Genomic DNA, 72,089 nt, shown 5'->3' on the forward strand with positions numbered 1-72,089 from the left:
GGCTTTATTTATTAACATTATTTTTATTAAAATAAAGTGAAAAAGGGTATTTTCACACCCTTTTCACATTATTTTAGTATCACCTAAATTTACTAAAGGGCAATTGCAGTCGAATCCTATAAAATTCTACTCCAAGCCTTATTATCACTGATTTTTAGTAAGCAGATCGCATTTCCCGTAATTGTAATGGGAAATGTGATCTGGCCAAAGTTACTAAATATAAATTGTGAAAAAATACCGGGGGAAGCAATGTGATAATAACGCCACCTGGAGGTGGCGTTATGCAGGGTCTTCCCCGGTTACCAGACTCCTTCTCTGCTGTAACAGGAAGAGCAGAGCCTGGAGCCGAACCCAGTGAACAGCTGTGTAGTCTAAACAGTCTAAAAACTTACCTGAGTCCAGGGACCGGTGATTGGGGCTCACCTTATGTCCACCCTCCGGTCAGCTGGTCACCCAGCCTGCACTGGGGACCGGTCGTCACCTGACCGAGTTCCAGTACAGGATGGGATGTCAGCTGACAGGAGCCACGGAGGACATCACATAAGCACCAATGACTGCAGGTAAGTGTAATCAAGGGAGGGGGGTCGTGGGGGGGGTTGCGGTGGGGCGGGGCTTAGCCACAGGGGGGGCTTAGCGACGGTAGGTCAGTGCATGCGTCGGCACTTGTCAAAGTATTTTTTATGAAAATACCATGATAAGTGTGCGGAGGGGATTTGCAGGGACAGAGCTTTATCGCAGGCTTTGTCCCTGCAAGGGATTTTTAGAAAATCCCTGTGATATTGCCTTAGTTTGCAATGCGAATTCAGTCAGTAATATCACACTACAATCTGCATTCAAAATGTGGATTGTAGTAAATAGAGCCCATAGTCATATATAGCAAACTGAGCATGGGTCACACAAATCATATGAATTCATATGCACTAAGTGTATTCAATAGAGGAATAGTTACAGTAATGTAAGTGATTGAGTGTACAGTATACTATATAATTGAGGTGTACATACAGTGCTGTGTACAGATGAGGGAGCATGATGGAGGTATAGTGACAATGATGTGTATAGATGAGGGTGTATGATGGAGGTGTAGTGACAATGATTTGAATAGATGAGGGTGTATGATGGAGGTGTAGTGACAGTGATGTGTATAGATGAGGGTGTATGATGGAGGTATAGTGACAGTGATGTGTATAGATGAGGGTGTATGATGGAGGTGTAGTGACAGTGATGTATATAGATGAGGGTGTATGATGGAGGTGTAGTGACAGTGATGTGTATAGATGAGGGTGTATGATGGAGATGTAGTGACAGTGATGTGTATAGATGAGGGTGTATGATGGAGGTGTAGTGACAGTGATGTATATAGATGAGGGTGTATGATGGAGGTGTAGTGACAGTGATGTGTATAGATGAGGGTGTATGATGGAGATGTAGTGACAGTGATGTTTATAGATGAGGGTGTATGATGGAGGTATAGTGACAGTGATGTGTATAGATGAGGGTGTATGATGGAGGTGTAGTGACAGTGATGTATATAGATGAGGGTGTATGATGGAGGTGTAGTGACCGTGATGTGTATAGATGAGGGTGTATGATGGAGATGTAGTGACAGTGATGTGTATAGATGAGGGTGTATGATGGAGGTGTAGTGACAGTGATGTGTATAGATGAGGGTGTATGATGGAGATGTAGTGATAGTGATGTGTATAGATGAGGGTGTATGATGGAGGTGTAGTGACAGTGATGTGTGTAGATGAGGGTGTATGATGGAGGTATAGTGACACTGATGTGTATAGATGAGGGTGAATGATGGAGGTGTAGTGATAGTGATGTGTATAGATGAGGGTGTATGATGGAGGTGTAGTGACAGTGATGGGTATAGATGAGGGTGTATGATGGAGGTGTAGTGACAGTAATGTGTATAGCTGAGGGTGTATGATGGAGATGTAGTGACAGTGATGTGTATAGATGAGGGTGTATGATGAAGGTGTAGTGACAGTGATGTGTATAGCTGAGGGTGTATGATGAAGGTGTAGTGACAGTGATGTGTATAGATGAGGGTGTATGATGGAGTTGTAGTGACAGTGATGTGTATAGATGAGGGTGTATGATGGAGATGTAGTGACAGTGATGTGTATAGGTGAGGGTGTATGATGGAGTTGTAGTGACAGTGATGTGTATAGATGAGGGTGTATGATGGAGGTGTAGTGACAGTGATGTGTATAGATGAGGGTGTATGATGGAGGTGTAGTGACAGTGATGTGTATAGATGAGGGTGTGTGATGGAGGTGTAGTGACAGTGATGTGTATAAATGAGGGTGTATGATGAAGGTGTAGTGACAGTAATGTATATAGATGAGGGTGTATGATGGAAGTGTAGTGACAGAGATGTGTATAGATGAGGGTGTATGATGGAGGTGCAGTGACAGTGATGTATTTAGATGAGGGTGTATGATGGAGGTGTAGTGACAATGATGTGTATAGTTGAGGGTGTATGATGGAGATGTAGTGACAGTGATGTGTATAGAATAGATGAGGGTGTGTGATGGAGGTGTAGTGACAGTGATGTGTATAGATGAGGGTGTATGATGGAGGTGTAGTGACAGTGATGTGTATAGATGAGGGTGTATGATGGAGATGTAGTGACAGTGATTTGTATAGATGAGGGTGTATGATGGAGATGTAGTGACAGTGATGTGTATAGATGAGGGTGTATGATGGAGGTATAGTGACAGTGATGTGTATAGATGAGGGTGTATGATGGAGGTGTAGTGACAGTGATGTGTATAGATGAGGGTGTATGATGGAGGTGTAGTGACAGTGATGTGTACAGATGAGGGTGTATGATGGAGTTGTAGTGACAGTGATGTGTATAAATGAGGGTGTATGATGGAGGTGTAGTGACAGTAATGTGTATAGATGGTGTATGATGGAGGTGTAGTGACAGTGATGTATATAGATGAGGGTGTATGATGGAGGTGTAGTGACAGTGATGTGTATAGATGAGGGTGTATGATGGAGATGTAGTGACAGTGATGTGTATAGATGAGGGTGTATGATGGAGGTGTAGTGACAGTGATGTATATAGATGAGGGTGTATGATGGAGGTGTAGTGACAGTGATGTGTATAGATGAGGGTGTATGATGGAGATGTAGTGACAGTGATGTTTATAGATGAGGGTGTATGATGGAGGTATAGTGACAGTGATGTGTATAGATGAGGGTGTATGATGGAGGTGTAGTGACAGTGATGTATATAGATGAGGGTGTATGATGGAGGTGTAGTGACCGTGATGTGTATAGATGAGGGTGTATGATGGAGATGTAGTGACAGTGATGTGTATAGATGAGGGTGTATGATGGAGGTGTAGTGACAGTGATGTGTATAGATGAGGGTGTATGATGGAGATGTAGTGATAGTGATGTGTATAGATGAGGGTGTATGATGGAGGTGTAGTGACAGTGATGTGTGTAGATGAGGGTGTATGATGGAGGTATAGTGACACTGATGTGTATAGATGAGGGTGAATGATGGAGGTGTAGTGATAGTGATGTGTATAGATGAGGGTGTATGATGGAGGTGTAGTGACAGTGATGGGTATAGATGAGGGTGTATGATGGAGGTGTAGTGACAGTAATGTGTATAGCTGAGGGTGTATGATGGAGATGTAGTGACAGTGATGTGTATAGATGAGGGTGTATGATGAAGGTGTAGTGACAGTGATGTGTATAGCTGAGGGTGTATGATGAAGGTGTAGTGACAGTGATGTGTATAGATGAGGGTGTATGATGGAGTTGTAGTGACAGTGATGTGTATAGATGAGGGTGTATGATGGAGATGTAGTGACAGTGATGTGTATAGGTGAGGGTGTATGATGGAGTTGTAGTGACAGTGATGTGTATAGATGAGGGTGTATGATGGAGGTGTAGTGACAGTGATGTGTATAGATGAGGGTGTATGATGGAGGTGTAGTGACAGTGATGTGTATAGATGAGGGTGTGTGATGGAGGTGTAGTGACAGTGATGTGTATAAATGAGGGTGTATGATGAAGGTGTAGTGACAGTAATGTATATAGATGAGGGTGTATGATGGAAGTGTAGTGACAGAGATGTGTATAGATGAGGGTGTATGATGGAGGTGCAGTGACAGTGATGTATTTAGATGAGGGTGTATGATGGAGGTGTAGTGACAATGATGTGTATAGTTGAGGGTGTATGATGGAGATGTAGTGACAGTGATGTGTATAGAATAGATGAGGGTGTGTGATGGAGGTGTAGTGACAGTGATGTGTATAGATGAGGGTGTATGATGGAGGTGTAGTGACAGTGATGTGTATAGATGAGGGTGTATGATGGAGATGTAGTGACAGTGATTTGTATAGATGAGGGTGTATGATGGAGATGTAGTGACAGTGATGTGTATAGATGAGGGTGTATGATGGAGGTATAGTGACAGTGATGTGTATAGATGAGGGTGTATGATGGAGGTGTAGTGACAGTGATGTGTACAGATGAGGGTGTATGATGGAGGTGTAGTGACAGTAATGTGTATAGATGGTGTATGATGGAGGTGTAGTGACAGTGATGTATATAGATGAGGGTATATGATGGAGGTGTAGTGACAGTGATGTATATAGATAAGGGTGTATGATGGAGGTGTAGTGACAGTGATGTATATAGATGAAGGTGTATGATGGAGGTGTAGTGATAGTGATGTGTATAGATGAGGGTGTATGATGGAGGTGTAGTGACAGTAATGTGTATAGATGAGGGTGTATGATGGAGGTGTAGTGACAGTGAAGTGTATAGATGAGGGTGTATGATGGAGGTATAGTGACAGTGATGTGTATAGATGAGGGTGTATGATGGAGGTGTAGTGACAGTGATGTGTACAGATGAGGGTGTATGATGGAGTTGTAGTGACAGTGATGTGTATAAATGAGGGTGTATGATGGAGGTGTAGTGACAGTAATGTGTATAGATGGTGTATGATGGAGGTGTAGTGACAGTGATGTATATAGATGAGGGTATATGATGGAGGTGTAGTGACAGTGATGTATATAGATAAGGGTGTATGATGGAGGTGTAGTGACAGTGATGTATAAAGATGAAGGTGTATGATGGAGGTGTAGTGATAGTGATGTGTATAGATGAGGGTGTATGATGGAGGTGTAGTGACAGTAATGTGTATAGATGAGGGTGTATGATGGAGGTGTAGTGACAGTAATGTGTATAGATGAGGGTGTATGATGGAGGTATAGTGACAGTGATGTGTATATATGAGGGTATATGATGGAGGTGTAGTGACAGTGATGTGTATAGATGAGGGTGTATGATGGAGGTGTAGTGACAGTGATGTGTATAGATGAGGGTGTATGATGGAGGTGTAGTGAATGTAAAATGTATAGATGAGGGTGTATGTTACAGATATGACAATATTGATGTGTTGTACTTACGCTGTATAAGTAGGCTCTGTGATATACATTAGATATGTGTCTGCTTATATATGGATATATGAGATATATGTGAAGCATAATTGCATCACTTATGTTTAAAGTTAGAATAGTAGAATTCCCAGTGGAGTTTTTTAAGATTTGTTTCAAAATTATCCTTATCCAAGTGAATAATATAATCATAATTGTGCAGATGTGATCACCTAAGGTAATGCTGTAGGATAAATTAGTACAATCTGCCCTGCCCTGTAGATAAGTACTCACTGTGTTACCAGGGAATTATATGTTTATATTAGGGGTGTGCACCGGTCACTTTTTGTGTTTTGTGTTTTGCTTTTTGGATCTGGATCTTTCTTCGTGTTTTTGTATCTGGATTGGTTTTGCCAGAACCACCCTTCCGGATTTGGGGTTTTGGATCTGTATTATTTTGGAAAAAAGCATAAATACAGCTAAAATCACACAATTTGTTGTTTTTTTTGTTCCTACGCTATTTTTAACCTCAATAATATTAATTTCCACTAATTTCCAGTTTATTCTGAACACCTCACAATATTGTTTTTAGGCCAAAAGGTTGCACCGAGGTAGCTGGATGACTGTGCTAAGCGACACAAGTGGGCGGCACAAACACATGGCCCATCTAGGAGTGGCACTGCAGTGGCAGACAGGATAGCAGTTTGAAAAACTAGGCCCCAAAGAGTACATAATGCAAAGAAAAAAAGAGGTGGAATTGTCCTTGGGCCCTCTTACCCACCCTTATGTTGTATAAACAGGACATGCACACTTTAACAAATCAATCATTTCAGCGACAGGGTCTTCCACATGACTGTGGCTGAAATGATTGGTTTGTTTGGGCCCCCACAAAACAAGCTGGCAATTAATCTCTCCCTGCACAAACTGGCTATACACATTCAAGATGTCGTCCTCATCCTCATCTACTGATTCCTGACCCTCTTCAGTGTTGTGTACATCCTCATCCTCACTGAGTATTAGTTCATCCCCGCTGGAATCCACCACCACAGGTGTAAATTCTGGAGGCTGGTCTTCTCGGAAGAATTGATAATTAATTTTGATGAACATCATCTTCTCCACATTTTGTGAAAGCAACCTCCTACGCCTTTCGTTGACAAGGTTCCCGGCTGCACTAAAAACTCTTTCATAGTACACACTGGAGGGGGGGCAACTTAGGTAAAATAGGGCCAGTTTGTACAGGGGCCTCCAAATTTCCTCTTTTTCCTTGCCTGTACAGGTACGGACTGTCTGACATGCCTACTTGGATACTGTCACCAATGTAAACCTCCACCATTCTTTCAATGGTGACAGCATCATATGCAGTGACAGTAGACATGTCAGAAAGTGTTGCCAGGTCCTTCAGTCCAGACCAGATGTCTAAACTTAGTCCTACCTGCCCTGAATTACCGCCAGTGGGTTGTTTAGGATATCTAAGTTGTTTCTTGGCAGCCTCAGTTGCGGGAGAAAATGAAGAAGGAGCTGTTGCCGTGTCACATTCCGCTTCAGCTGACAGTGTTTTTACCAGCAGGTCTTTGCACCTTTGCAGGCTTTAAACCTAGGATCGAGCATGGTGGCCAAAATGTAGTGGTCTGATTTCAACAGATTGACCACCCTCGAATCCTGGCAAAGCGAATGAAGGGCTTCATTCACAAGTATCACATACTGAGCGGAATCGCACCGTCATAGATCCTCCTTCACTTTCTTTAGCTGCTTCTGCAAAGGCCTGATGAGTGGAATGACCTGCCTCATGCTGGCAGTGTCCGAACTGAGGGCCTGATTCAGAGCCGGATGCTATTTGCAGACCCTCGTTCTTAAAAAGGGGACGGATATTTAAATTGGGCGCTCGCTCTTTGCGGTGTGTTGATGCCTCTATGTCTGAGCGAGCGTCCGAAAAATGCTCTCACTATTTTGTAAAGACGCCCCTTTGCCGTTCGCATCACACGTCATCTCCGCTATTTATTAGATTAATAGGGAACATCGAAAGGCATCAGAACTGCTCGCAGTGCTTGTGGTAGGATTTACTTACCGTTATCACTGCGAGCAGTTCAGGCTAAAAGACAACCAAGTGACATGGTCGATGACACTCCTTTACTAATTATGCACTCCCATTAAACGCCGTTTTGACCATTAGGCACGCCTGTGTTCGGATCTCCACTCCCCCATTTTCAAGCACCTTCCCCTGTTACCACCCACAAACAGTACATTCTGTCACTCAAATTAGCAGCCCCTCGCTGTTTTACGAGCGCACGATTTCCGACCGCAATGACTGGTTGGCGCATGTTCATTATGACCCATACACATGTGCAGTTGTGCGAACATCGTTCAGAGCGAACGAGCGGCCCCTTTCGAGCGGCTCTGAATCAGGCCCTGATTTCACATGTGGCAAGCTCGAAGGGCTGGAGAACCTTGCACAAAACAGAAATCATTCTCCGCTGCGCTTGAGTCAGGTGCATACCCCCTCCTTTGCCTATGTCATAGGTGGATGTATAGGCTTGAATGGCCTTTTGCTGCTCCTCCATCCTCTGAAGCATATAGAGGGTTGAGTTTCACCGTGTTACAACCTCTTGCTTCAACTGATGGCAGGGCAGGTTCAAGAGTGTTTGCTGGGACTCCAGTCTTGGGCATGCAGTCGCTGAATGGCGAAAGTGGGCAAAAATTTTTTGTACCACCCAAAGCATCTCCTGCACACCCACTATGTTTTTCAAAAAATTCCGCACCACCAAATTTATTTTGTGATTAAAACATGGGATGTGCTGGAATTTGCCCAGATGTAATGCCCGCACAATATTGGTGGCATTGTTGGATATCACAAACCCCCAGTTGAGTCTAAGTGGGGTAAGCAATTGGGCGATTACTTCCCTCAGTTTCTCTAAGAGGTTTTCACTGGTGTGCCACTTACTCAAACCTGTGATACACAGCGTATCTTGCCTTGGAACGAGCTGGCATTTCTGAGATGCTGCTACTGGTGATTCTGCTGTTGTTGCTGCGTAAGGAGATACATCTACCCAGTGGGCTGTCATAGTCTTATAGTCCTTATTCTGCCCTGTTCCACTTGTCCACATGTCTGTGGTTAAGTGGACATTGGGTATAACCGCATTTTAGGACACTGAGGATACTTTTTCTGACGTCTCTGTACATGCTCTGTATCGCCTGCTTAGTGAAGTGGAATCTAGATGGGATTTGGTACTGGGGACACACTACCTCCATCATTTGTCTAAATCCCACTGCACTATTGGGGGATACTGGATGCACGTCTAACATCAACATAGCTGTCAAGGCCTCAGTTATCCGTTTTGCAACAGGATGACTGCTGTCGTACTTCATCCTCCTTGCTAAGGACTGTTGGATGGTCAATTGCTTAGTAAAAGAAGTAGTGGTGTTCCAACTTCCGCTCTGGGATGAACAACTCCCAGCAGCAACAGCAGCAGCAGCAGCAGTAGGCGTATCTATGCAGGATCCTCCAGAGGAATCCCAGATAGGAGAGGAGTCAGTCATGCCAGTGACATGGCCAGCAGGATTACTTCCAATTCTGATTGAAGAGGAATTTGACAAGGAGGGAGTTGACGGTGTGGTTTGCAGGCACTTGGATACAACAGGACAAAGGGATTTAGGTGTCCCTGGACTGCTTAGAGTCTTAGCCACAGTTTCTGAACTTGACAGTAACTTTTTATGAACGCGCTTTAGGTGACATATAAGAGAGGAAGTTCCTAGGTGGTTAACTTCCTTACCCCCACTTATTACACCTTTACATATGCTGCATATGGCAAGACAGTTTTGTCTGAGTTTGGATAGAAATATTTCCAGACCACAGAGGTGGATTTTTTGGTATTCTGCCCAGGCATGACCGTGATGGGCTTTTTCATCCCATGGACAACAACTGTCTCCCCCAGTGCCTGATTTAAATAAACCACATCACCATCAAAATCCTCCTCGTCAACTTCCTCCTCAGCGCCAGCTGCTCCAATATCCTCATCCTGTTGTACTTCAACAGTGACATCTTCAATTTGAATATCAGCAACTGGACTGTGGGTGCTTCTACCAGCGCATGCAGAGGGTTTGCAAATGGTGGAAGGAGCCACCTCTTCCCATCCAGTGTTGGGAAGGTCAGGCACACTTGGACTCTCCTTGGGGATTTGTGATATCTTCTTAGAACGCACAGTCTTTGCTGTGCCTTTTTCAGCTTAAATCTTTTCATTTTTCTAGCAGGAGGAGGAGGGTTTCCATCATCATGTGAAGCTGAACCACTTGTCATTAACATAGGCCAGGGCCTTAGCCGTTCCTTGCCACTCCATGTCGTAAATCTCATACTGGCAAGTTTACATTTCTCCTCAGACAATTTTAATTTATTTTTTGGGACATATTACTAAACTTTGGCTTTTTGGACTTTACATGACCTCTACTATGACATTGGGCATCGGCCTTGGCAGACGACGTTGATGGCATTTCATCATCTATGTCATGACTAGTGGCAGCAGCTATAGCACTAGAAGGAAGTGGTTCTTGATCTTTCCCTATTTTATCCTCCAAATTTTATGGAGTGAATAACCCATGTAAAAATTATTTTGATGAACGGCCTTTTTGTTTTTTAGAACGGCCTCCTGGCCGCTCGCATAGCTGTGGGTGACCACCCACAGCTATAGTGAGCAGCCAGGAAGATGGTTGCGATGTTCAAGACCATCGCGACCATCGGGCTTGCAACGAGACCCTTGCGGTAGGGTCTCGTTGCCGCAAGCCCCAGAGAGATTTTGGCTCTAACAGAGCCGAAATCTCTCACACTGACATCACTCGTGATGTCAGTGGGGCCGCCCCCAAACGGAGGCATTTAAATGGGAACGCCTCCGTCTGGGCAGCCACCCCCCGGCCCGCCCACCAAAGCGGGCGTGCAGTCACTCAACATCAACAGCACGCCCCCTTTAGTACGAGACCCGGAGCGATGGATTGCCCGTCGCTATCCGGGTCTCACGCATGCGCACGACAGAGCCGGCTCCATCGTGTGCTTGCGCTCTGGGCCATCATCGACCCGGTTGCGAGCGCTCAGCGCTCTTGACTGGGTCTGAATCAGGCCCAGTGTGCGCTGTAGCCGTGCGCCTGTGTCATAAGTCTGTTAAAGGGTGTTGTAACCCTCAAAGTGTGCTCCACAAAAAATAATGAATTCTTCATTTTTTTCTCTGTTTATGTGCGAAATGTTTGCGCAGTAGCTGCACGTGCATCAACAAAGGAGCAGCATCAAGCGTGCGCCTGTCATAAGTAAAGGGCCAGCTCGCTTGTCTGTTAAAGGGTGGTGTAACCCCCAAAGTACACTCCAAAAATTTTTTTCAAATTCTTCTTTTCTGTGTTTGTGTGCGCCTTAGCCACTAGTATATATCAATTATAACATAAATGGAGGACAAAAATTTGTCCGATAAAAATAAAATAGGGAAAGATCAAGAACCACTTCCTCCTAGTGCTGAAGCTGCTGCCACTAGTCATGACATAGTAGAGGGCATATAAAATCCCAAATGACAAAGTTCAGGAAAATGACATTAAATTTTTTTTTACATCATCTGAAGGTAAACATAAACTTGCCAATATGCCATTTACAACACGGAGTGGCAAGGAACGGCTAAGGTCTTTCCCTATGTTCATGACTAGTGGTTCAGCTTCACATGACACTGGAAGCCCTCCTCCCGCTACAACAATCAAACGAGTTAAGCTGGCAAAAGCACAGTGAAGAACTGTGCATTCTAAGAAGATATCACAAATCCCCAAGGAGAGTCCAAGTGTGGTGGCAGTTGCGATGCCTGACCTTCCCAGCACTGGACGGGAAGAGGTGGCTCTTTCCACCATTTGCACGCCCTCTGCAAGTGATGAAAGGCGCCCCCACAGTCCACTTGCTGATATGCAAATTGAAGATGTCACTTTTGAAGTACAACAGAATGAGGATACTGGTGTAGCTGGCGCTGAGGAGGAAGTTGGCGAGGAGGATTCTGATGGTGATGTGGTTTGTTTAAATCAGGCTCTGGGGGAGACAGTTGTTGTCCAAGGGATGAAAAATCCCATCACAGTCATGCCTGGGCAGAAGACCAAACATTACACCTCTTTGGTCTGGCAATATTTCTATCCAAATTTGGACAACAACTGTCTTGCCATATGTACCATATGTAAAGGTGAAATAAGTAGGGGTAGGGATGTTAACCACCTAGGAACATCCTCCCTTATATGTCACCTGCTGCGCGTTCATAAAAAGTCACTGTCAAGTACAGAAACTTTGGCTAAGACCGTAAGTAGTCCAGGGACACCTAAATCCCTTTGTCCTGTTGTATCCAAGCGCCTACAAACCACGCCGTCAACTCCCTCCTTGTCAATTTTCTCATTAGTCAGGATTGAAAGTAGTATAGCAGGCCATGTCACTGGCATGACTGACTCTCCTATCCGGGATTCCTCCGGAGGATCCTGCATTGCTACGCCTACTGCTGCCGCTGTTGCTGTTGCCGCTGGGAGTCGTTCATCATCCCAGAGAGGAATTAGGAACATCACTACTTTTACTAAACAATTGACCATCCAACAGTCCTTAGCGAGGAGGATGAAGTATGACAGCAGTCATCCTGAAGCAAAACGGATAACTGAGGCCTTGACTGCTATGTTGGTGTTAGACGTGCGTCCGGTATCCACCTTTGGTGCAGTGGGATTTAGACAAATGATGGAGGTAGTGTGTCCCTGGTTCCAAATCCCGTCTAGATTCCACTTCACTAGGCAGGCGATACCGAGACTGTACAGAAACGTCAGAAAAAGTATCCTCAGTGTCCTAAAAAATGCTGTTGTACCCAATGTCCACTTAACCACGGACATGTGGACAAGTGGAACAGGGCAGACGAAGGACTATATGACTGTGACAGCCCACTGGGTAGATGTATCACATTACGCAGCAACAACAACAGCGTCACCAGTAGCAGCATCTCAGAAACGCAGCTGGGGATTTGTGATATCTGACAACGCCACCAATATTGTGCATGCATTACATCTGGGCAAATTCCAGCATGTACCATATTTTGCTCACACGATAAATTTGGTGGTGCAGAATTTTCTGATAAATGACAGGGGCGTGCAGGAGATGCTTTGGGTGGACCGAAAAATTTCTGCCCACTTTCGCCATTCAGCGACTGCGTGCCAAAGACTGGAGCACCAGCAAACACTCTTGAACCTGCCCCGCCATCACCTAAAGCAAGAGGTTGTGATGCGGTGGAACTCAACCCTCTATATGCTTCAGAGGATGGAGGAGCAGCAAAAGGCCATTCAAGCCTATACATCCACCTATGATATAGGCAAAGGAGGGGAAATGCACCTGACTCAAGTGCAGTGGAGAATGATTTCCATGTTGTGCAAGGTTCTCCAGCCCTTCTAACTTGCCACACATGAAATCAGTTCAGACACTGCCAGCTTGAGTCAGGTCATTCCCCTCATCAGGCTTTTGCAGAAGCAGCTGGAGAAAGTGAAGGAGGAGCTAAGATGGAGCGATTCCGCTCAGCATGTGGGACTTGTGGATGAAGCCCTTCATTCGCTTTGCCAGGATTCCAGGGTGGTCAATCTGTTGAAATCAGACCACTACATTTTTGCCACCGTGCTCTATCATAGGTTTAAAACCTATGTGGTGTCTCTCCTTCCAGCTGACACAAGCCTGCAGAGGTTCAAAGACCTGCTGGTGAAAACACTGTCAGCAAAAGCGGAATGTGACACATCAACAGCTCCTTCTTCATTTTCTCTGGAGCTGCACGGAAACAACTTAGGTATCCTAAGCAACCCACTTGCAGTGGTGCAGGGCAGGCAGGACCAAGTTTGGACATCTGGTCTGGAATGAAGGACCTGGCAACAATTTCTGACATGTCTACTGTCACTGCATATGATGCTGTCACCATTGACAGAATGGGGGAGGATTACATCAGTGACAGCATCCAAGTAGGCATGTCAGACAGTCTGTACCTGTACTGGCAGGAAAAAGAAGCAATTTGGAGGCCCCTGCACAAACTGGCTCTATTTTACCTGAGTTGCTCCCCCTCCAGTGTGTACTCCGAAAGAGTGTTTAGTGCAGCCGGGAACCTTGTCAGCGAAAGGAGTAGGAGGTTGCTTCCACAAAATGTGGAGAAGATGATGTTCATCAAAATGAATTATCAACTTTTCCAGTTAGACCAGCCTCCAGAATGTACAGAGGGACCTGTGGTGGTGGATTCCAGTGGGTACGAATTAATACTCTGTGAAGATGAGGATGTACACAACACTGAAGAGGGTGAGGAATCGGTAGATGAGGAGGATGAGGACTACATCTTGCCTCCGTAGAGCCAGTTTGTGCAGGGACAGATTAAATGCCAGCTTGTTTTGTGGGGGCCCAAACGAACCAATCATTTCAGCCACAGTTGTGTGGCAGACCCTGGCGCTGAATGATTGGTTTGTTAAAGTGTGCATGTCCTGTTTATACAACATAAGGGTGGGTGGGAGGGCGCAAGGACAATTCCATCTTACACCTCTTTTTTTTCTTTGCATTATGTACTGTTTGGGGCCTAGTTTTTCAAACTGCCATCCTGTCTGCCACTGCAGTGTCACTCCTAGATGGGCCACGAGTTTGTGTCGCCCACTCGTGTCGCCTAGCATAGTCATCCAGCTACCTCAGTACAACCTTTTGGACTAAAAACAATATTGTGAGGTTTGAGGTTTTCAGAATAGACAGGAAATGAGTGGAAATTAATGTTATTGAGGTTAATAATAGCATAGGAGCAGAAAAACCAACAAATTCTGTGATTTTAGCTCTTTTAATGCTTTTTATGAAAAAAAATACAGATCTAAAACACAAAACCCAGAACCCAATACACGGAAGGGTGGTTTTGGCAAAACCAATCCAGATCCAAAACACGAAGAAAGATCCAGATCCAAAACCAAAACACAAAACACGAAAACTGGCCGGTGCACACCACTAATTATTATATAAAAATTTTCACAACAGTAGGTCAGTAAGCCAACAGCTCCCGAGTCTGCACGCTCCACAGCCAGAATGAAAAATGGCGGCGATCACGGGACCTTTATAGAATCCAAAGCCCGCAACAATCCAACAGCGGGATGATGATATTTTGCCTCGTTATGGGAACCGAGTCTGGTGGGAAAACCCGAGTCTGACTCGGTTCCTGGCTCGGATTGGGGGGGCCCAAGGGAGTTCGGATTACGGAAAATTCTGAACCCGCTCATGCCTAGTTTATATATTTTGTAAAGAATAGAGAACAGTTTGTCCAGTGTCACATTTTATGATGTTTACCTCATTCACAACCAAAGGGGTGATGTATCAAAACTTGGTACTTCTCTCCACTTTACAGTATCTCCCTCCAAGGTTTGATAGATATAACCATATGGGTTAAATGTAATTGGTTGCGAGTTTTTAATTCGGGACAAACACAGATCTTTTTTGCAAATTTGGAAGTTACGGGTCTGTCCTGAAACTGGCATATAGCAAAAGAAAATGTGTTCCTATCTCGGGGCACTCACAGAGTCATACATTATATTGTTAATATCCAATCTTGATCAGGGACACAAGAAAAAAGGCAGTTTGCCCATTGAATGTAAAATATAACTTTTATTATAGATTAATTATAAATAGAAATAACTGATTTTCAAGCAAACAAAATATGACAACTTTTAAAAAATGAATAAATATGAAAAATCATGGACATGTATTGTCTTCAATATGTGATTGTTATTATATAGACCTTATCCTTATTCCATCCGGTATACTGATATATAGTAGTCTCACAGGTAAGTTCCTTTATGTTGTTTCAATTAGAAATAAACCATATGGTGATTGGGTTCTGGATTATGCCTAATAATCCTGTCACATGTCCTGCATTAATTCTCCAATGTAAAAAAAAACTGGTGATTCTGTAAATGATCCAGCATTCAATTGTCAAAGCTGGATAATTGGCTGAGACAAGATCAGTTTAAAATTGAAGCGTGCACGACGCCATCTTGCGAATGGCAGCTAGACTCCATTTTAGAAACAGGAATCTACAATATGCCATTTTGCATACAGCGACATTTTAAGTTACAACTCACAAGCTGGCAATGTTTTTGATAATCTACCAAGGGCAACTGGAAGATCAGACTCCTGAGAAAAAGTAAATAGAATAGACAATGAGTGTTTTACATACAAATTGGGAATCCCTGTATGCAGACAAGTATAGTTGTGGCAATTGTAATATAACCCAGGCATTGATCTACACAATTGAATGTGTCTGAATCCTAAACAGGTTTTAGTCCCACACCCAGACAGAATGGCCCCACATTGGGGGTAACACATTTGCATTCACACAAGAGTCTGGGAGAACAAAGGACTTTTTCTTTTGAGCCTGGGAAAGGTGGGGGCTGCTGAGAGAGTGGGGGCGTGTGGAACTATAAGGCTCAGCATTCCACACTGCTAAGTGTTCACTTAGTAAGTGAGATTTAAGTGCACCATTTCTCATACACACATTAATACGCACAATTGCGCTGGTAACTAATCGCATATTAGCGAATGCATAAGACCTTGTATGAAAACACTGTTTTATTAGCTTCATGCGTACGCATCTGCCCCAAGTTAACTAGCGTCTTTACATCACACACCGCATACTTACACATTACATATTCACAAAAAAGGTTTAATAAGCTTTAAGGTATAAGATTTAAGTTTGCTTAGTTAGTATAAATGCTGTGAAATAAAGATTATTTGGTAACTAAGGTTTTATACATGCTAAGTAAGCCATGTTTGGTTTTGTACTGATGTGTACTCTTTCAACAGAATTCCGGTATTATCGGTGTGGAGATCGCATCATGCATTCTCAACTTATGGACCGCAGAGACTTCAAGCAACAAAATGTATGTTATATGAACAATTGTTAGGATGTTGCATGGGGCGGGAGGGCAGAGACCCCCAGTTGTTGGAGGCTGGGTTGAGTCTATTTGAATCAGCCTGTTAAACGCTCTGTAACAGATGCTTCCCCCTTGAGGACCAATGGCATCAGCAACAAACTTCTCTATTGTGTTGTCTATTTCTGGGGGGTATATATGTGTGCTCCAACACTGGGTTCTTAGTCTTCTTGCTGAATGCTGATGGACGAGGGGTTTCTTGCTGATGCCTAACATCTGGACCAGAGAGCGCTGCATATGTATACTGTACTTGGGTCTGTATAATTCCTTTGCGCCAAATTGTGTATGGATCAATAGCGTGTAACTGACTGTACTTCTACTTGAATAATACTTTGTGCTTTGGAACCACAGATTCCATGTCTAAGTCTTTATTTACTGTATGACTGCGTACGCAAAATAGCGTCATCCTTAGAGGTTTATAGGTAGGATATTAGAAGGTATAGACAGGGGTATATAGAGGTGCAAATATAGATTCCTTACAATTCATAAAAAACCTGCAGTTATTAATCAAGTCTCAATATGTAATCTTAAAATAACAATCACATATTGAAGACAATACATGTCAAGGATTTTTCATATTTTTTCAACTGGAAGTAGCCTCCTAAGTTGATAAATCACAAGGTTACCAGCTGTTTTAAACACTCTTTCTGAGGAAACACTGGAGGGTGGTCAGTTCAAGTAAAGCAAAGCTAATTTATTAATGTACAATGAACTACAAATTGACTTTTTTCCTCCAAGAATTCAAAGGGACCTTGTGACATGCTAATTTGTACATTGTCATTAAAATAATCCTTCATAATTCTATTGATGCTTAGTGTATCAAATTGAGTAATGGTAGAGGAGCCAATGTTGGCAATTTTACATTTTTCAGCAGAAAACTTTCCCTTAATTATTAGAAGTAATGTTTTCTTTAACATTGTGAAATTTTGTTTAGCTTTCAGGCGCCTTTTCTAAAACCTTCTTTCTCTTTGACCACCTTTAGCAGATGTTGAAGCACTATCATGACTGGCAGCAGCCAGAGAACTAGTATTTTGTTGCTGCTCTTGCTCTTCTATCGACTGATCCATAATTGGTTTTATTTTGACACCAGCCCAAAAAATAGTTTTTTATACTTAAGAATTGTTTTGGGGTGTACATGATGGGGACACCACTGTACATTGAATAGTAATAAATGCTGCATCAACCATCAGAACACATATTAAATAAATACACAATATAATCTTTACATTTTTAAATTCAATTAGAAAAGACTGCAGGAAAAAAATATTTTGCTTTGCATTTGTTTCACACTGTATAAATAGAACTTGCCAAAACAAAAATGTCTTAATGGGGTGCAGTGGCCTTAAATACAGTATACTATTTTTTGCACAAACAAACAATATACAGTAGTATATTGCAGTGATAGATTTCCTAGAGCAAAGAAAAGTGCAGATTCACTTTAATGGCACTAAAAGCATAATGGCTTTTTTAACATAGTACCTGAATGCACAACACAGTGCCTCACAATGCTCCTAGTAGTGGTACCCTAATGACTTTTTTTTAACACATTGCCACACAACACAGTGCCTTACAGTGCTCCTAGTAATGGAACCCTAATGGCATTCTTTTTTAACATAGTGCCTAAACACACAACACAATACCTCACAGCACTCATAGTAATTGGCATCCTAATGATGTTATTTTACACAGTGCCTGAATACATAACAGTGTTTTATTTTAATTATTTTTAACACAGTACCTGAATACACAATGCAGTGCTGTACAGCTGTCCTGGTAGTTACTCCCTGTTATGTTATTTTTTCAATACAGTGCTTTATTTTAATTTTTATAACACCATGTCTGAAATGCAAACAGTGCCTCACAGTGCTTCAATGGCAGTGGCACCCTATGGTGGTTTTTTTAATAACACAATGCTCCCAGTGGAATTTTTAGTGCCTGAAAGTGAACACACAACACAGTGTTTTTTAACATAGTGCCTGGCCCTGAACACACAATACAGTGCCTCACAGTGCTGCAGCCCACAGTCTGCACCCTCTCCTTCAGTTCGCCTGTGTTAAATGACATCCTGTCACGAGGGAGGCACTTTTATATGCAATCCAAAACACATTAGATTGGTGCTGGCTGGGAAGTTGATGTTTTGCCTCATTCTGGGATCTGAACTTAGTGGGAAGACTGAGGCCAGTGCTCAGTTTGACTCATAACCCCTAATTTTAGCTGTGTTTGTTTTTCAGGAAACCAAACCCCTCATTTCTTCCCATTATATGTGTGTATGTATAATATTTGGTGCAAGCATTCCAAGGAACCACACCTGGAAGTTAGTACTGTATATAAACTTATGGAGTGGGACAGCTCATCAACCTCATCTTATCACTGACAATTTGACTTCATTTAACTGTGCTCCTGAAGTTAATTGTAATAAATGAATATTTTTTCAAGCAACTGTTGGTGTTTCTCATCTGTTCATATGTTAATTGCTTGAAATCTAAAAGAACATATTCCCACTGGGAACAGACATAAAACTGAGGAAACAGTATCACGATTGATGCAAAAGGGATAGACATGAATGCACATCTGTATATCATTTTTTGAGGAGAACTGTGGGGTTAAAGTCTTTTCTTCAAACCTACTCTACGTATCTATGTGTATGTAACTGTCCTACACACAGTGTCCCAAAAATAAATGTTTTCATGTTGTAATAATAAAATCTACTATGCAACAAACTGGACTATTCCCTCTGAAATGAGCCATAATCAGCTGAAAGTGCAGATGAGATATTTTACAGTAACAAAAACAGCAACATGAATGTATTACTATGAGGCTTAACTGAAAATATTAAATTAGAAATATGATTTTTGCAGATGCTTTTATTTATTTATATATTGATCACATTGGCTGATCCCTGTCTCTTCTCATGAGATGTTCCCTGGAATTCATGTCAGGTCTGAACACTATGATGAAACATTTAGGAAGAAACATACAGATCACCAGAGCCCAACTGGATGCCAGGATGGCAAATATTTCCATGGCCACAGTGTATTTTCCCTGAGCACTGAGGGAGGCAGGGATAAAGGAGACCCAGACACTGAGGAAGGCCAACATGCTGAAAGTGATAAACTGGGCCTCATTGAAGCTGTCAGGGAGTCTCCGAGCCAAGAAGGCTACAATGAAGCTAATGGTGGCCAGAAGAAACAGGTAACCTAACATGGTCCAGAATGCAATGGGTGATCCCTCATTACACTCAACAATAATGAGTCCAGGTTTGGTCTGTGTGTTGTATTGTGGGAAAGGAGGGGTGAGTGACAGCCAAGTGACACATAAAAGGAACTGTAAAAGAAAACAAGTACAAATGATCATGTAGGACACTTGAGGTGTGGTCCATCTCCTCAGGCTGCTGCCCGGTCTGGTGGCCATGAATGCAAACACCACCATGATAGTTTTTGCCAAAATACATGAGATACAAAGGGCAAAAACCAGACCAAAAGCAGCTTGGCGTAGGAGACAATTCTTAGGTTGGGGATACCCAATGAAAACTAGAGAGCAGAGGAAACACATAGACATCGACACCAGCAGAAGGCAACTTAGAGAGTAATTGTTAGCTTTCACTATGGGTGTGTCCTTAGAGTAGATGAAAAGCATTAAAATAGAAACAGGAATGACTGAGGACAGTATGCTTGAAGTTGACAATACTGCTCCTAGTGGATCCTCATAGTGCAGGTACTCTACAGTCTTCTGTAGACATTTGTTTTTGTTGAGATTTGACCACTGGTCCCACGGACACTTCAGACAATCAACAGAATCTGAGAGACATAATAGTTAAATTATGACATGTAACTTTTTACATTTTTGTATTTGAAGACATTTAATTGTATTATTATAGCAAGAAACAAAGGACTTGAGGACATCTACATTCAGTCATTCTGAATATGTGTATTTACTGTATCTCTTAATGTTTTACTCACTAAAAATAGGACAAACAGATGTAGATAACATTAATGTGTCCAAACTATTTATATTTGGTTGTTTTCCAATATCACGTTGGACAAATGATTTTGAATTATTATAGCAATGGTAATGACTTTGCCCAACATCTTATGGGATTTATGTTGCTGCACCTCATCTTTCAGGTATATTATTCTCCTGTTTATTCACATTGTTTTCAAAAACAAAATCTCGTATTGCCCCAATATCTAAACTTTTTTATTTCACTTTATTTTAAAAGACAGGACAAATCACATGAACATATTATTATTATTATTATTATTATTATTATTATTATTATTATTATTATCCTTTATTTATATGGAACCACAAGGGTTCCGCAGCGCCTTACAAAGTACATAAACAAATGCGTACACAAAAGACAAGTACATAGACAAATGATAACACAAGAAAAACAGTTAACAGTACAAACAATGCAGGACAAATACACGATTTATACATTGCTGCATAAATAAGCAGCATAGTGTCAGCAACCAAGGGTTAGGTGCTGTTGTAAATTAAATTAGGAGTAAGTGAGGGAGAAGCACATGAGGGAAGAGGGCCCCGCTCGTGAGAGCTTACATTGTAAAGGGGAGGGGGCAGACAAACAGGGTGACACAGATGGGCTGGATTGTGAGGAAGGAGCATGGAGTCAATTCTGTATGTAATTGACATAGAAAAGATAAAAGAGTAACATCTGGCAGATGATGGTAGCAAAAATGTAGCATAAAGTGTTAAGCTAGCCATACACTAGACCAACTAGCATCCAACCATCCAACTAGTTGAGTGGTTGGAATGAATATCTAATAAGGTGTAGGAGCAAATGACATTCAACCATTTGCTTCCAAACCCCAGAAAACAGACAAAACCTGTTGTTTAAACAAATTGTTTAAACTGACGTGGTCAGCTGGGATGCAAACGCAGCCGGCTGTACTTCAGCTGACAAGGTGAACATGAACATTTTATTATTGGAGAAGTGATCTTAGACAATGAGGGAAACAATATTGGACTTTATCATAGAGTTACTTTGGTATAAAAAGAAAAAAATACAAACATATTTCAAACAAATACTGTATAAAATTGCCAAGATAAATTTCTGGCACTGGTACAGCCAATAACCCCCTTCCCCCTTACTTTTGCTTATTACTGAGTTTGTGTGCCATCGTGCCTCAGAATGGGGCATGGCCACATTGTGTTAGGAAAAAGACTGTGCCTCTGAGGGTTGTTTGATGTGTAAAAGCAACAGACCACCACTACAAAATAGTCATGAATTTCCATGTCCTCCCCTGCCACGTCATGCCTACCTCACCCACATTATGCCACCCTTAGCCACATCATGCCTACCTCATCCACATTATGCCACCCCTAGCCACATCATGCCTACCTCATCCACATTATGCCACCCCCAGCCACATAATGCCTACCTCACCCACATTATGCCACCCCTAGCCACATCATGCCTACCTAATCCACATTATGCCACCCCCAGCCGCCACATCATGCCTACCTCAAACACATTATGCCACCCCTAGCCACATCATGCCTACCTCATCCACATTATGCCACCCCCTAGCCACATCATGCCTACCTCATCCACATTATGCCACCCCTAGCCACATCATGCCTACCCCATCCACATTATGCCACCCCTAGCCACATCATGCCTACCTCATCCACATTATGCCACCCCTAGCCACATCATGCCTACCTCATACACATTATGCCACCCCCAGCCACATCATGCCTACCTCATCCACATTATGCCACCCCCAGCCACATCATGCCTACCTCATCCACATTATGCCACCCCGAGCCACATCATGCCTACCTCATCCACATTATGCCACCCCTAGCCACATCATGTCTACCTCATCCAAATTATGCCACCCCCAGCCACATCATGCCTACCTCATCTACATTATGCCACCCCCAGCCACATCATGCCTACCTCATCCACATTATGCCACCCCCAGCCACATCATGCCTACCTCATCCACATTATGCCACCCCAAGCCACATCATGCCTACCTCATCCACATTATGCCACCCCCAGCCACATCATGCCTACCTCATCCACATTATGCCACCCCTAGCCACATCATGCCTACCTCATCCACATTATGCCACCGCTAGCCACATCATGCCTACCTTATCCACATTATGCCACCCCCAGCAAATCATATCTCTCTTGACCTTATGCCACCTCAGCCAAATCATACCACTCCCAGACACATCATGTTAAGTATTCTTCTCCCGATAGTGACTATTTACCAAAGTTGCTCCTTGCCTACCTAAATTTGTCAAAGCAGCAGTGAGAGCTGCCAGGCGTCACCAGGCTGGACACAGCCCCATGGACAGACACAGTATCACAAGACAGACACAGTATCACAAGATAATAATTGCATGTCCTTGCTATATCAATAGCTCTATGGCCAATGCTCTCTATCACTAATTTGTCATAGAATGTGGAATACAAGTAGCACATAGCTTAGTCCAGAGGCTCCCAAACTCTGCCATTACAGTCCATGTTTTAAAGATATCCCTGCTTAAGTCCAGATAGTTAACCCAAATTGACTGAGGAACCATTTAAGTCACCAGTGCTCACACATGGATATCCTTAAAACATGGGCTGCAAGGGCAGAGTTTGGAAACCTCTGGATTAGTCATCAAAACTTGTCCAGAATACAGTGACAGCTGGTGGTATGCACACCTACTGTACACAGGTAAATCATGGATCATTTTTTTTTTAAATGAAAGATTCAGAAAAAAAAATAATAGAAAAAAAAACAATTGAGGTGGGTTTCAGCAGGTTCTTGGTCATACAGTAGGCCCGTATTCAATTTGAGGCGAAAAGTCTGGATCCGCAATACTTTTTTCGCCGATGATGTCATTTTCGCCTGTTTTGCTTTTACCCCGTATTCAATGAATTTATTTTATTTACTACCAGTTATTTATAAAGCGCACACATATTCCGCAGTGCTTTACAGCGAATATCTTACCATTCACATCTTATCCCTGCCTATGGGCCTGATTCAGACCCGGTCACAAACGCTGAGCACTCGCACTCGCAAATGGGTCGATGGTGGCCCAGAGTACATGCACATGATGGAGCCGGCTCCATCGTGCGCATGCGCGAGACCCGGATAGCGACGGGCAAACCGTCACTCCAGGTCTCGTACCAAAGGGGGCGTGCTGTCGATTTTGAGTGACAGCACGCCCCCTTTGGTGGGCGGGCCGGGGGGTGGCTGCCCAAACAGAGGCATTCCCATGTGAACGCCTACCGTTTGGGGCCGGCCCCACTGACATCACAAGTGATGTCAGTTGAGAGATTCCGGCTCTTTTAGAGCCGAAATCTCTCTGGGGCTTGCGGCAACGAGACCCTACCACAAGCCCGATGGTCGCGATGGTCTTGACCATCATGGCCATCTTCCTGGCCGCTCGCTATAGCTGTGGCCCTGATTCAGAGCAAGCGCTCTGTCAGAGCGTCCAGCTCTGAATCAGGGCCTATATTCCCTACCACATGCTAACACATATACACACTATGGTAAATTTTTTGTGGGGAGCCAATTAACCTACCAGTATATTTTTGGAGTGTGGGAGGAAACCGTAGTACCCGGAGGAAACCCACGCAAGCACAGGGAGAATATACAAACTCCACACAGTTAGGGCCGTAGTGGGAATCGAACCCATGACCTGTGCTGTGAGGCAGTAATGCTAACCATTACACCGTCTGTGATGCCCCAATTTGAAAGACTTTCCGCCTAGGCAGAAAGTCAATGCAATGTACTAAGCGAAAAAGTTTCGCCTATGAATAGCAGGCGGAAAAAAGTGAAGAATTGGGGTTTGGGGGTGCAACGTTGCAGGAACCCCTGTACAGCCTTCAGACAGTCCCCCAAAGGTAAACTGTGTCAAAAAAATTAGAAAAAACACTTAAGGACACCCCAAAAAAAGACTTTGAAAAAGGGGGCAATAGAAAAAAAGTTGGGGTACAAAGTTAAAAACTAGCGAACTTGACTCTGGGGGGATCCCCAAGTATGCCCCAAGTGGTTTTTTGATTGCAGGTGTTTGCGGCAGGTGGATTATTAAAAATTTTTTCAAATTCACTTTAGCAACTTTTAAGTATGCTGACCACCATTTTCAAGTTCCCCAAATTTGCTGGTATAAGTTATTTTCAGAAAAAAATACTCCTGAATGCTATTCTGCACCATGTATTGAAAAACGCAATTTAGCAGCTATTGAGGCCGTTTAAAAACAACAAATACCTTCAGCAAGCCAAATCGGGGGGTACCATAGTGAACCCCCATGTCAGAGCATCTTTTGGGTGGTGTCAGGCTGATTTCCCCAATACTGACAGTACTTTCCGCCTGTTCAAGTTTCGCCGGGTCCCGTTTTTGCGTACTTTCAAATTGAATACGGGGTAAAGCGGGCACGCGCGCAATACTTTTCCGCCTGCAAAACAGGTGAAGCAGGCAAAAAGTTCGGGCCGCGAAAAAGTATCGCGGCTCAGCTCAAATTAAATACGGATCATAGTGTCTTATAACTGCCCATGTTCCTGTTGATTGCACAAAGTTGATTCATTTATAGAGAGCAGCATAAGATTTATTTCTCTCCAGAACAAGAGTGTAACTTCCTGTAATGTCTCTTAGTATCTCAGGAAGTATCAGCAGGTCCATCACTCACCTGTCTGGTTAGATATTTCTCCTTGTAGACAGGGGACACATTCAAAGCAACACACAGGTTGTCCTCTTATAGTCGCCTTCCTGGTACCTGGGGGACAGCTGTCACTGCAGACTGAGCGAGGGACCTGGTGATAGGACACAAGGTTTTGATTTTTGTTTTTGAAAACCAAAGGTTCACAAATTAATAAATCTTCTTAGTGTGCCATGCAATTCAACAAACCTAGATTAACACTAGTGTTCATGATGCCAGTACACAAACTAATTTGCTGAAGTATTGGCTCCTGTGCCCACTTCCTCTGTAACTATATTGTCAGCAGCTGAATGTTTTGGCTGTTGCAGTGCATTTATTGTAGTTGCCACTTCTCTAGGTAATTGTCTCAACTCATCATAAGACAAGCTGTGTACCAGCACTGTGGATATTGAGTTGCAGGAATTGCTTCTCCTGTAGTTTGCCCAGCATTAATGAACGTCGTTACTAAGCTATAGAGTGTGTTTATCCACCCTTAATGGACCCAAATAAAATATTTTTCACCTTACTGTGTAAACAGCACCTTCAGCCTAAGGAATTTTTTGTGTCCGTCTACAATTATCCAAACAGAGCAGTAGAATAGTTCTGCCAAAATCATGCATCTTGTTGAGCAATGTGTGAGAGCAGTCAAGTATTACAGTACAGTATATACGTAGAGTAGGAGGACCTTCCCTCAAGTTATGACTTTCCTGCAGATGACTAGCAACAAAGACACACTGAATGGAGAAAAAACAAATATCCAATATTTTTTTGCACTGTTGTCAAACATACTTGTGGCCACAAATGCGGGAAATTGAGACAATTTGCATCAAATTTTCATTGTGGCTGAAACATGCAAGGCCTGGATATCCACAGGACAACACAACTCCTAGAAATGTACTGTACTCTCTCAAACCTCCCTTCTCTGCCACTCTAAATGGACAAACCCAAAAAAGAAATGTTCTGGATCCAATGATCACTTTAGACTGACAATTGTGATTCAAATACAAGTAAATCAATTAAATCAAATCAAATACAAGTGAATCAATGCTAGAGAAGATGGATCTGAGGGTATTTCAAATCCTTTGTAAGCCACATATGTACTGAGGGCATGATCCACCACGGTTCGCAAGGCTGCGTTCGCACGCACCTGACCACTGCAAATTTATGCAACTGAATACAATCGCAATGCAATCGCAGCACTATACAAAGCCGCCCACCACAGTTTCCAGTCGCCCACTTCCCTTTACTTACATCCGCAATGTCTTCGCAAGTGTGCAAAAGCATTGGTAACATCGGACCCATATGCACAATTGTGGTTGACCATGACTTCACTCGCAAACTGCTAAACTTCATGCCGGTATCTACAGCACAGTGTGCGTATGCCACCGCAGGGGCTTAATTATGCACGCCCCTGTAACGGCGTCCAAACACAGAGGCACGCCTGCATCCTCCCAACTACCCCCCCCCCCCCGTTACAACCCACAAACAGCACTTCCTGTCAGTCAATATTGGAAGGTTCTGCGTACACTCTGCCATCCCTTACGCGATCGCAATAGCTAGTTTGCACTCCCGCAGTGTGACTCATACGCATGCACAGAACGCAAACATCGACCAGGTGTGTGCGAATGTGGCCTCGCAATCCAAGCTGAATCAGGCCCTGAACTTACTCTTCTAGTCATTGCAAAGGCCATTCCCTTGATTTTCTTTAGTTTTTGATTTCTTTAATGACTTTTTACACCTCTCGGAGCATCACTTTCACAGGATTCCCCACCACTGTGACCCATCTTTGCTGTACTCTACCTACCAGATTTACTCTTACGTGCAGAAATATAGGCCCTGATTCAGAGCCGGACACTCTGACCAGAGCGCTCGCTCTGAATCAGGGCCCACCTCCATTAATATGGAGCGTCCTCCTGGACGCTCGTATAGCTGTGGGTCACCACCCACAGCATATACGAGCGTGCAGGATGATGGTCGCGATGGTCTTGACCATCGCCACCATCGAAACTGCGAGCAAAAGCCTGCAGTTCAGTTTTTCAACCGCAATGCCAGGAGTGATTTTGGCTCTATCAGTGGGGCCGGCTTCAGACGGTAGGCGTTCCCTTGGGAACGCCTCCGTCTGGCAGGCACGCCCCCGACACGCCCACCAAAGGGGGCGTGCTGTCAGTCAACATCGACAGCACGCCCCCTTTGATGAGACACTCCGAGCGAAGGAAAGTCCTTCGCTCGTCGGGTCTCGCGCATGCGCACGACGGAGCTCCCTCCGTCGTGCGCATGCGCAGTGCGGATCATCGACCCACTTGCGAGCGGACAGCCGCTCGCGAGTGGGTCTGAATGAGGGCCATAATCTTTTTCAGCTTCCTACAATAATTATCTTCCCAACTTCTTCATTATCCTCTCCTGATCTGGTTGTTATCATGACTTAACCAACCCCCAGCAAAATTCCTTGATTACAGTACATGGTTCCAGCTACTCTATAGTCTATTTGTCATCCATGGTCCATGCTATGGCAAATTAGATAAATGTAATGCCATGAAAAACTTTCTTGCAAAGTACAATGATGTCAGGGGAAGTCATGTACCTGTAATAACTCCATCAAGTATACTTCTATCAACAGCTTTGTAACATTTCTGTAGAAACTGAAAAAAATGATATCTTTCTTGTCTCGGCTCAGGGTTCTAACCCCATGCTTTCTAATGATAACTTTCTCTGTTGAACTATAAGGCAGAGTAGAGCACTTTCACAAAGACAATAAATGGGTTCAGGATATTTTTTTAGACATCCTTAATGTCGACATGAGGTTGTCGACATGTTGCCTGATTCAGATCCTCGAGCAAATACCATCGCAGCTGCGAATTCTCATGGGACCCAATAGCGAAATTCTAATAACTTACTTGACATCCAGTGCTTAGAGACGCCCACTGAAAGCATCTCACATCCGCCGCTCACGCACAAAACTGGAAACATTGAACGCAGGTCAGGCGGCCATCAGCCTTCTGGTTAATGCTAAGCTGCCGCAGACACAGCGGGGTCTCCAGACACACAGAGGGTTCTCCTGCTGCCAGCAAGGATGCAGTAACTAATTTATTGATGCCAAGAAATTAGTGTTTAAATAGTGCAACACGCCTACATTTCTCTAGCCACACCCCATTACCTCAATCACGTGCACAGTGTGACTTACACAAATGCACTATGACCAGCAGATGTTAGATATCGGCACTGCGTGCAGAACTGAATCACACCCTTGGTCGTAACGTTGACATGCAGCATATGGGCATCAACATTCAACGCGTCTATGTTGATGAAATGCCAACATGATTAGAATGTCGACAAAGCACTTCTATAGGTCTACTGATGACTCACCTTGTCTGGTGGGTCCAAGGGCTCAGCTGAAGTGACTTTCAGTTAAATTTAAATGGCATGAAAGGCCATTGGCCTGCGCATGCTCATTAGGACTCCTGGGTCGGAAAACCGGAATTCAAGTCAACGCTGGGACAGCTGTATTCTGGAAGAGCCATACCAGCAGCAAAGTGCACCTTAAGTGTGGGTAGGATATATCTCAATCTAATTGTGATAATTGATATAGCCCACCCTTATCGGTATGTCAAGAACAATGGTTGGTAAAAAAAAAAGCTGTTTGGTGAATCACCACCAACTCCAACTCCAGAAGCTTTTAAGCCATGTACTCTGAGAACTTATTTGCTGAACTGTTCCTGGTGCTGGAGGATGCCGACTGTATATTAGATTTTGGTTTATACTATTCCACTCTATAGGCTGAGGTTTGTATCCAGTATCTCACATTTAGATAAAAAAAACTGCATGAAATATCTCCTTATTATTATACTATACAAGGTCCCACCTCTTTTTCCCCCATAGACCACAATAACCGACTTGTGTTAATGTTGAGAAAATGACCAGAAGATGCGGTGGTTTCATAACTGCCGACCGTGACCGGTCTGATAGTCCCTTCCTGGGTCAGCTGTAAGTTCACAATGTCATAGACGGCAGGAATTGCTCCACTATCATCAAAATAAATGTCACTTCCGCTGCTCAGGGTAACCCTCACATTCCTTATATAGTGCAGGAGCTGTAACGTAGATTATACATTATTATTATTATTATTATTATTATTATTATTATTATTATTATTATTATTGTTACTATTACTATTATTATTGTTATTATTAGGCAATTGACTATGGCAATAAATTTAGGATACTCCACTTTTGCTCAATGATAGCAGATCTGACACACTTTGTCTTACTAAAGGACTCTTTTTAAAGACTATTTCTTTGTCACAATGAATGGATTAAAACCATTAGAATTGGAATCATTAAGCAAAACACATGTAATCTCCTCCATAAAAGGAACTTAATTTGTAAGGGATGGGTACTGGATGTTGGCGCTTGGGATCCCATCGGTCAGAATCCTGATGCTGGCATCCCAACAGGGTTAAGATACCGACACCTGTCGGGAGGTATCCAAACCTTTCCCCATCTCCTAAACCTCCCTTCCTAGTGCCTAACCCTGACCCCTAACCCTAATGGTAACCCTCCCGCTAACCCTGCTACTTACCTTTGGGATGCTACCAGTAAGGATGTCGACGCCGGGATTCTGACCGGTGTTGGGATTCTGGCACCAGCATTCTGACCACCAGAATCACCGCGGACGAGATATTGATCGCATCCCTTCTGTAAGGCTACCCTTATTTTGGAAAAGGAGCAGTTGAGTAAGCAGGGGAGTGAGTGAAACCTTCACTAGATGTTACCTTATAATAAAATGACCACTTACAGTACAGCAGATAAGGTAGTGACTATCCAATATCTATAGATGCAGGTGTATATATAACAACATCTGGATTTAACAGATTTGTTAGAGGTTTTGTGTTCTAGTGACCTACTGTAGTGTATATACAATACAGGTACCATTTTAGTGACCGTTATACAATACAGGTACCATTTTAGTGACCGTTATACAATACAGGTACCATTTTAGTGACCGTTATACAATACAGGCACCATTTTAGTGACCGTTATACAATACAGACACCATTTTAGTGACCGTTATACAATACAGTGACCATTTTACTGACTGATAAACAACAAAGGGAGAATTTTAGTGATTGATATACAACAAAGTGAACATTAAAGTGACCTATATACAATAAAGACCTTTCTAGTGCCTTATGTAAAATACAGACATAATTCTTGTAGCTTTTGGTGACTTGTTTCAAATGATATGGATTTTAGTTATAAAATTCTTATCAGACACCATGGTATTCATTTATATAGTATGGCTCTGGTCCCAAACCATAAAATAACATATGAGTTCTAATAAATCTATTTAGTTAATTTCAACAAGGGGCATATCTATAATGGGTGCAGGGTGTGCGGTGCACACGGGCCCCTGTTTCCAGCATTCTGTGCATATGCTGTGAGGAAATCGCTGGGAAAAAGGTGGCTGCGCCATTGCCCTGGTGATCTGCGCATGTGCAGTAGACTCTGGGCACACTCTAGTGCAAAGAGTCTACAGATTCAGTGATGGACAGCCAGCCATGTCAGTCAGCTGCCAGCTGACAGGGTGAGAGGATGGGGCCCATGATGGGAAATGCACACAGGCCCCCTGACTTCAACACATATGTAAAAATAATAATATTACTCAGTGGCGTCATTAAGAGGGTGCGGGGGTGCAGACCACACCTGGGTATCACCCCCAGAATGGTTGACACCAAAATGCCGGCTCCTCTGCAGTGACAGGAGGTGGGTGCTACATTGTGACCTTCTCTTGCATCACCCAGCTCTTGTATAGAAGAGGAGCCAACAGAGCAGACTGCTCTGTCCCCGCGGGTGGCCCAGCATCTATGGTGATACTGGGCTGCCCTTGGAGTAATGTTGTCAGGATCCCACGTGAGACCATGCCCCCTTTATTTAGGTAACACTCCCTTTTCAGCTGGGTGCTCCTCCGGTACACGGGGACTATCCAGAGTGCGCACCAGATGACACCAGACCCGGTGACGCCTCTGATATTTACTGGCTTGGCATTCACCACTTGCCTGGCATGGTCGAATCATTGTACCCAGTCAATGAGCGGCTGCTAATGTTGAGCCCACGTGGGTCCCAGACAATGAGTGGCTGCTAATATTAAGCTGCTGCTGATTGGCTCGCGGTACTAATGACAGCTCAAATGAACTGTCATTAGTGTACTGTATGACCATGCTGTAACGTGTTGATACTGTGTGTCCGGAGCTCTATTTGGATTACTGCGGAGAACATCGTGGGACAATAGGTGAGTATTGGATTTTTTTTTACAGCTACGGTACTTCCATTGGATACTTTATGTTGATGAAGGGGACATGAATATCTGGGTACAGGTGAGTATGTAAGAGTGTGTATGGATGTAATAAAACTTTATTTTTATGGTGTGTGTGTGGTTTTTACACATTTCTTTACAGGTAAACTACATGTACCAGTGGGCCCTTAATGCCCCACATGCTGGTACTATCAGCCTAGGAACCTTTATTGGAGGGGTTCCCAATTCCCCAGGGATCCCTGGCATGGGCTGACTAGCGATCAGAGCTGATGCTGCAGCTGGCAGGCCTGGTGAAAGGACCCAGCTCCGGACCCTTTCAAGTGGGGGACTGATGCCACAGCCAGGGGTGGCTGTGGCATCAGTCCCCCACTAGAAAGGGTCCAGAGCTGGCTTTAAATATAAGGGTAACCCCACGCCAATTTTTTTCTCCCTGTATTTAAAACCAGTTCTGGCCCTGCTGCCTCGTGCTCATTCTTAAATTACAGTGGAACCCTACACATTTTTTTCCTTGTAATTTTAAGAACCATGACTGGCTGGTAAGTCCGGGGTTGGTTAGTCTGCTGGGGGGGACCTCACATCATTTTTTTTAGAAAATTAACCCTTTATAACCATTTGCTGAAATAAACATACACAAATCACAATGATTTGTGTATGTTTCTGAACATCTCGCAGCTCTGGGGGTTGAGAAATTGAAAAGTGATTTGAGCAGAAAGTTTGCTCCTATCTCACCCGAGTTTGTCATCCCGATTCTTGGCAAATTTGAGAGATGTATGTTTTAGGTGAAAAGACCTTCCGATTTGTCCTGATGGTGATTTGATTCGAGATTGCTATCTCACTTTAGTTTTACAAGTGAGATGAGAGAAATCTCTCTCTTACTCACCCGATTTTTGCCTTTAGTAAATTTGAAAGCAGGAAAAAAATGAATAAATCACCCGAAATGGTCATCTCGACCTATCTCAAATCTTAAAAAATGTACCCCTAAGATTTTTGTGCACTGACATGAATGTTTTAGAGGTGACACATTTAGCCACAGAGCAAGGAGGTTTTGCAGGCAATGATACAGAAGATGTCTTACTGTGTTTGGCCCTAGCAGGACCACTACTGATAAATGGTCTGTAGCTGAGCCTCTAATTGCCACTGTGTGTAGGGAATCGGTGCCTAGCCCTAACCCTCCCTTCCCCTAGCCTAACCCTAACCTCCCAGGGGGTTGCCTAACCCTAAGTCCCCCCGGGAACCCTAAACCTAACCCTCCCCCTGCGGCTATCCGCGTTCGGCATCACTTCGATCGGGATGCCAGGCGTCGGTAAAATGACAGGTGTCTAGATTTAGACTCCTGTCATTTAACCCTCACTGGGATAAAGCAGTCGGGAAGCCAGCTGTCAGGATTACATCCGCTAGCTTCCCGACTGCATACCGTGTGTAGTATATGGCATTTTGCAATTTTATGTTTTTTGTCAGTAACTTTTCCAATCATGTTTAGAGGAGATGTTGACTTTTCAATTGTGAAATACTTTTTAGATTTAATGTGCCCTTTATTACACCTTCTCTCCCCTTTGACCTCCATTAAAAGAAGATGTCGAAGTACTATGGCTGCCAGCACTAGTCTGTGATTGCTCTTCTTTTGACTATTCCATGATTGATTTAATTTAAAAATAAGAAAATAAATAAATATAGCCACTGTAGTTGGACGTCACTGCCACCACACCAAGTAAATGTACATTGAGACAGGTAAATGAGTGACAGTTACCTTATCCATACAGTTTTATGAAAAGTGGAGATTTTGGGGTGCAGCTAATGGGGACATGAAAACACCCTGTAAGTATAGTAAAATAAGTTGCCTCTCCTAGACACAAACTCTTAAGATTATTTTTAAAGTGAATTGTATAAGACTGCAGTCAGAGCCGTAACTAGACTTTTTGGTGCCCTGTGCCAGAGAAAGTATTGGCCCCCCATCTCCATTTTTTAAATAGCTACATAAGATATGCACCTGAAAAAGGGCCATTGCTTATGGGGAAGGGCCAGGGAAGAGATAGGGGTACTCCTGGGGCAGCCAGGAGATACTGGGGATAAAAAAAGAGGAAGCTACAAGTAAGATTGATAATAAACAGGAAAATTGACAGGCCCAAACAGCACCCCCTGCCCTGCAGTGCCCTGTGCCATGGCACTGGTCGCACTACCCTAGTTATGGCCCTGACTGCAGTGTTCATTTACACCAGAATAGTTTTTTTCCATTTTAATTATATTGGAGTGCATGTAACAGGACAATGAAACACTCAGAAAGTACAGTAATATATGTTGCCTCTCTAAGACACACACTCTGGAAATACTATTTAAATTGAATTATAAATAAGAGATTATTTTTTTGACAATTAGAAAAAAATGAATTTTTTCTACACTGATTATTTAGGGCTGCAGCTAATTGGGTCACGTAAACTCCCAATAAGTACAGTAATATATGCTGGATATTAACATAATGAATGAGAATGGGAGGATCAAGTTTGAGGGGTATTGTCAACACCACTGTGACAGAGGTCTGCCTTGGTTGCAGAGATTTGTGCTTTGCTGTAATACTGAAGCCATTGGACCAGATCAGCCACATCACTGGGTCACTACATCAAAGTTAAACATTTTATCTTAGTGAACTCAAGCAAAAGAGAAATATAAAGTACTGTACTGGGTAGAATTATCTTTTAACACAATATTGCAGAGTATCTGTGTAATAGTACGTTTGTAACTTTACCTGCCATGGCTTAAAATTTACATTGTCTTTACAGCTCGTAGAAGATAATGCTCCTTCTCTTGATTTGCAGTTTATCAGGTCTTCCAAAGCTTTGGCCACAACATAGACAGCAGCATAGTAGCCATGAGTAAATGATAAACTGTTGATGTACATGAAGCTGTTCTTGATGCTGTCTACACTCTCTGCTCCTGTGCACTCTTTCACTGTGGGATCCAAAGAGATGGTCATGTTTTTCTGATACAAAAACTTACAATTGAAGAGTTTCTCCCAATATAAGTTCACCCAGGACTCTATCAAAGAGAGGTGGATGTCATTAAGATAGTTGCTGTATCCTGGAATCACTCTGTTGTTGATGCGTAAACCAATGGACCCTGATAAAACCTGATCAAAGCTTCCAGATGAGAATAAACTAGATGTTGACCAACCAGCATTGGAGACAAAAATCTTCCCTTTGATTTTCTGTTTCAACATCTCATTCATGATAGGAACCATATCAACATCAGCAGAAAAGATAATGACAACCTTGACTGATGACTCTTTGATGACTTTGGTTATGTGAGGGGCATTGCGGTCTGGTTGAGATAAATGGATATATTCAGTGAATGCCACACATGCCCCAGCCTTTAATATCTCTTCCCTGATTGGTTGAATTCCCTGTAGGCCATAATCATTGTCTGCAGCCAACAGACCGACCCAAGTCCAACCAAAGTGCAGAATGAGTTTAGCCAGTCCCTTAGACTGTTCCTTATCACTGGGAACAGTCCTGACAAATGAGGGAAACTTAATTCGATTACTTAGGAGAGAGATACTTGATGATGCACTAATCTGGAAAAGAGAAAAGAAATTGCATATTCGCATATAAATTTACTAAAGTGAGAGATTCTACTTAACATGTAATTAGCATCTTCTATAAGATAATAGCTATAATCTGATTGGATGCTATGGGCAACATCTCCAGTTCTAAAAATTCTCACTGTAGTAAATATACCCCCCATGATTTCAAGTTATTCATTTACTTGCTCCATTTGAAAATGCGTATCTTAGTTCAGTAAACAAAATATGCGTTTTTAGGTGTATCACAAATTGAAACCTTTAGTCAATGTTTACAAATAACAGTTTCTTTGTAATAAGAGACAAATAAGTCATTTATATTGTACATTGTAAATATAAACTTGGATAGAATCAATCATAGATACAATATGTCTTGTAAATAACAAGTAATGAACTGTATTGTGCTCTCAAGACATTTTATGGCTGATGGGCATGAACTAAATGATTCTTCTGCACACAGGTGATGTTCTCAGACAAAACAAAAGGTTATTTCTGACATTTTACAGTTATAGCATTGACATTCTCTAGTCTTTATACCAAACTACAACCAGCATGATTTAACCCTTACCTAATTTGATGCCTGGCTGGCAGGTGGAATTAGATACTTACAATGATCTAACTAAAGATAACTTCTCTTTTTGGAGTTTAACCCAAAATTTATATTCCCCAAAAAATATCTTCAACTCAGACACTTTCACAATAAGATTAAGCAATGCCTCTCTTGTCTACTGTGTAGGCACTCTGTCTTTATATACACTATGAAAGTCCTGGTTCCAGATCTAATAACCCCTTCCTCATCTGTATTTGATTCCCGTGTGATACCCTGAGGGTCTGAGCTTGGTTAGATGTTGGAGAATGAGCACTGTGGTCTGGGAGAAGTCAGCCTCTATTTGTATATAAACTACTATATTGATCATTATATGGTCTTAATTGGCTACAAACAATACATCCAAAGACTTCACATAGCTCATGGAGGGACTGGCCATTAGAGGGCACATTTCTCCACATTTAGTGGTGCTGCCCAAAACCCTCTTTTTTCTGCCTAGATAGGATCAACTTAATATCTTAATTTCTCCAAATATCCAATAACTCCCAAATTATTTAAGAACCAGATCAGCATTACATCACCAAAACAAAGTAATTCACCACAGTTTCTCTCCTGCTACCTATTAAATAATGGTCAAAGAAAAACCCTTCCTTCCAAATTGTCATTAACATAGTATGGAGTGGATGACTAGTACTGTACAGAACTAGTGGAAATGTGAATTCTTCAAGAGCATTTGTCAAAGCATGGGGACCACAGACATCATTATGTAACTGATTCTCCTCGTCCATGTAACCATAGAGCTGCCCCATGGAGTTCTTGATACACAACCTCATTTTTCACATCTCCTTTCTCTTTATTTTATACTAATAAATAAAATAACCTTGTGTTATCCTGGGTCGCTTCAACCACTCTGCCTCCTCCCATCCCTGCCTCTTCCCATACCATTATACTTACCTCTCATTCCCAAGCCACTTCTGTTTTGTCACTGTGGCTTGCATGCATGTCACACCTAATGTGCATGTCACCTGAAGCAGGAGTTGGTGATTGCCCCTTGCACATAAGGTGTGGTGTGCATGCACACCATAGCTGTGATTAGGTTACCATGCATAAGTGATGACCTACAGTAATTTTGATCAGGCTCCAATTTTATAATAGCAGATGGTCTTCCATGATGTTCTTTTCTCCCTTCACTCATTCCTCCACCCCCCCCCCCCAAATGGGTCAATAGAGAAGGCAACTCATACTAGTTTCTAAATGACTTTTACTGGGCCTAAAGTAAGCTTTCCTCGTGCTTTGTTGCATGGTACATTGACCATTAATAAATATTTGATTAAATAAAAACAGGAAAGTTACATAGACCATATAATTAAATGTTTGCTACTAGAGGATAGATAAACAAAATATTCTTACCTGAGGGTATCTGAAGACCCCCAACATATTTGCCACTATAATTGAGTTGGTGGAAAAGGAAGATCCTATGACAGCACTGAAGGTTGATTGCCCATGGCACCTGTAGTTGGGGATTACTGTGCTGGATTCAGATAACAAGTGCAAAGCTCCTTGTAATTCATAGTGAGGCACATTACACGTCTTATACACCTGTAATCCTAACGTCATGTTGCCAAGAACATTTGGATTCATGTTAATCGCCTCTACAGCAAACTGCATGGCCAGAGTTTGATGATAGTAATCCAACCTGAATCTTCAAGACAGAAATAAAGACACTGTAAGTGAAAAAAGTACATTACACAGAAAAAAGTTATAAAATACAAAAAAAATGGCTTAGTAGAAATGGTGTAAATTAGAGATGTGCGCTGACCCCCGAGTTTTGGTTTTGGATGTGGATCTCCCCTGGTTTTGGATCTTAATTGGTTTTGCCAAAACCTCACTTCCGTGTTTTGTTTTCATGTTTTGGTTTTGCATCTGGATTTTTTCTTAAAAAATAAAAAAAACAGCTAAAATCACATAAAATGGGCTTTTTTTTGTTCCTACAGTATTAATAACCTCAATAAACATGTGTTTCCACTCGTTTCCAGACAATTTTGACAACCTCACAGCTCACAATATTGATTTTTTCGTCTAGTTATAGGGTCAAAAGGTTGCATCCAGCGTGCCGGCTCAAAACTGATTGATATAATTATTAATAGAGTTAATGACAGTGCAAACATGATGGTTGGGATACCCTTGAGGATTGATGCATTGATAGTTGATAGTTGGTGCAGCCCCTTGCTGTAAAATAGATAATAAATTAATTAAAAACAATTCGTTGGTGCAGCCCTGGGCTGAATAATTAATAATAATTTAATTAAAAAAATAAAAAACTATTAATTGGGTGTAGCAACTGGCTGAATAATTAATAAAAATAAATTCATTGGTGCAGCCCTTGTCTGTTAATTTGATAATAAATTAATTAAAAACAATTCATTGGGTGCAGCCTTGACTGTATAGTTATTAAAAATAAATTCATTGGTACAACCCCTGGCTGTAAAATTGTTAATAAATTATTTAAAAAACAATTCATTGGGTGCATCCCCTGGCTGTAAAATTGATAATAAATTAATTAAAAAACAATTCATTGGGTGCAGCCCTTGACTGTATAGTTATTAAAAATAAATTCATTGGTACAACCCCTGGCTGTAAAATTGATAATAAATTAATTAAAAATGAATCATTGGTTCATAAACCAACCATAACATTAATTTTAAAATGTCGGGCAGCAATGCCCAAACCAGCACATAATGGAATGGAAAAAGGTGCAGGATGGAATAGTCCTTGGGCCCTCCCACCCACCCTTATGTTGTATACGAAACAGGACAGTTTAACAAACCAATAATTTCAGCAACAAGAACTGCCAATTGTGGCTGAAATTATTGGTTTGTTTGGACCCCCATAAAACAAGCTGCCAATGTGTATTGGACATGGAAATGAAAATGATCCCATATACATATTGGCTTTACATTACAAGTTGTCCATATCCTCGTCCTCATCAGTGTGTACATCCTCTCCTTCACACAATATTAATTTGCCCACGCTGGAATCCACCATAGGCGCCTCTGTAATTTTTTTATGTAATTGTTGGTAGAGATCTTCCTCGTGGAATTTGTAATTAATTTTAATGAACATAGGGGGTCATTCAGACCCACTCGCAAGCAGCAGTATGCTCGCAAGTGGGTCGATGTTCCCCACTGCGCATGACGGAGGGAGCTCCGTCATGCGCATGTGCGAGACCCGGGGAGCAACAGGTTTTCCATCACTCCGGGTCTCGCACCAAAGGGGCCGTGCTGTCAATGTTGATTGACAGCATGCCCCCTTTGGTGGGCGTGCCGGGGGCATGGTGGCCAGTCGGAGGCGTTCCCATGGGAACGCCTACCATCTGAAGCCAGCCCCACTGACATCACTAGTGATGTCAGTGGGAGTGATTTTGGCTCTGATAGAGCCAAAATCACTCTAGGGCTTGTGGCAGGGAGACCCTACCACAGGGTCTCCATCGCAAGTCCAATGGTCACGATGGTCAAGACCATCGCGACCATCTTTTTGGCCGCTCGCATATGCTGTGGGTGGTCACCCACAGCTATGCAAGCGGCCAGGAGGCCGCTCCATTTTCAAGGAGGAGGGCCCTGATTCAGAGCGAGCGCTCTGGTCAGAGCGTCCGGCTCTGAATCAGGCCCATAATCTTTTCCACATTTTGAGGAAGTAACCTCCTACGCCGATCACTGACAAGGTTGCCATCTGCACTGAAAACTCTTTCGGAGTACACACTGGAGGGTGGGCAACTTAAGTAATGCAAAGCCAGTTTGTGTATGGGACTCCAAATTGCCTCTTTTTCCTTTCAGTACTGAAAGGGACTGTCTGACATGCCTATTAAGATGTTATCTCTGAAATTGTCCTCCACCATTCTGTGAATGGAGACCCTATCACACATAGTCACGATAGAAGACATGTCACTAGTAGGCAGTTCTCTCAGGCTCGACCAGATGTCATTTATTGTGAACGATCTGCATGACCAGCAGGCATTCTGTAATGAAAATTTAGTTTTTTCCTGGCAGCTGCAGAAACTGAAGGAGGAGATGATAGTGTTTCACGTGCAGCTGCAGCTGACAATTTTTTGACCAACAGCTCTTTGCACAGTTTTAGATTTGGGTCTGTTGGAAAAAAACTCACAAGGTAGGACTTAAACCTAGGATCCAGAATGGTCGCCAAAATATATTTTTCAGATTTCAATAGATTGATGACTCTTGGATCCTGGTGAAGTGAATCAAGGGCTTTATCCAGCAGTCCGACATACTTTGCACAATCGCTCCATTTCACCTCCTCCTTCAGTTTCTCCAGGTGTTTTTGCAAAAGTCTGATGAGGGGAATGAGCTGACTCAAGCTGGCAGTGTCTGAACTAACTTCACATGTGGCAAGTTCAAAGGGTTTGAAAACCTTGCACAGCACGGAAATTATTCTCCAATGCACTTGAGTAAGGTGCATTCCCCCTGTATATTGTATATCCCTGGATGTCCTTTTGCTGTTCCTCCATCCGCTGAAGCATATAGAGGGAAGAATTCCACCGAGTTACTACCTCTTGCTTCAGCTGATGGAAGGGAAAATTTAATTGTACCTGCTGGTCATGCAATCTTTGACAAGTGGTCGCCGAATGTCTAAAATGTACAGATATTTTGCTGGCCACTGAGAGTATCTCCTGCATGACCGTTTCAGTTTTTTAAAAATGTTGCGCAACCAAATTAATTGTGTGTGCAAAACATGGGACGTGTTGGAATTCGCCCACATGTAATGCTCTCACAATATTGGTGGCATTATCTGAAATCACAAATCCTGAGGAGAGTCCAAGTGGGGTATGCCATTTAGCAATGATTTCCCTGAGTTTTTCTAAGAGGCTCCTTGTGGTATGCCTCTTAGTGAAACCAGTTATACAAAGAATAGCCTGCCTCTGTATCAGCTGTCTTTTGGTAGATGTTGCTGCTGCTGTTGCTGTTGTAGGCAATACACCTTCCCAGTGGGGTACAGTCATGTAATCCTTAGTTTGCCCTGTCCCACTTGTCCACATATCAGTGGTCAAGTGGACAGTGGGTACAACGGCATTTCTGAGGACATTAATAAGGTTTTTTATAATGTTCTTGTAAAGACTTGGAATTACTGTTCTAGCGAAGTGGAATCTAGAAGGGATTTGGTAGCGAGGACACAGGACCTTAAATAACTGTTGAAAACAAACTGCAGTAATGGTGGATACTGGACGCACATCTAATACCAGCATAGCTGTTATGGCGTCAGTAATCTGCTGTGCAAATGGGTGATTGCTGTCATACTTGTTTGCCCTTGCAAACTATTGTTTAACAGTTAATAGTTTTTTGGAGGATATGCTACAAGTAGTCTTCCTCCTTGTCCCCTTCTGGGATGAAGATCCACTCAGAGCAACAGGCGTAGTCATCAAGGATCCTTCTAAAGAATCACAGATAGGAGAGGAGTCAATCATGCTTTGAATACCAACATTGGATGCAGCAGGACTACTCCCGATGACGAATGAGGATGTTGATGATGCAGGTGTTGGTGTTGGAGATCAAAGGCATTTGGATCTCACAGAGAGGGAGCAGGTAGATGACACTGGACTTGTTACATTTTGAGTTTTGTAACTTGGCGACGTACACTTTGATATTTGATGAATGCGCTCCAAGTGATGTAACAAAGAGAAGGTTCCTAGATGGTTTAGGTCCCTTCCTCTACTCACTCTTGCATGGCAATGGTCACATATGGCTTGACAACTGTTGTCCGGATCGGGGTGGAAATAATTCCACATTTGAGAAGTAGATTGTTTTGTCTTTTGTGTTGGCATGACAACAATGGGTTTTGGCTTTTTCAATCCATGGGCAACAGCTGTTGCCTTACTTACACAAAGGACATCCTCGGCATCAACATCCTCATCACCAACATCTTCATCATCAACATTCTCATCATCCTTAGCGTCTTCAACTACCATAATATTCTCCTCCTCAACAGAAGCATCCTCAATGACTATGGCCCTCATTCAGAGCCGTACGCTCTGAGCAGAGCGCACGCTCTGAATGAGGGCCGGGCTCCATTTTCATGGAGCGTCTTCCTGGACGCTCGTATAGCTGTGGGTCACCACCCACAGGCTATACGAGCGTGCAGTGTGATGGTCACGATGGTCGAGACCATCGCGACCATCGAATTTGCGAGCCGGAGCCTGCGGTTGAGGTTTTCAACCGCAAGCTCCGCAGTGATTTTGGCTCTATCAGAGCCAAAATCACTCCCACTGACATCACTAGTGATGTCAGTGGGCCGGCTTTTGACGGGAGGCGTTCCCGTGGGAACGCCCCCGTCAGGGAGGCATGCCCCCAGCACGCCCACCAAAGGGGGCGTGCTGTCAATCAACATTGACAGCACGCCCCCTTTGATCGGACACAATGAGCGAAGGACTTTCCTTCGCTCGTCGCGTCTGGCGCATGCGCACGACGGAGCTCCCTCCGTCGTGCGCATGCTCAGTCCATAACATCGACCCACTTGCGAGCGGACAGCCGCTCGTGAGTGGGTCTGAATCAGGCCCAATGTCTGCAAGATGTTGACTGCCCTTCCCCACATTTACAGAGGGCACACAAATGTTGGAACTTGAAGGATCATCCAGTACAATAGTATTTAGGTCTGGTTCACACATGGCAACCGTGGAAACACTTGCACTCTCCTCGGGGATTTGTGATTTCAATTTCTCAGGACACACAGTTGGTTTTTCCAGAGCTGTCTTAACAACTTTCAAATTTTTAATTGGACCACTACCACTATTACTACAAGCAGAAGAGCTATCAGAAAGAGCAGTCCAAGGCCAAGGCCTTATCCTTTCCTTGCCACTTCATGTAGTGAATGGCATATTGCCATTTTTTGTTTATCTAAAGGCAAATTTCCTTTAAAAATTTTTTTCTAAACTTCAGTAAAACTTGCTTTACCATATCGATGGCGTGACTTAAGCCCTGGAGCATGGGCCTTCATAGAGGATGAGGAAGTTGACGGCCTTGCACTGCTGGCGACAGCTACAACATGTGGTTCTTGAACTGGCTCTCCTGTCATGTGACAGCCCTTCATATTTTCTGTGGTCTTGAAGCAGTGTCACAAGCACCAATAGTGTAGCCAAGGTGTTATTACAAAATTCACACACGTGCAGTTGTGCACACACAGACAAATTTTAGATAAAAGAAAAAAAAAATGTTTTCAGCTCCAGAACTTGGGCCCAGAGCACCGATTGATGACGGCTGGAGTCGGGCAGCACTAGGTTGCAACTTGCATTGCTGGCTGGATCTTCTGCGGTTAAGCCTAACATGCACACACACACAGAAAAAGATTACACAAAAAAATTCGCTTTTAGTATTTTTTTTTACAGGTCCAGACCTTGGGCCCAGAGTACCTATTAATGATGACTGGAGTCAGGCAGCACTAAGTTGCAACTTGCGTTGCTGGCTGGATCTTGTGCGGTTAAGCCTAACATGCACACACACACAGAAAAATATTACACAAAAAGACACTTTCATTGTTTTATTTTTGACAATATATATATTTTTTTTTTCTGAGTCCAGAACTTGGGCCCAGATGGATGCAGCACCAGCCCAGAAGTATCTGCACCAGCCCAGTTGGACACAGCAGACAGCACAGCACCAAACCAGAATGGATCAGCAGCATCAGCCCAGGACATAGCAGACAGCACAGCAGACAGCACCAGCCCAGAATGGATCAGTGCACCTGCCCAGGACACAGGTCCCTGGAGCGGTGTGTATCAAAAATATCTGTTAGGGAAATAGGCTCCAATAAGAAGCTGTGGGGTCAATTTCTAAACATTGGTTTTGAGTTTATTTCATAGCCAAAAGTCAATGTGTATCAACGTATGATTGCAGTCTACAAAAACAGCATTTACTATGCATCAATTTTGAATGCCATTTTAAAACTGATGTCAATACCCATCGGAATTCAAACCTCAATATTGCAGCAGATCAGATGGCAACAGTCAATCTGCTGCAGAAGTGAAGCATATTACAGATTACTATGATCTGTGCAGGCTTTGTTAGGTGTAAAAACTAATAAATAGTTTTGCAAAAGTGTGTGGGGTCCCCCCTACGATCCACTTTCTAAGGAATTCCAGTCCTGGGCTGACCATTTTTGGGCATGTTAATGTTATGGCATTACCTCCTTGGCTGGTTCAGCCTAATGCTGGAATTAACTATGATTTTCCAATACCATCCCTGGCTGAGATGTCCAGGGGCTGGGGATTGATGGGGGGGACCCCACAATTAGTTTTTTTACATTTAACCCTTTTTAACTTTTTAACCTAATGAAGCCTGCACAGATCAAAGTGATCTGTGCATTCCTTCTCCTAGTCTCACCTCTTGCTTTGGTGGGTTTTCTGTAGTTTTATGATCAGGTTTTGTTTGGTTTTAAAACTGACCAATAGTAAATCTGCGGATTCTGTTCTGGTCTATGTTAATTAATCAATTCTTGGTCTGATGTTCTAAAGTGTTTTAAACTCTGGTTATTGGTCAGTATTCCATTGGTTTTGACTTTAGTAAAATGTCAGTTTGTCAGTAAATCAGACAAAACCCAAAACTGACCTTTAGTAAATACACCCCTGTGAGTGCAAAGAGGAAAAAGTAAAGTGAGAATTACTATGCAAGTGCAAGCACTATATAGCAAATGTGCATACTTTCTGTCTCTCCCTCTCCCCATTAATAATTCTGTAACTCATCTAATCCATCTCTCTTACCAATGTCAACTTTCCTTCCTTTCCTAAAATATTCATATATCACCTGAGTATGAAATAAAGTCTCACTTGTCTGTGGAAATATCTCAAGGTGCTGTTCTATGCTCCTCTATTAGCCCCACTTATCCTCATGATCTATCCATCCTGACGTATGTTCACTCAAGAGCTTCTACATTTATATGAGTAGAATTTGCTCTGTCAGACGATGAGGATCCTTAGTAATTTTTGTCTGGTAATTACATTCATCACTAGACAGTATAGAAAACATTAAGTTTTCCAAGCATGGGGGAATTTGTAATTCTTATATCTTCCCCTTATAGTGTCAAATAAACATATTTTTTTCAATGCCGTTGTTGGTCAACTCTAAAAGTTCTACACAAGCGTTTTATTCAGGGGTGGGCAATAAGCGAATTTTCAGTTGATATCGGACTACACATCCCAGCCTGCCCTACCTCAGTTATGCGATCAGAGCTCAACAGCAGCTGGGGGGCAGCTTATTGCCCACCCTTGGATTAATTCAGAACCGCTAATGCATGCAAAAAATAAAACTAGACATTCAATTGCAGATGTTAGTGTGAAAACCTGCTTTTTGCTATTTTGGAAAGGTATATTCATAGGTGTGCACAGGTGCCGGCACAGGGGGTGCCCCTTCGGCACTTCCCCCTCTGCCGGGTCATGGACTACCCATCCCCCCTCCCTTCGGGACATACACTTCTCACCTGGACTCACCTGGCCATCCAGGTGAATAGTCTATGTCCAGTTGGGAGGTGTGGACAGGGACAGAGCCGTAACTAGACTCAGAGCCATAACTAGACTCAGAGCCGTAACTAGACTTTTTGGTGCCCTGTGCCAGAAAGAGCTTTGGCGCCCCCCTCATTTTTCAAAGGGACATAATGCACCCAAAAAAGGGCCATGGCTTCATTAGGAAGGGCCAGGGAAGAGATAGGAGAGGCCAGGAGATGCTGGAGATTAAATAAGTGGAAGCTACAAGCAAGAATAATAATAAACAAAAATGTGACAGGCTCAAACAGCACCCCCTGACCTGTGGTGCCCTGTGCGATGGCACCGGCCACACTACCCTAGCTACGGCCCTGGGCAGGGAAGTGCCAAAGTGGCACCTTCTGTGCCAGCGTCTGCGCATGCCTATGGGTGTATTAATGCCAAAGCTAGAATCACAATTTATTTCTTGGAGGTCTTTCTAAAAAAATAAACAATGACAAGGGAGAATCCACAACAACAACAGCAACATAAAAGAATTAATGATGTACGAGAGCGAAGTCCTGCATAAGTATAGCAGAAAATTGTTCCAGCGGTTTTAAACCGTTTAGAGCTTTTGCTATAAATTTGCGATATACACTTGAAGGGTAGTAATGAGCCTGATCTGAGGGGACACCCGGACTCCATCTGAGTTATGTTCCACTCCTAAGAAATAAAACATTTTACTATAATATAGCACCACAAAATAGTAATATTATTGTGTACCCATATTTATTTGTAAAACGTGTATGCAGTTAATCCACTCATTATTCCATTTGGTTTTTTAGACTAACATAATTATCTATGGATTTATAAACATTTCCAGTACATATGTGATTGGGATTGGCAGGATCCCGGGATTTTGGCCTAAAATTGGCAGGATTTGAATCCCGGGATTGGATCTTCCAATGCCAGGATTTCGGGACAAGTATTGCATGCGCTGTGTAGTTTTCTTTTATACCGGACACTGCAGAGCAAATTCAGCACCTGCTCAGATGCTGCCCTGGCTATTTGGATGTGCACAGCGTGACACATGAGCCCACCCCTTCAGCCATGACCGCACCATTGACAAACTCAATCCCAGGTATCCCGAGAATCCAGGGATTGAGCGTTTTTCAATTCAATTGAAAAAAATGACCCATGTTTGGCTTCCCTAATTTCCAGTGAGAACTGTACATAAACAATAAAATAATTATTTTACACTTGTGACACAATCACTGTAGCAGTTACACAACATTAATTCATCACTTACGGGTCACATTTGATTCTTGGAGGTCGATCAGTGAATAAAATATTTTGGTAAACTTTATCCATGAAAATCGGCATCAAAACTCCTATCATGATATCTCCAGGTTGCGTTAACCCCTCAAGGCCAGGTAAATCAAGTTTACATCTCTGATACATGGAACAAATCATTTGAAGAAGAAAAAACATTGTCATGGTCCAGGTTACAGGAGAGGATCTGATCATTTTTACAATTTTTTGAAAGATCACCTGTAGGCAAAGATGAAAATGTCTCGTGACATTTGCTGTATAAGATCAATGCAGTCAGGAAACATAATATACATGTATACAGTGGGCCTGTTATGCAAGTCGCAATGCGCACATTTTAGCATATTGCACGTGCACCAAAGACAGAAATCGGCCTCTGTGCATGCCCCAGATCAGTTATGTACAGTATACGCACGTGGACTTTTCTAGTGGTTCCCAAACTCGGTCATCAAGGCACCCTAATGGTCCAGTGGGCATGTAAGCTAGTATTCCATGTTCAATTGTAGCTTGCAGGAAGAGGGCCTAATTTACTATCAGTTTTATAATTCACAACAAGTAATAAAACATATTCCATATGATAATGGTGCTCTAGCCAATCAGCTCCCTACTGTCATTTGTTTGAAAAATGAAAGTTGGGAGCTGATTGGCTGGAGAACTATTTATCATATGTGACAAGTTACATCACTCTTTGATAATAATAATACTCGTTGGTAAATGTGGCCCAGAAATTGGAGACTTTAGATGGATCTTTTGCACTTAGCATGAGGTGGGTGCAAATCCAGATACGAATGTTGACATCAGCGCCCATGGATATGAAAACAGTGGGAGAGAGAGACTTCCACATGCAAGTGCATTTTATTATTAAATATTAAATTGTATTAAAAGAATTAGAACACATGAGAGGATGCTAGCATTAGTATAAGGATGTAAGTAGGCAGCCGGGGGTGAACGTAAAAACTAGCCACAGATACGTCCACATGAGAATCGAGACCAGAATGAGAAAATATGCACTTTATTCTATGGGGCATAACTAAAATATATTATGCATAAGGCTGGGTGCCAGACAATTATTGGTCTCATTCTGACATGCACACAAGTCCAAAAGCAGAGACACATCCAGTCATATAAAGCAAACTGAGCATGTTTCACACAAAGCACATAAATGCATACGCACTAAGGCCCTGATTCAGACCCACTCGCTGCCGGAGGCATCTCGCAGGTCTGAAGGGCGTTTTTTTTTTTTTTGGTGTCTGGCATTCGGGCCGCTCGCTAAGCTGTGGGTGACCACCCACTGCTTTAGCGAGCGGCCAGGTGAAGGTCGTGATGGTCGCGACCATCGTGACCATTGGGGCTTGCGACGAGACCCTTGTGGTAGGGTCTCATCTGCCGCAAGCTCCAGTGAGCATCCTGCTCTAATAGAGCCGAAAGCTCACCAGTGACATCACTCGTGATGTCAGTGGGGCTGACCCAAATGGCAAGCGTTGCTTCAGGAACGCCTCCGTTTGGCCAGCCACCCCCCCAACCCGCATACCAAAAGGGGCGAGCTGTCGATCAAAATCGACAGCCGCCACTTTTGGATGCGAGCGCCGGAGCAATTGATTTCTCGCTCGCTCTGGGGATCATGCAAGTGCAGTGCGCATGCCACGCGTGCGCACTGCCTGCTCATCGACCCGCTTGCGAGCGCTTAGCGCTTGCGAGCGGGTCTGAATCAGGCCCTAAGTGTATTCAATAGAGGGATAGTGACAGTAATGTAAGTGAGTGTATACTATATAATTGAGGTGAAAATACAGTGCTGTATATAGATGAAGGTGTATGATGGAGGAGTAGAGACAGTGATGTGTACAGATGAGGATGTATGATGGAGGTGTAGTGACAGTGATGTGTATAGATGAGGATGTATGATGGAGGTGTAGAGACAGTGATGAGTATAGATGAGGGTGTATGATGGAGGTGCAGTGACAGTGATGTGTATAGATGAGGGTGTATGATGAAGGTGTAGTGACAGTGATGTGTATAGATGAGGCTGTATGATGGAGGTGTAGTGACAGTGATGTGTATAGATGAGGGTGTATGATGGAGGAGTAGTGACAGTGATGTGTATAGATGAGGGTGTATGAAGGAGGTGTAGTGACAGTGATGTGTATAGATGAGGGTGTATGATGGAGGTGTAGTGACAGTGATGTGTATAGATGAGGGTGTATGATGGAGGTGTAGTGACAGTGATGTGTATAGATGAGGGTATATAATGGAGGTGTAGTGACAGTGATGTGTATAGATGAGGGTGTATGATGGAGGTGTAGTGACAGTGATGTGTATAGATGAGGGTGTATGATGGAGGTGTAGTGACAGTTATGTGTATAGATGAGGGTGTATGATGGAGGTGTAGTGACAGTGATGTGTATAGATGAGTGTGTACGATGGAGGTGTAGTGACAGTGATATGTATAGATGAGGGTGTATAATGGAGGTATAGTGACAGTGATGTGTAAAGATGAGGGTGTATGATGGAGGTGTAGTGACAGTGATGTGTACAGATGAGGTGTATGATGGAGATGTAGTGACAGTGATGTATATAGATGAGGTGTATGATGGAGATGTAGTGACAGTGATGTATATAGATGAGGTGTATGATGGAGATGTAGTGACAGTGATGTGTATAGATGAGGGTGTATGATGGAGGTGTAGTGACAGTGATGTATATAGATGAGGGTGTATGATGGAGGTATAGTGACAGTGATGTGTATAGAAGAGGATGTATGATGAAGGTGTAGTGACAGTGATGTGTATAGATGAGGGTGTATGATGGAGGTGTAGTGACAGTGATGAGTATAGAAGATGGTGTAAGATGGAGGTGCAGTGACAGTGATGTGTATAGATGAGGGTGTATGATGAAGGTGTAGTGACAGTGATGTGTATAGATGAGGGTGTATGATGGAGGTGTAGTGACAGTGATGTGTATAGATGAGGGTGTATGATGGAGGAGTAGTGACAGTGATGTGTATAGATGAGGGTGTATGATGGAGGTGTAGTGACAGTGATGTGTATAGATGAGGGTGTATGATGGAGGTGTAGTGACAGTGATGTGTATAGATGAGGGTGTATGATGGAGGTGTAGTGACAGTGATGTGTATAGATGAGGGTGTACGATGGAGGTGTAGTGACAGTGATATGTATAGATGAGGGTGTATAATGGAGGTATAGTGACAGTGATGTGTATAGATGAGGGTGTATGATGGAGGTGTAGTGACAGTGATGTGTATAGATGAGGTGTATGATGGATATGTAGTGACAGTGATGTATATAGATGAGGTGTATGATGGAGATGTAGTGACAGTGATGTATATAGATGAGGTGTATGATGGAGATGTAGTGACAGTGATGTATATAGATGAGGGTGTATGATGGAGGTGTAGTGACAGTGATGTGTATAGATGAGGTGTATGATGGATATGTAGTGACAGTGATGTACATAGATGAGGTGTATGATGGAGATGTATTGACAGTGATGTATATAGATGAGGTGTATGATGGAGATGTAGTGACAGTGATGTATATAGATGAGGTGTATGATGGAGATGTAGTGACAGTGATGTGTATAGATGAGGGTGTATGATGGAGGTGTAGTGACAGTGATGTGTATAGATGAGGGTGTATGATGGAGGTGTAGTGACAGTGATCTGTATAGATGAGGTATATGATGGAGATGTAGTGACAGTGATTTGTATAGATGAGGGTGGTGTATGATGGAGGTGTAGTGACAGTGATGTGTATAGATGAGGGTGTATGATGGAGGTGTAGTGACAGTGATGGGTATAGATGAGGGTGTATGATGGAGGTGTAGTGACAGTTATGTGTATAGATGAGGGTGTATGATGGAGGAGTAGTGACAGTGATGTGTATAGATGAGGGTGTATGATGGAGGTGTAGTGACAGTGATGTGTATAGATGAGGGTGTATGATGGAGGTGTAGTGACAGTGATGTGTATAGATGAGTGTGTACGATGGAGGTGTAGTGACAGTGATGTGTATAGATGAGGGTGTATAATGGAGGTATAGTGACAGTGATGTGTATAGATGAGGGTGTATGATGGAGTTGTAGTGGCAGTGATGTGTATAGATGAGGTGTATGATGGAAATGTAGTGACAGTGATGTATATAGATGAGGTGTATGATGGAAATGTAGTGACAGTGATGTATATAGATGAGGTGTATGATGGAGATGTAGTGACAGTGATGTATATAGATGAGGTGTATGATGGAGATGTAGTGACAGTGATGTCTATAGATGAGGGTGTATGATGGAGGTGTAGTGACAGTGATGTATATAGATGAGGGTGTATGATGGATGTATAGTGACAGTGATGTGTATAGAAGAGGATGTATGATGGAGGTGTAGTGACAGTGATGTGTATAGATGAGGGTGTATGATGGAGGTGTAGTGACAGTAATGTGTATAGATGAGGGTGTATGATGGAGGTGTAGTGACAGTTATGTGTATAGATGAGGTGTATGATGAAGATGTAGTGACAGTGATGTGTATAGATGAGGGTGTGTGATGGAGGTGTAGTGACAGTGATGGGTATAGATGAGGATGTATGATGGAGGTGTTGTGACAGTTATGTGTATAGATGAGAGTGTATGACGGAGGTGTAGTGACAGTGATGTGTATAGATGAGGGTGTATGATGGAGGTGTAGTGACAGTGATGTGTATAGATGAAGGTGTATGATGGAGGTGTAGAGACAGTGATGTGTATAGATGAGGGTGTATGGTGGAGTTGTAATCACAGTGATGTGTATAGATGAGGGTGTATGATGGAGGTGTAGTGAAAATGATGTGTATAGATGAGCGTGTATGATGAGGTGTAGTGACAGTGATGTGTAGAGATGAGGATGTATGATGGAGGTGTAGTGACAGTGATGAGTATAGATGAGGGTGTATGATGGAGGTGCAGTGACAGTGATGTGTATAGATGAGGGTGTATAATGGAGGTGTAGTGACAGTGATGAGTATAGATGAGGGTGTATGATGGATATGTAGTGACAGTGATGTATATAGATGAGGTGTATGATGGAGATGTAGTGACAGTGATGTATATAGATGAGGTGTATGATGGAGATGTAGTGACAGTGATGTATATAGATGAGGTGTATGATGGAGATGTAGTGACAGTGATGTCTATAGATGAGGGTGTATGATGGAGGTGTAGTGACAGTGATGTATATAGATGAGGGTGTATGATGGATGTATAGTGACAGTGATGTGTATAGAAGAGGATGTATGATGGAGGTGTAGTGACAGTGATGTGTATAGATGAGGGTGTAAGATGGAGGTGTAGTGACAGTAATGTGTATAGATGAGGGTGTATGATGGAGGTGTAGTGACAGTTATGTGTATAGATGAGGTGTATGATGGAGATGTAGTGACAGTGATGTGTATAGATGAGGGTGTGTGATGGAGGTGTAGTGACAGTGATGGGTATAGATGAGGATGTATGATGGAGGTGTTGTGACAGTTATGTGTATAGATGAGAGTGTATGACGGAGGTGTAGTGACAGTGATGTGTATAGATGAGGGTGTATGATGGAGGTGTAGTGACAGTGATGTGTATAGATGAAGGTGTATGATGGAGGTGTAGAGACAGTGATGTGTATAGATGAGGGTGTATGATGGATGTGTAGTGACAGTGATTTGTATAGATGAGGGTGTATGGTGGAGGTGTTATCACAGTGATGTGTATAGATGAGGGTGTATGATGGAGGTGTAGTGAAAATGATGTGTATAGAAGAGAGTGTATGATGAGGTGTAGTGACAGTGATGTGTAGAGATGAGGATGTATGATGGAGGTGTAGTGACAGTGATGAGTATAGATGAGGGTGTATGATGGAGGTGCAGTGACAGTGATGTGTATAGATGAGGGTGTATGATGAAGGTGTAGTGACAGTGATGTGTATAGATGAGGGTGTATGATGGAGGTGTAGTGACAGTGATGTGTATAGATGAGGGTGTATGATGGAGGTGTAGTGACAGTGATGTGTATAGATGAGGGTGTACGATGGAGGTGTAGTGATAGTGATGTGTATAAATGAGTGTGTACGATGGAGGTGTAGTGACAGTGATATGTATAGATGAGGGTGTATAATGGAGGTATAGTGACAGTGATGTGTATAGATGAGGGTGTATGATGGAGGTGTAGTGACAGTGATGTGTATAGATGAGGTGTATGATGGATATGTAGTGACAGTGATGTATATAGATGAGGTGTATGATAGAGATGTAGTGACAGTGATGTATATAGATGAGGTGTATGATGGAGATGTAGTGACAGTGATGTATATAGATGAGGTGTATGATGGAGATGTAGTGACAGTGAAATGTATAGATGAGGGTGTATGATGGAGGTGTAGTGAAAGTGATGTGTATAGATGAGGGTGTATGATGGAGGTATAGTGACAGTGATGTGTATAGAAGAGGATGTATGATGGAGGTGTAGTAACAGTGATGTGTATAGATGAGGGTGTATGATGGAGGTGTGGTGACACTGATGTGTATAGATGAGGGTGTATGATGGAGGTGTAGTGACAGTGATGTGTATAAATGAGAGTGTATGATGGAGTTGTAGTGATAGTGATGTGTATAGATGAGGGTGTATGATGGAGGTGTAGTGACAGTGATGTGTATTGTTGAGGGTGTATGATGGAGGTGTAGCGACAGTGATGTGTATAGTTGAGGGTGTATGTTGGAGGTGTAGTGACAGTGATGTGTATAGATGAGGGTGTATGATGGAGGTGTAGTGACAGTGATGTGTATAGATGAGGGTGTATGATGGAGGTATAGTGACAGTGATGTGTATAAATGAGGGTGCATGATGGAGGTGTAGTGACAGTGATGTGTATAGATGAGGGTGTATGATGGAGGTGTAGTGACAGTGATTTGTATAGATGAGGGTATATGATGCATGTGTAGTTACAGTGATGTGTATAGATGAGGGTGTATGATGGAGGTGTAGTGACAATGATGTGTATAGATGAGGGTGTATGATGGAGTTGTAGTAACAGTGTGGGTATAGATGAGGGTATATGATAGAGGTGTAGTTACAGTGATGTGTATAGATGAGGGTGTATGATGGAGGTGTAGTGACAGTGATGTGTATAGATGAGGGTGTATGATGGAGGTGTAGTGACAGTGATGTATATAGTTGAGGGTGTATGATGGAGGTGTAGTGACAGTGATGTGTATAGTTGAGAGTGTATGATGGAGGTGTAGTGACAGTGATGTGTATAGATGAGGGTGTATGATGGAGGTGTAGTTACTGTGATGTGTATAGATGAGGGTGTATGATGGAGGTATAGTAACAGTGAAGTGTATAGATGAGGGTGTATGATGGAGATGTAGTGACAGTGATGTGTATAGATGAGGGTGTATGATGGAGGTGTAGTGACAGTGATGTGTATAGATGATGGTGTATGAAGGAGGTGTAGTGACAGTGATGTGTATAGATGTGGGTGTATGATGGAGATGTAGTGACAGTGATGTGTATAGATGAGGGTGTATGATGGAGGTGTAGTGACTGTGATGTATGTAGTTGTTGTGTATGATGGAGGTATAGTGACAGTGATGTGTATAGAAGAGGGTGTATGATGGAGTTATAGTGACAGTGATGTGTATAGATGAGGGTGTATGATGGAGATGTAGTGACAGTGATGTGTATAGATGAGGTGTATGATGGAGATGCAGTGACCGTGATGTGTACAGATGAGTTGTATGATGGAGGTGTAGTGACAGCGATGTGTATAGATGAGGGTGTATGATGGAGGTGTAGTGACAGTGATGTGTATAGATGAGGATGTATGATGGAGGTGTAGTGATAGTGATATGTATAGATCAGGGTGTATGATGGAGGTGTAGTGACAGTGTTGTGTATAGATGAGGGTGTATGATGGAGGTGTAGTGACAGTGATGTGTATAGATGAGGGTGTATGATGGAGGTGTAGTGACAGTGTTGTGTATAGATGAGGGTGTATGATGGAGGTGTAGTGACAGTAATGTGTATAGATGACGGTGTATGATGGAGGTGTAGTGACAGTGATGTGTATTGATGAGGGTTTATGATGGAGATGTAGTGACAGTGATGGGTATAGATGAAGGTGTTTGATGGATGTGCAGTGACCGTGATGTGTATAGATGAGGGTGCATGATGGAGATGTAGTGACAGTGATATGTATAGATGAGGGTGTATGATGGTGTGTAGTGACAGTGTTGAGTATAGATGAGGGTGTATGATGGAGGTGTAGTGACAGTGTTGTGTATAGATGAGGGTGTATGATGGAGGTATAGTGACAGTGATGTGTATAGATGAGGGTGTATGATGGAGGTGTAGGGACAGTGATGTGTATAGATGAGGATGTATGATGAAGGTGTAGTGACAGTGATGTGTATAGATGAGGGTGTATGATGGAGATGTAGTGACAGTTATGTGTATAGATGAGGGTGTATGATGGAGGTGTAGTGACAGTGATGTGAATAGATGAGGGTGTATGATGAAGGTGTAGAGACAGTAATGTGTATAGATGAGGGTGTATGATGAAGATGTAGTGACTGTGATGTGTATAGATGAGGGTGTATGATGGAGGTGTAGTGACAGTGATGTGTATAGATGAGGTGTAGTGACAGTGATGTGTATAGATAAGGGTGTATGATGGAGGTGTAGTGACAGTGATGTGTATAGATGAGGGTGTATGATGGAGGTGTAGTGACAGTGATGTGTATAGATGCGGGTGTTTGATGGAGGAGTAGTGACAGTGATGTGTATAGATGAGGGTGTGTGATGGAGGAGTAGTGACAGTGATGTGTATAGATGAGGGTGTACGATGGAGGTGTAGTGACAGTGATGTGTATAGATGAGGGTGTGTGATGGAGATGTAGTGACAGTGATGTGTATAGATGAGGGTATGTGATGGAGGTGTAGTGATAGTGATGTGTATAGATGAGGGTGTATGATGGAGGTGTAGTGACAGTGATGTGTATAGATGAGAGTGTATGATGGAGGTGTAGTGACAGTGATGAGTATATATGAGGGTGTATGATGGAGGTGTAGTGACAGTGATATGTATAGATGAGGGTGTATGATGGAGGTGTAGTGACAGTGATGTGTATATATGAGGGTGTATGATGGAGATGTAGTGACTGTGATGTGTATAGATGAGGGTGTATGATGGAGGTGTAGTGACAGTGATGTGTATAGTTGAGGGTGTATGTTGGAGGTGTAGTGACAGTGATGTGTATAGATGAGGGTGTATGATGGAGGTGTAGGGACAGTGATGTGTATAGATGAGGATGTATGATGAAGGTGTAGTGACAGTGATGTGTATAGATGAGGGTGTATGATGGAGATGTAGTTACAGTTATGTGTATAGATGAGGGTGTATGATGGAGGTGTAGTGACAGTGATGTGAATAGATGAGGGTGTATGATGAAGGTGTAGAGACAGTAATGTGTATAGATGAGGGTGTATGATGAAGATGTAGTGACTGTGATGTGTATAGATGAGGGTGTATGATGGAGGTGTAGTGACAGTGATGTGTATAGATGAGGTGTAGTGACAGTGATGTGTATAGATAAGGGTGTATGATGGAGGTATAGTGACAGTGATGTGTATAGATGAGGGTGTATGATGGAGGTGTAGTGACAGTGATGTGTATAGATGCGGGTGTTTGATGGAGGAGTAGTGACAGTGATGTGTATAGATGAGGGTGTGTGATGGAGGAGTAGTGACAGTGATGTGTATAGATGAGGGTGTACGATGGAGGTGTAGTGACAGTGATGTGTATAGATGAGGGTGTATGATGGAGATGTAGTGACAGTGATGTGTATAGATGAGGGTATGTGATGGAGGTGTAGTGATAGTGATGTGTATAGATGAGGGTGTATGATGGAGGTGTAGTGACAGTGATGTGTATAGATGAGAGTGTATGATGGAGGTGTAGTGACAGTGATGAGTATATATGAGGGTGTATGATGGAGGTGTAGTGACAGTGATATGTATAGATGAGGGTGTATGATGGAGGTGTAGTGACAGTGATGTGTATATATGAGGGTGTATGATGGAGATGTAGTGACTGTGATGTGTATAGATGAGGGTGTATGATGGAGGTGTAGTGACAGTGATGAGTATATATGAGGGTGTATGATGGAGGTGTAGTGACAGTGATATGTATAGATGAGGGTGTATGATGGAGGTGTAGTGACAGTGATGTGTATAGATGAGGGTGTATGATGGAGGTGTAGTGACAGTGATGTGTATAGATGAGGGTGTATGATGAAGGTGTAGTGACAGTGATGTGTATAGATGAGGGTGTATGATGGAGATGTAGTGACAGTGATGTGTATAGATGAGGGTGTATGATGGAGGTGTAGTGACAGTGATGTGCATAGATGAGGGTGTATGATGGAGGTGTAGTGACAGTGATGTGTATATATGAGGGTGTATGATGGAGGTGTAGTGACAGTGATGTGTATAGATGAGGTGTATGATGGAGGTGTAGTTACAGTGATGTGTATAGATGAGGGTGTATGATGGAGTTGTAGTTACAGTGATGTGTATAGATGAGGCTGTATGATGGAGGTGTAGTGACAGTGATGTGTATAGATGATGGTGTATGATGGAGATGTAGTGACTGTGATGTGTATAGATGAGGGTGTATGATGGAGATGTAGTGACAGTGATGTGTATAGATGAGGGTGTATGATGGAGGTGTAGTGACAGTGATGTGTATAGATAAGGTGTATGATGGAGGTGTAGTAACTCTGATGTGTATAGATGAGGGTGTATGATGGAGATGTATTGACAGTGATGTGTATAGATGAGGGTATATGATGGAGGTGTAGTGACAGTGATGTGAATAGATGAGGGTGTATGATGAAGGTGTAGTGACAGTGATGTGTATAGATGAGGGTGTATGATGGAGATGTAGTGACAGTTATGTGTATAGATGAGGGTGTATGATGGAGGTGTAGTGACAGTGATGTGTATAGATGAGGGTGTATGATGGAGGTGTAGTGACAGTGATGTGTATAGATGATGGTGTATGATGGAGGTGTAGTGACAGTGATGTGTATAGATGAGGGTGTATGATGGAGGTATAGTGACAGTGATGTGTATAGATGATGGTGTATGATGGAGATGTAGAGACAGTGATGTGTATAGATGAGGGTGTATGATGAAGGTGTAGTGACAGTGATGTGTATAGATGAGGGTGTATGATGAAGGTGTAGTGACAGTGATGTGTATAGATGAGGGTGTATGATGGAGGTGTAGTGACAGTGATGTGTATAGATGAGGTGTATGATGGAGGTGTAGTAACTCTGATGTGTATAGATGAATGTGTATCATTTTGGTGACAATAATGTGTGTACAGTAGATGTAAGTACAGTACATGAGAATAATGATATGATACTTGTACTACTTACAGTGAAGACATCTGTGATTTGTGTCTCAGTAGTCTTCTACTTTTATAGACAAATTTGTGTGCATTATCTGTATGTACTATAATTGCAGCACTTATATTTGATGTTGGATAGTAAATATTCCCATTGGACTCTATTATGATCTGTCTCTATCCTAGCAGATAATTGTGCTGATTAATGTGCAGATGTGCTCTCCCAGCTATGAGGCTTCTGACATAAGATTTTGACAGTAAAAACAAACGTTTTCTTTACTTTGGTTTTGATCACAGTATTAAAAAATTGTCATCAGTATTGTGTGTGTCATGATTACTACAGCCCATTGCGTCCTCCCTTTTATGTTCTATAACAGACATCTAGTGGTCTTTGTAGGTTAAATACTGTAATACACTCAGGTTCTTTTTATTATGAAAGAGTGATTACGTTTATTAAAGTTTGCAGGGATTCCTATCCCACAGTCCGTGTACAAGCAACCTCGACATATACTGTATATAGTATACATTGAGTTTTATATGCAATGTTACATTCTGTGGTACGCTCACTCAATGAAGTTATAGAGATTCACAAATAAGTTACATTGACTGACAGACATCTTGATAGATGAAGTGTTATCATGATACCTCTTTAAAAATAGATATGTGCGTCAATCGTTGTGTTTTGATTTTGGTTCTAATTTGTCATCATGTCATCATGTTTTGGTTTTGATTTTGCCAACACAGTCCTCACATGTTTTGGGTTTGGATCTGTATTTTTTTTTTAATTATAAAAACAGCTTAAATCACATAATTTAGGCCTGTTTTTGTTCATACATTATTATTAACTATCAATAATATTAATTTCCAGTAATTTCCAGTCAATTTTGACCACCTTACAGTTTACAATGTTGTTCGCATCAAGTTTAGGTCAAAAGGTTGCACAGAGCTAGCTGACTGAGTAAGCTAAGCGACAGCAATGGGCGGCACAAACATATGGCAGTTCAACTTCCAACATGGCACATCTAGGATACATAGTGGCACTGCAATGGCAGTTTAATAATCTATCCGACCCCACAGGCACCAAGGATGTTTTCTATAATTAATCAAGAACTAGATCAGAGGCCCAAGGGAGGTGGAGTAAGTATTTAGTTGAAGGCAGGTAAAGGAAGTAAAGATTGATTAGTTTGTAAATGTAATTAAATTTCTTGATTCCAAAGCAAATTTTTGAGGGAGGAGGGGAGAGCATTACAACAGGTTGACCATGTCTCATATTTTGCCCACAAAATATACTTGGTGGTTCAGAATTTTTTTTTTTTAAATTAAAGGGGCATGCATTTCTGGACATTTTTTGTCATTCAGCTACCGCAAGTTGAAGCTTTGGCAGTTCAATTTCCAACATGGCTCATCTAGGAAACAGAGTGGCACTGCAATGGCAGATAAGATGGTGGTTTAATAGACTATCTGACCCCATAAAAACCAAGAATGTTTTCATTAATCATGAACTAGATCATAGGCCCAAGGTAGGTGGAGTATGTATGTAATGGAATACAGGAAAAGGAAAAAAGGATTGACTCATAAGTTAATGTAATTTAAATATTTGAGTCCAAAAGATTTAATTTAGCATTGGGGGCATTGGGGATGGTCTGTTTTGCATAGATCAACATTTTTAATTGTTATTGTTGCTCCAATCTAGTAATAATTTGCAACATATTTATTAACCAAAAAATAATTCAAATTTAAAAGAATAGGATTTATGACAAGAAAATGAATAGCTGCACTGCAAATCTGCAAATATTCCAAAATTCACCAATCCTACCCCAAAAAATACAGCCCATACAGTCCACACTTACCCAAATGACCACTTGCAGAATGATTGATTGATTGATTTTAAATAATTATCTAAAATATTCTTTCATCAAGGGGACTGTTGTGGGCATTGTCGTCCCTACCCTTTTCTCTTCTGGCTTTTCCATCCGGGTTATACCCTGTGCATGTGCGGTAACCAGTCTGAGGCCAAGAGTGTCAATCATGACCATCCACTGACCCCCGTGGAGGTCATTCTGTTTTAGTCTGCACCCTTTGGAGCTGCCAGGACCCTCGACCGTTAGAGCAGCAGCAACCTAAATGTGCAGACCTGCACCACAGCAGGGTTTTTGCTCCGCCTTCTTGCCACCACTCCTTATTTAAGTAGGATACTAGAATAATCAAATGATTGCTTTATTGATTGATTAATTGATTGATTAATTGATTAGTGTTGATCATTTTACAGAAAGAAAAAGCAAATAAGAATAGTGGAAAGCATTGTTTAAAAACAAGCATCCAAAATTCCAGTGAAGTTCATTGATTGATTATTTGATTAGTGCTGATAATTTAAATCTAAAAAAGAAAATCAGAGAAGTGGAAAGCATTATTAAAAATAAGCATCCAAAATCCCAATTAAGTTGGTTGATTGAATGATTTATTTGATTGACTAGTTGATTGATTCATTGATTGGTGTTGATAATTTAACTATAAAAAATGCTAATCAGAGAAGTGGAAAGCATTGGTAAGAAACAAATATACAAAATCCCAATTAAGTTGATTCCTCAGAATTTAGGCCTAGTCGTTGACTCATTAATTATATGATTTGATGATACTAGTCTATATCTGCTGAGAAGGTGCGGGAAATGAGGCCTATATGGCTGGATGAGAAGATGGTGATGGATGTCACTACAAGATACAAAAGAACATGAACGCCCCAGTAAAGTACAGTAATATACAGTACACTGCCTGTCAAACACACACAATCTTGGCAAAGTCAATAATTAAAAGTGGTGCATAATGGAGTTGTCATTGGGCCCTCCTACCTACCCTTATGTTGTATATTAAAAAGGACATGTACAGATTAACAAACCAATTACTTCAGCAAAAGGGCTGAAGTGATTAGTTTGTTTGGGCCCCACAAAACAAACTACCAATGGGCAGCTAACAGTGTTGTTAATGATGGTATTAAGGCAGCTAAACTAACAGTGCTGTCAATAATCTCTACATTGGCAAGATGTCATTATCATCTTCACCCTCATCTGTGTTTACATCATCTTCAAACAATATTAATTTGTCCCTGCCCAAATCCACCATTATAGAAGTCTCAAATTGTGGTACGGTAAAGGTGTCACTAACTTTTCAAACCTGACCAAATATTAAAATGTTGTATTAACTCATCCACATCATCAGTGGGTCTCTTGGTAAAGCTCGTTTTTTTCTTAGCAGCCGCAGTTGCTGAAAAATCTGAAAGAGGAGACGTTGTCATGTAAAGTGCCACTTGAGCTAACAACTTGCTCACCAGGAGCTCTTTGTATCTCTTCAGATCTGTGTCAGTTAGAAAGAAAGACATGACACATGACTTAATGCTATGATCAAGCACGGTTGACAAAATGTACTTATTCAATTTCAAGATGTTGACAACCCTTGGATCTTGGTGAAGTGAATAAAGGACTTGATCTACAAGTCTGACATACTTAGCAGAATCTCTTCATTTAATTTTCTCCTCCAGCTTCTCAAGCTGCTTTTCCAAAAGTTTAATTAGGGGAATTACATGACTCAATCTGGCAGAGTCTGAACTCACTTTACAGGTGACTAGTTCGAATGATTGTAGCACCTTGCACACATAAAGTATTCTCCACTGCCCTGGACTAAGGTATATTTTCCCTATGTCATGGCTCATTGTATAGGTTTGGATGGCTTGTTGCTGTTCCTCCATTCACTGAACCATATAAAGGGTGGAATTCCAACTTATCACTACCTATTGCTTTAGTTGGTGGCATGGCAAATTGAACTGTTCTTGCAGGTGTTGCAATCTTCTACATGCAGTTGTTGAATGACAAAAATTTCCCAAAATTACAGATACATACAGATTCTTCGGCAGGCACCTGTCATTTTAAGAAAAAATTCTGCACCACCAAATTGATTGTGTGAGCAGACCCCAGTAGGGTGGAATCAGCCTTTACCATGTTTTGACAGGAAGAGCACCTCAAGATCTAAAATAGAGACAGACACTACTACCATTTTTTCTTGCAATTAAGCCAACAACCAAGATACAATAATGGGATAGGTGGACAGGAATGTTCAAAACAGAGAGACTTCCTCAACACAGAAATCAGTAGTAAAACTACGAACCCCTAAACAGTTTATTAGTTAACTGCTAACTGGCCATAATTGAACACCACATTACATTGATCCTCACTAAACCAAATATAGACATACACATACTAGTTGTTTAACTTACATAAAGGAATACCTTTTGTTCCTTGTCTGCTAATAAAAATAATATTTCTCATTTCTGTTCTTCTTTTTCTCCAGTCTTAATAACTAGAACTTGATTTAATCTGCTTTAACCATATTATCATTCTACAGCACAGGTTCTGAAAGTGGTCCTCAGGACCCCAAAAAGAGCATGTTTTCCAGGTCTCTTCACAAAATCACAAGTGAAAGAATTATCTCCATCTGTGGATCTTTAAAAATGTGTCAGTGAGTAATAAATACAACTGTGCGCCTTCTGGGTGACCTGGAAAACGTGGAACTGTGTGAGGTCCTGAGGACCAAGTTGGAGAACTACTGTTCTACAGTAGCTTATGACAATGCTTATGACAATGTTGACATGAGAATGTTGACATGATCATAATGTTGGCATGCAGAATGTGGACATGCTCGCAATGTCAAAATTGACCAAACAGATAGCCATCTTGTTGACAATTATGTTACGTCGATATGATTAGAATGCCAACATAATGTCCATGGTGGTCTAGCGGTGATGTACCTGTTACAGGGGGTCCTACAGCTTCGACAATGTCTTCTGGGTCCAGCGGTCAAATGATGATGACTTCCAGCAGATCCAGCAGTGCTTCAGTCATGAATCAGGGTCTTAGAAACCCATACAGACTCAGACATTCCTTTATTTCTGCTTACAAAGCACCACTGAGACATTCCAAAGCCATCACCTGATTCACCTGTTTGTTCATATGGTCTGCCAATCCTATGAATGTGAACCACTCCTTATTTAAGCCTGCACCTGGAATCAGCACATTGCATGAACAACGTAATTCCTTCCAGGATAGTTCTAGACTTCAGGTCTCAGTAGTCCTGTCTCCTGTTTCCAGTGTTCCCTGTGACCTATATTCTACCTCTCAGTGGACTGCACTATTTGCTTCATTGCTAGTTCTACAGCTACAGTACATTCTGGTGCTTCTTCTTCATGTGCAATTCACAAGTAAACTCTGTTATGTACACTCCAGTCACCATATAGCATATTGCTCCATCAAATGTCACTGCTATACCTGTCTCCATCATCCACAGAGTGTTACTGTCCATGGCTACTACCACCTGCCACTGTGTTTCACCGCCAAGTCTCCATCACTTTGGAAGTTCATCTGGCATCCCTATCATCTGGCTGCTGTGCTAGTGGGACATTGCGTTCAACACTTATTCAGTTCTCCATTGTGCTGTCTGAATATTGGTTTTCCTGTGCTGTGTGTTGCTGTCTGGGGCTGGCACTGAGAAAGGTGTGCAGGTGCCATGGCTGTGAGCAGTGTGTAGAATACAGTATTCATACCGTGGTGATCAGAAGATCTGTATTTCTTATCCTGACTCTTCAGTACTTGAGTTCCAAACCATTTCCAGTTCCAGGTCTTGCGTCAGAGCAATGCCGGAGTTCTTGCTTCCTCAAACTTGGCTCTGCATACACAAGACTCTGATTCCTGGCCTGAGTTCAGAGTTCCACTCTGCTGGTGTTATATTGGCCGAGGTTCCGGGGTTGTCACCTTTGTCCCTGGAGTGTGTCCTTAGCTCTGCTGACCTTTTCTGATCAATGGGTTTAGGGCACCCAAAAGGACGTGTGTTGACTTCCCTTGGTTCCAGGTCCTTATCCCAGCATCACTGTGGTCTGTGGTTCCTATTCCTTACTACCTGTCTGAAGCATAAGCAATAGCTACATACAACCATCACATCTCACCTGTACTTCAGTTAGACCCAAGGGTCCTGGGTCAGATCTACAAAATTGTAAACATGTGTCTTATTCCAGTGATGAGTATGCCTAACCCTCCCCCTAGTACTTAATCAACTAACCCCACTCTCCACTCATGCAGCCTAATCCAAACTCTCTACTGCCTGTCCATCCAGAATTTTCGCATCTCACTTGTCGACATTGTGAACATGTTGGCATTCTGCACATGCTGTTGTGTTCAATGTTGACATTTTAACAATGCCGACATCATAACTCTCTACATCGTAATGTCAACATTATGAATACATCCTAATTGTAGGTCTACACATGGAAAAGCCCAGGAGTTGTTGCAGTCAATAGCCCATCAGATCTAATTTTCAGAAACTTCACTTAGCAAGGTTTAGAGTTGGGATTTGTAACTCAAATGTTACATATGCTCAAATGTTACATATGCTAGCTATATGTGTGCACCAAACAAATATTTACATAAATCTCCATTCGGAATCGTTACGAATTACGGCCGGACCTAAGCCCTGCGGATGAAATTCCGATGCCGGAATGCCTGCAGCTGAAGATCCCGACTAAGGTAAGTAAAACCCCTAACCCTCCCCTCTCCTCCCCTAACCCTAACATTCTCTTAGGAGTGCCTAACCCTAACATCCCTCCCTAGTGCCTAACCCTAACCTCCCCCCTAGTGCCTAACCCTAACCTTCCCCCAGGGGTGCTTAAACCTAACCCCCCTTCCCCACACCCTAAACCTTACCCTCCTGGGGGGAGATATATAGAAAATGGGCCTCAGACTGCACACCCTGAAAATATATATATATATAATTGGAGGTGCTACCTGTGGAGACAATTGATATATACACAAAAAGAAATACAGGTGCTCAACTCCAAATTAACTGATTACAAATAATTTTTTTCACTGAATAGAGGTTTTTGGCATAATCTTGGCCAAGGTTATGGGCCTACCCACCACATCCGGGTAACCTCTGTCAGGTAGAACCCTAACATACTAGGGTTCAAATCCAGAGTGTAGGACCCCCCCAAACTAGCCCAGCTAAGCCACCCCAAGACACTGCTCTAATAAGAAATGTGAAGTGTAAAAGAGATAGCTAAGAGCAGCCACTGGCCGCATATAAAGAATAAAAATAAAAAAGTGAAATACATGTATAAAACACAGACAGTGAAGCATTAAAATGTGTTGAAGGAAGGCCTAAACCTAATCTCCCCCCAGTGGTGCCTGACCCTAAGCCCCCCTTCCCCTAGCCTAACCCAAACCTTCCCCAGGGGGGTGCCTAACCCTAAATACACCCAGGAGTCCCTAATCCTAACCCACGACTAAGCGCTTCCAACACCCAGTCGGGATGCCGATGCCAGGATTCTGGCGCCGGTATTCTAAGCACCGGCATCCTGCACATCGGGGTGCTGACTGCATCCCCTCTGAATTCCAAGTCCAGAAGAATATACACTTGGTGGAAAGAGTTAAAAACATCCTGTTTTGTTAATTTGAACTTGCAAATATGTTTCCTAAAATGACTGCTCAGTTTCTCTTATAGTGGCCTTATTCACAAAGCACAATGGGTGCATAATAAAAATCACTTTGATTTTGCAGCAATGCAACTACATGGCCCACACATCAAGGTGCAGTAGGTGCCAGGATAGAGGTTATTGATCAATATGAGACTCTCAGAGTAGTGTGCGCATGCACACTTGGCCAACATCGACCCGCTTGTGAGCGCTCAGCGCTCGTGAGTGGGTCTGAATTAGGCCCACAATTCCAAACATGATATCTCATGCTTGTGCTTCCCCCAATAGTTCTGATTTAAGCCAAAAAGTTGTAATGGAGATGATTTCAACCAGAAAAAAAATAAATTACATAAATGGCGCTCTCTGTATTATTTGGTTAAAACCATAAGCTTTATTGGAATACTTTAATATGATGAACTCATGATTGCTGATGTCAATAAACAGGAAAAATAAAACAAAGCAAAATATGAAGAAACCCCCCCAAAAAAGTGACCCAAATGAATAATGAAAGAAAAAAATAAGTAAATTAAAATCACATAGATCAGTTGACTGTAATAATATTAACCTATACAATATAGCTATCATATCTGTACATATCTATTCACTCAATAAAATAAATGATCTTATAGCTATGTCTCTCATTAGTGTTTATTATATACTATCATGAAAATAAAGTTCATTATGTTGCTGGTATATTCATTTTCCCGAGACTGAAAATTGAGCCCTGAAACTAGTGGACTTAGGGCCTGATCAGTAAGGATCGCTGATGCAGTTGCGGCTGCTGCAAAAGTATGCTAATATGTGCAATTGCAAAGTACTCGCACGGACAACATGCAGACGCCCACATCACCTCTCGCACATCCGTAATAACTTGCAATCCAGCCAAAACATCGGTGACATCGAAGTACATCGGAGCCACTCGCACATTTAAGACTGGTCTGATCCTACCTCTATATTGATAACTTTCCTGCATGCAGTGAGGACTCAGGCTGCGTATGCCGTCACACTGGCAAATTTATGCACGCCCCTGTAACAGCGTTCAAATACACTGGCACTTCGGCGTTTCTCTGATCGCCCCCCGTCACCACCCCCATAGGGTACTTTCTACCAATCACTCCGCAATGGGTCTGCATTTTCAATGCAGTCCTGATCACAGTGAGGCATTCGCTCACTGCGATGCATATGCTTGCGCAATACGCAACAATCGACTGCGCATGCTTTAGCAGTTGCGATCCTTGCTGAATGAGGCCCTTAGTTAATAAGGGGTCTATGTACTAAGCAGTGATAAGTGACAGAGTGAAAAGTGATGTCTGTGATAAGGTGCCAGCCAATCAGCTCCCAACTGTCATTTTTCAAATACAGCCTGTGAGATGGCAGTTAGGAGCTGATTGGCCGGCACTTATCACAGACTTATCACTTTTCACTCTGTCACTTATCACTCCTTAGTACATATACCCCTAAATAACAAATTGTATCTAGGTTATATCAATCTATTGGTTGTTAAAAAAGAGTGACAATTTCTTTTCTAGTAGTCTTAGGGCCTGATTCAGAGCTGAACGCTCTGACCAGAGCGCTCGCTCTGAATCAGGGCCCTCCAACCTTTTTTTGGAGCGTCCTCATGGACGCTCGCATAGCTGTGGGTTACCACCCACAGCTATAGCGAGCGTCCATGATGATGGTCGTGATGGTCAAGACCATCGCGACCATCGGGCTTGCGACGGAGACCCTGCGGTAGGGTCTCCCTGCCACAATCCCTGGAGTGATTTTGGCTCTATCAGGGCCAAAATCACTCCCACTGACATCACTAGTGATGTCAGTGGGGCCGGCTTGAGACGGTAGGTGTTCCCCGGCACGCCCACCAATCAACATCGACAGCACGCCCCCTTTGGTGCGAGACCCGGAGCGATGGAGAGCCCGTCGCTCTCCGGGTCTCGCGCATGCGCACGACGGAGTGGGGGACATCGACCCGCTTGCGAGCGTACTGCCACTCACGAGCGGGTCTGAATGACTCCCTTAGGCTAATAATACATTGTAACTACTCTGTCTTAAGCTGGGTACACACCTATACAATAGTCGGGCCGTTCTTTGGATTTGGCCCATTCATGCAATTTTGCAAGAGTGTGTGTACAGTACGCACCTTCCGTCATGTTTTGTCGGGAGAAAACTAATCAAATCGAAAGATAAGCATAAGAACCAGGGAAAAGGGGAATAGGGAATTGTAATTTGAGCACAGGATCTTATATATAAAGTCATGTATAAATTAGGGGTGAGCGGGTTCGGATTTCTGAAATCCGAACCCCCCCGAGCCCCCCCGATCCGAGTCCGATCCGAGTCAGGCTCGACTTTTCCCGCCTGACTCGGATTCTGAAATCGAGGCAAAACGTCATCTTCCCGCCTTCCGAGTCTCGCGGGTTTTGGATCCTATATAAGGTACCCACGTCGGCGCCATTTTCTCACTCGGCTGTGGACAGTGAAGAGGGAGGGTGGGAGTTAGGGCTGTGTAGTGTAGTGTAGTGTAGTGCTGCTGTTGTCCACTACTTCAAAGTCCATAGGGGCTGGCTGTGGTGTGCTGTGCTGCTGTTGTTAATAGGGGCTGTGTCCACTACTTCAAAGTCCATAGGGGCTGGCTGGACTGTATTGTGCAGTCAGTTCTCCATAGGGGCTGTGTCCACTCCAAAGTCCTGTGCAGTGTCCCAGTCCTAAAGGAGTGCTGTAGTGTTGTCCAGGGGGTGCTCTGTCCATCAGGGGTGCTCCCCCCAAGTGCTAAAAAAATAATATATTTTCTGTGTTTGTGAATTGTGTGCGCAGTAGCCGCACGTGCATCAACAAAGTAGTGCCAAGCGTGCGCCTGTGTCATAAGTAAAGGGCCGGCTGGCTTGACCGTTAAGGGTGCTGTAACCCCCGAAAGTACACTCCAGTCCAAACCAAAAAAAAAATTATTTTCTGTGCTTGTGAATTGTGTGCGCAGTAGCCGCACGTGCATCAACAAAGTAGTGCCAAGCGTGCGCCTGTGTCATAAGTAAAGGGCCGGCTGGCTTGACCGTTAAGGGTGCTGTAACCCCCGAAAGTACACTCCAGTCCAAACCAAAAAAAAAATTATTTTCTGTGCTTGTGAATTGTGTGCGCAGTAGCCGCACGTGCATCAACAAAGTAGTGCCAAGCGTGCGCCTGTGTCATAAGTAAAGGGCCGGCTGGCTTGACCGTTAAGGGTGCTGTAACCCCCGAAAGTACACTCCAGTCCAAACCTAAAAAAAAATTATTTTCTGTGTTTGTGAATTGTGTGCGCAGTAGCCGCACGTGCATCAACAAAGTAGTGCCAAGCGTGCGCCTGTGTCATAAGTAAAGGGCCGGCTGGCTTGACCGTTAAAGGGTGCTGTAACCCCCGAAAGTACACTCCAGTCCAAACCAAAAAAAAATAATTTTCTGTGTTTGTGAATTGTGTGCGCAGTAGCCGCACGTGCATCAACAAAGTAGTGCCAAGCGTGCGCCTGTGTCATAAGTAAAGGGCCGGCTGGCTTGACCGTTAAGGGTGCTGTAACCCCCGAAAGTACACTCCAGTCCAAACCAAAAAAAAAATTATTTTCTGTGTTTGTGAATTGTGTGCGCAGTAGCCGCACGTGCATCAACAAAGTAGTGCCAAGCGTGCGCCTGTGTCATAAGTAAAGGGCTGGCTGGCTTGACCGTTAAGGGTGCTGTAACCCCCGAAAGTACACTCCAGTCCAAACCAAAAAAAAAATTATTTTCTGTGTTTGTGAATTGTGTGCGCAGTAGCCGCACGTGCATCAACAAAGTAGTGCCAAGCGTGCGCCTGTGTCATAAGTAAAGGGCCGGCTGGCTTGACCGTTAAGGGTGCTGTAACCCCCGAAAGTACACTCCAGTCCAAACCTAAAAAAAAATTATTTTCTGTGTTTGTGATTTGTGTGCGCAGTAGCCGCACGTGCATCAACAAAGTAGTGCCAAGCGTGCGCCTGTGTCATAAGTAAAGGGCCGGCTGGCTTGACCGTTAAAGGGTGCTGTAACCCCCGAAAGTACACTCCAGTCCAAACCAAAAAAAAATTATTTTCTGTGTTTGTGAATTGTGTGCGCAGTAGCCGCACGTGCATCAACAAAGTAGTGCCAAGCGTGCGCCTGTGTCATAAGTAAAGGGCCGGCTGGCTTGACCGTTAAGGGTGCTGTAACCCCTGAAAGTACACTCCAGTCCAAACCAAAAAAAAAATTATTTTCTGTGTTTGTGAATTGTGTGCGCAGTAGCCGCACGTGCATCAACAAAGTAGTGCCAAGCGTGCGCCTGTGTCATAAGTAAAGGGCCGGCTGGCTTGACCGTTAAGGGTGCTGTAACCCCCGAAAGTACACTCCAGTCCAAACCTAAAAAAAAATTATTTTCTGTGTTTGTGAATTGTGTGCGCAGTAGCCGCACGTGCATCAACAAAGTAGTGCCAAGCGTGCGCCTGTGTCATAAGTAAAGGGCCGGCTGGCTTGACCGTTAAAGGGTGCTGTAACCCCCGAAAGTACACTCCAGTCCAAACCAAAAAAAAATTATTTTCTGTGTTTGTGAATTGTGTGCGCAGTAGCCGCACGTGCATCAACAAAGTAGTGCCAAGCGTGCGCCTGTGTCATAAGTAAAGGTCCGGCTGGCTTGACCGTTAAGGGTGCTGTAACCCCCGAAAGTACACTCCAGTCCAAACCTAAAAAAAAATTATTTTCTGTGTTTGTGAATTGTGTGCGCAGTAGCCGCACGTGCATCAACAAAGTAGTGCCAAGCGTGCGCCTGTGTCATAAGTAAAGGGCCGGCTGGCTTGACCGTTAAAGGGTGCTGTAACCCCCGAAAGTACACTCCAGTCCAAACCAAAAAAAAATTATTTTCTGTGTTTGTGAATTGTGTGCGCAGTAGCCGCACGTGCATCAACAAAGTAGTGCCAAGCGTGCGCCTGTGTCATAAGTAAAGGGCCGGCTGGCTTGACCGTTAAGGGTGCTGTAACCCCCGAAAGTACACTCCAGTCCAAACCAAAAAAAAAATTATTTTCTGTGTTTGTGAATTGTGTGCGCAGTAGCCGCACGTGCATCAACAAAGTAGTGCCAAGCGTGCGCCTGTGTCATAAGTAAAGGGCCGGCTGGCTTGACCGTTAAGGGTGCTGTAACCCCCGAAAGTACACTCCAGTCCAAACCAAAAAAAAAATTATTTTCTGTGTTTGTGAATTGTGTGCGCAGTAGCCGCACGTGCATCAACAAAGTAGTGCCAAGCGTGCGCCTGTGTCATAAGTAAAGGGCCGGCTGGCTTGATCGTTAAGGGTGCTGTAACCCCCGAAAGTACACTCCAGTCCAAACCAAAAAAAAAATTATTTTCTGTGTTTGTGAATTGTGTGCGCAGTAGCCGCACGTGCATCAACAAAGTAGTGCCAAGCGTGCGCCTGTGTCATAAGTAAAGGGCCGGCTGGCTTGACCGTTAAGGGTGCTGTAACCCCCGAAAGTACACTCCAGTCCAAACCTAAAAAAAAATTATTTTCTGTGTTTGTGAATTGTGTGCGCAGTAGCCGCACGTGCATCAACAAAGTAGTGCCAAACGTGCGCCTGTGTCATAAGTAAAGGGCCGGCTGGCTTGACCGTTAAAGGGTGCTGTAACCCCCGAAAGTACACTCCAGTCCAAACCAAAAAAAAATTATTTTCTGTGTTTGTGAATTGTGTGCGCAGTAGCCGCACGTGCATCAACAAAGTAGTGCCAAGCGTGCGCCTGTGTCATAAGTAAAGGTCCGGCTGGCTTGACCGTTAAGGGTGCTGTAACCCCCGAAAGTACACTCCAGTCCAAACCTAAAAAAAAATTATTTTCTGTGTTTGTGAATTGTGTGCGCAGTAGCCGCACGTGCATCAACAAAGTAGTGCCAAGCGTGCGCCTGTGTCATAAGTAAAGGGCCGGCTGGCTTGACCGTTAAAGGGTGCTGTAACCCCCGAAAGTACACTCCAGTCCAAACCAAAAAAAAATTATTTTCTGTGTTTGTGAATTGTGTGCGCAGTAGCCGCACGTGCATCAACAAAGTAGTGCCAAGCGTGCGCCTGTGTCATAAGTAAAGGGCCGGCTGGCTTGACCGTTAAGGGTGCTGTAACCCCCGAAAGTACACTCCAGTCCAAACCTAAAAAAAAATTATTTTCTGTGTTTGTGAATTGTGTGCGCAGTAGCCGCACGTGCATCAACAAAGTAGTGCCAAGCGTGCGCCTGTGTCATAAGTAAAGGGCCGGCTGGCTTGACCGTTAAAGGGTGCTGTAACCCCCGAAAGTACACTCCAGTCCAAACCAAAAAAAAATTATTTTCTGTGTTTGTGAATTGTGTGCGCAGTAGCCGCACGTGCATCAACAAAGTAGTGCCAAGCGTGCGCCTGTGTCATAAGTAAAGGGCCGGCTGGCTTGACCGTTAAGGGTGCTGTAACCCCCGAAAGTACACTCCAGTCCAAACCTAAAAAAAAATTATTTTCTGTGTTTGTGAATTGTGTGCGCAGTAGCCGCACGTGCATCAACAAAGTAGTGCCAAGCGTGCGCCTGTGTCATAAGTAAAGGGCCGGCTGGCTTGACCGTTAAGGGTGCTGTAACCCCCGAAAGTACACTCCAGTCCAAACCAAAAAGAAAATTATTTTCTGTGTTTGTGAATTGTGTGCACTGCGGCTGCACATGCATCAACAAAGGAGCAGCGCCAAGCGTGCGCCTGTGTCCCATAAGTAAAGAGCCGGCTGGCTCATTTCTTAAAGGGTGGTGTAACCCACAAAGTGCACTACTCTCCAGCAAAAATAAAATAATATTTTCTGTGTTTGAGTGCGCTTTAGCCGCACGTATATATATCAATATAACATAAATGGAGGACCAAACTTTCTCCGATAAAAATAAAATAGGGAAAGATCAAGAACCT

General features: G+C 42.9%; 1 protein-coding gene across 1 annotated transcript; it reads right to left on the bottom strand.

The window, feature by feature from the left end:
- Positions 1-19,257: 19,257 nt before the first annotated feature.
- Positions 19,258-44,963, bottom strand: LOC148505893 (extracellular calcium-sensing receptor-like). Its single transcript, XM_088447608.1, has 6 exons — positions 44,956-44,963; positions 36,879-37,170; positions 34,091-34,915; positions 28,901-29,128; positions 25,033-25,156; positions 19,258-20,171 (listed from the first exon to the last, which is right to left on the bottom strand). The coding sequence occupies exons 1-6, from the start codon at positions 44,961-44,963 to the stop codon at positions 19,258-19,260; spliced, it is 2,391 nt and encodes a 796-aa protein (XP_088303734.1).
- Positions 44,964-72,089: the final 27,126 nt, after the last annotated feature.

This window comes from Taudactylus pleione, unplaced genomic scaffold, assembly GCF_031769625.1.
Source record: "Taudactylus pleione unplaced genomic scaffold, aTauple2 ptg000435l, whole genome shotgun sequence".
Taxonomy (NCBI): Eukaryota; Metazoa; Chordata; class Amphibia; order Anura; family Myobatrachidae; genus Taudactylus; species Taudactylus pleione.

Excerpts from the sequence above, each read along its gene's own strand:
- LOC148505893 (XM_088447608.1), bottom strand. Across the intron at positions 34,916-36,878 it reads GGGTCTTCAGATACCCTCAG|ATTAGTGCATCATCAAGTAT; the intron begins GTAAGAATATTT and ends TCTCTTTTCCAG. Across the intron at positions 29,129-34,090 it reads TAAATTTTAAGCCATGGCAG|CTCCTGCACTATATAAGGAA; the intron begins GTAAAGTTACAA and ends TCTACGTTACAG.